The sequence below is a fragment of the Oryctolagus cuniculus genome, chromosome 3 (genome assembly GCF_051225735.1).
Source record: "Oryctolagus cuniculus isolate XC-2025 breed Fujian yellow rabbit chromosome 3, ASM5122573v1, whole genome shotgun sequence".
In the NCBI taxonomy this organism is placed as follows: domain Eukaryota; kingdom Metazoa; phylum Chordata; class Mammalia; order Lagomorpha; family Leporidae; genus Oryctolagus; species Oryctolagus cuniculus.
In genome coordinates this window covers 86358082-86430170 of record NC_142869.1, presented here as the reverse complement: position 1 = coordinate 86430170, position 72089 = coordinate 86358082, and the positions used below count along the sequence as shown (strand labels likewise).

General features: G+C 36.8%; 2 pseudogenes; one reads left to right on the top strand and one right to left on the bottom strand.

The window, feature by feature from the left end:
• Positions 1-23233: 23233 nt before the first annotated feature.
• LOC149127418 (protein SET-like) lies at positions 23234-24306 on the top strand (annotated as a pseudogene).
• Positions 24307-67187: 42881 nt separating this feature from the next.
• Positions 67188-71718, bottom strand: LOC100354526 (ribonuclease P protein subunit p29 pseudogene; annotated as a pseudogene).
• Positions 71719-72089: the final 371 nt, after the last annotated feature.

The following is a 72089-nucleotide window of genomic DNA, read 5'->3' as shown; positions in this document are numbered from 1 at the left end:
GCCTTACTTATTATTGAAAAAACAAATTTGTTAGATTTTTAAGAAATAAAGCAGTAATATTAGCATATAGAATATTAAATTACTTAAAGTGAGTATACTTCCTTTTGTATATTAGTAAAACTTGAGCTCCTTTAAAATTGCTTCCTCGGGTGGGGTGCAGAAATGTATATATAATAGAATAAATTGAAAAATTGTTCCAAAGTAAATATCTGTCCCTAGAGGGAAAAAAGTGAACTGTACTCTGTAACCTAAATCTACAGTGTTCTAAACCAAGCAGCATCATGGCTAACCACGCAGTAGCACAGGAAGTGGAAAAGGCTTAGTGTAAAAGTCATTTTTGCTCTTGGAAATGGGAATTGCTGCCCAATCCCATTAGGCTTCCACCTCATGTCCTTAGACTTACTTCTGCCTCTCTTTGTTCAGGTCTTATCCCTTCTTGTAGATGTTGAACTCGCCTCCCAGAACAAGTAAGCCTCTTCCTTGTAGTCTGCCCATGGAGTCGTCAGGTTAAGGGTGTATCTGCTCCGTTCCTGATAAGTGCCAGTTTTATCTGGCCCATTTCTTTTGTGTGCCTCTCAGTTAGATAGCAAGGTTAGGACATATAAAATCTTGTATTCTCCATGTCTCTTTTATTTTGGAAAGCTTTGAGAGCTTAACATTTCCCTGTTTCTTGTTGTTCAGACCAAACCATACCCTTCTGAATCCGTTTACCAGTGGCCTCTTGCCTCCTACAGCAAATCCAGGCTCCTACTTGTCATCTTCAAGGAACCAACTTCTATCTTGCCTTTCTGTCCTTATACATACTGCCCTTGCTGTCCCTTTTATCTCTGAAATTTAACCATGTAAACAGAGGAGAGTCATTATATCAGTTTAAGCAGGAAGTCAAGTGATATCAAGCTTTGGGATTCAAAAGAATGAAATTCAACATTGTCATTCTAAAGAGCTAAAAATATTTACTAAATTTATTATCTTTTTACAATATTAAAAACTTCCAACTCAACAAATGTCTTGCATCCAAAAATTAATGACATAAAATATATTTAAGGCAACCAGTTGACTTTAGACTCTAAAGAATTTTCACTAAAAATTGTGTATGAATTTAAAGGAACCACTAATGGGTGCCACAGGTGAAATGCTACTGAAGATGCCTGTATCCATTTTCGGAGTTCCTGAGTTCAGGTCCTGACTCTGTTTATGATTCTGGCTTCCCTGAGGAGCAGCAGGTGATGGCTCAGGTGGATAGCTATTTGCCACTCACATGGTAAACCCAGATTGATTTGCTAGCTCTTGGCTTCAGCTTGGCCCAGTCCCCTGGCTGTCGCTGGCACTTGGGTAGTGAACTAGTAGATGGAAGATCTCTGACTCTGTCTGTTTTTCTCTCTACTTTCCAAATAAATAAGTCAAAAGCACCAGTAAGGTAATTCGTTCCAAATCTCTAACTTTTCTTCTTTTATACTAATAGATGATTTCATCTTCTTTTATATGCAACTTACAAATAGTTTTCTAGTCTATGCATGCTCTTCAACATTTTTCTCCTAGAAAACTCATTCTGCTTTTACATAGTTCTAGCTGAAGAAAATTTTTCCTTAACATGAATTAAAATCTATCCTTCATTAGTGTTCAATTATTGGATCTTCTGGCCTCTTGAGCCATGCAGATCAGAGCTAAATAGATTTTCACATACAGTCTTTCATATCTCTTAAATTAAATGTTATGTATTTCCTGAGCTTTCTAAGAATTCCAGTTACTTCAATTAAATATTACACATTTTTTTTTATTTTCTCATGATCTTGCTTTGTATCTTCTGTTCCTGTTTATCCAAATTCCTTTTAAGACAGGTGTCCACAACTAAGTGCATTGGTCTAGCAATAGAGTACTGATTATGATGCTAACCTAAGTTCCCATGTGATTTTTCACAGAAATTATTCTTGGGCATTCCTTCTCTTTCCTATCACTGTAAACATATTTTTCAGACCTGAGAGCAAGATTACATTAATCACCACCACATTTTCACATTATAGGTTTATCTATTTTTTTTTTGCTTGTCAATTTGTTTTAGATACTGGTAATAGGTTAATATTTTCTATATAATATTCAATCTCATGCTACTCACAAATACTACTGGCATGCCTTTTTGAGTACTCTTCAATATCCTTAATAAAACAGTGCAGTAGTATTTAAAAATTTTAAAAATTAAAATGTTATTATTTTATAAACCTATACATTCAATCAAGAAGACAAGTTTTAAAAAATCTAAAGGGCCATGAATTAACAAGTCTCCCTTTTTAAACTATGATGACAATTAAATTTTGAAGTAATACTATATTTAAATTTGTTGAATTAGTAAGCCTATGTTAATATTATGTTAGTAATTATATCTTTTTATATAATTTTAATCTTTAAAAATTATAAAAGATGATAAAATCCAAACCATTTTTTGACTTCTCTCTCTGAACAAGTTATGGGTCAAAGTTTACCAAAAATTCTATTGTAATAAAAAAGATTGTTGAAAATGCTAATTACTTTTTGTAGTGCAGAGACTATCAGCAGAATAAAGCTGAAGTAATCACCACTATAGCCTTGTAAAAGAACATACAACATTATTTCAGTTACTAGTTTAAAAGTAAGGATTTCCAGAATCATATATCAGAATTTACAGTGTATTTGAATAATTTTGGTCCCATTTTAAGTCTATCCTTCTCACCATTAACTCCTCTTTTAAGAAAACCTGCCTCTATGTCATGCATAGTGCTATGTGTACTCTATTGAACTGTATCACTCTCTTTTTCCCTGATGAAAGTATCAAAAACTTGGGAAGGTGTAGCTCCACATAGATAAACTCAGATAGTCCATTTAGCCTTTACCCACGGCTCTGGGTAAGTCACTTCCTCTCTGGTCAAATTTCCTTAAGTACAAAGTAAGTGAATGATATGCCCTCTATCAAGGGAATTTTTTGAGTTAATGAATGTGTAGTGAATAATTTAAGGATCAAACATACTGGGCAAAAGATAAGTTTTTATTATAGTGGATACTCACAGCCTTATGTAATCTGCCAGTCTAAACCATGTGCTGCTTTGGCACATGCCTGACTGAAAATAGCAGACCAGTTTGTGAGCTGGCACAATCTGAACATAGCAGATGGACATGCAATGAAATAACTAGCAAAGAGACCTTGTTTCAACATCAAATGTTTCCTTAAGGCCAGATTTTTGGGCAAAGTTGTTTTAGGGCTCCTGCTACAAATAAAGTAAGGTGGTATATTTCCTTTGCATTTAGCCTTCACTAATTTTTCCATATCTTTTGGTGAGTTTTTTTAGGCATTCACTCACTTCAGACACTGTAGTGCTCATGTTGGAAAGTCATAATCAATTAGCACGTTTTTTGTTGGGACTCTGGAGCCCCAGCAAAAAGTGAGGCCTAAGAATACTTGGTCTGTCATTTCATGAGAAGCTATGGTTATCTGGCCACCTGAGGAAGTAGGAATTTTCCTGTACTCTCTATTAGGATAGTCTTTCCTCAGAATATTGTAATCTTTATAGTGTGTTAATGGAGGTCTTGCCTAAATCAGAATATTCCAGATGTTACTGACTGGCTTCCTTGAAAAGTAATACGTCCATATGCAAGTTAAAAGTGTAGAGACTCACCTAAATCAATGAGAACTTCAAATAATTTTAGGTGTTATTGAATATTATGTTATTACAATTATAATTAGAAATAAATCCGAAGTATATGTCTTCAGGGCAGAAAAATCTCAAAATTGGTAGTATAGTTTCCACATTAATGAAATACATTATTAGAATTATTTATAGAATGTCTAAACTAATTTTGTTCAGTAGTAAGTTTTAATATAAGATTTATTAAGAGTACACATTTCATTTCAGTTCCTTGTTATAACATAAATATATCATATTGGGAAGTTTTTGAGGATTAAATAAAGAACAAAAACTAAAGTAATACATGCGCATGGTAAAATAGGCAATCTGAAAAACTGGAAAATCTGGAAAACTCAAGTATTTTCCTTTATCGGAAAATCACTAGTGCTTCTGAAGTTTAACAACATAATAGTTTTCTGTATTCTTTCAGAAACATCTGATGTATATTTTTAAATTTATATTCCTTTTATGTTCATACATATCAAGTAATATATCCTGGAAGTCTGCATGTGACACATGTATATCTGATTTATTTTAATAACTTTATATTAATTATCATATAAAACATAATTTATCTAAACATTTCCTCATTAGTGACCAATTTAATGTCTAATAAGGGTCTCATTACTGAACTTTTTCTGAAATTCCTTAGATATTGTCATATATTTATTCCCCCAGATGAACTCTAGTGTCATTTTGTCAAGTGCCCCCCCAAGTGAAAATGCTGATAGAATTTTAATTGGTATTGAATAGAATTTATGAATTTAATATAGGGAGAATTACAGTGATAGAGTTTCTTATCAATAAAACGTTTCTTTAATTCATTCAAGGCTTCTGCTAGCTATCAAATTGCTTATTTGTTAAAAAATGGATCACAGGTTTACAATATTTTTCCTACAGATTAGGTACATTTCTGACTAGGCATTTATTAATTATTGTTATTGATGTTAATATGTGTGACAACAGAATTTTTCTTTCACTATAGTTCATCCTGACATTGTTTGCATATAAGAAAGCTGCTTTTACTTTTGTCTATCTATACACTTTATATTGTTATTCCTTTTTCATTCCAGATTTTCTCTTGAATTTTATTGCTTGTATAGTTGTACCAACTGCAAAAAGATTTAAATCTGTGTTACCCTTTCAAATTTGTATACCACTTATTTCCTTCTATTTTCTCATTGCACTGGATTTTCAAAAAATTTATTTACTTATTTGAAAGTCAGAGTTACACAGAGAGAGAAGGAGATGCAGAGAGAGAGAGGGTCTTCCATTCACTGGTTCACCCCCAGTTGGCTGTAACAACCGGAGCTGCGCCAATCTGAAGCCAGGAGCCAGGAGCTTCTGCTCTGTCTCCCACGTGGGTGCAGGGACCCAAGCACTTGAGCCATCTCCTACTGCTTTCCCAGGCCATAGCAGAGAGCTGGATCAGAAGAGGAGCAGTTAGGAATACAACTGGTGCCCATAAGGAATGCCAGCACTGCAGGCAGCGGCTTTACCCACTATGCCACAGTCCCAGCCCCTGGATACGTTTTCTAGAATACTGTTCAACTGTATTGATAAAATGAACATTTTTTCATGTCCATCACTTAAATTAAACTGTATTTATTATTAGACTCTTAAGCTTGATGTTGTTTTTAGTTTATAATAGTTATGTATCTGTATTATGCAAAAATAATCCATCTATCACAATATTTTAGGAGTTTTATCTGTTTATTTATGTTGATTTGGGGGAGTAGATTTTACATCTTGTTAGCAATTATTTTTTTCCTCTTCACTTCTTCTGTGTGTTTCCTTGGGCTGGATCATATGACTTGCTCTAACCAATGATATATAGGTATATAGTCTTTAATAGAAAGCCTTTATTTAATAACTATAAATTTCATAAGTGCAACTTTCCTATTACAGCAGTTCTTCCCCCAATACTTACCCTCCCACCCCCAAACCATCCAACCTCCTACTCCCTCTCCCATCCCATTCTTCATTAAGATTCATTTTCAATTATCTTTATATATAAAAGATCAACTCTATCCTAAATAAATATTTCAACAGTTTGCACCCACACAGACACACACACAAAGTTTAAAGTACTGTTTGAAGACAAGTTTTACTGTTAATTCTCATAGTACAACACATTAAGGACAGAGGTCCTACATGGGGAGCAAGTGCACAGTGACTCCTGTTGTTGATTTAACAATTGAAACTCTTATTTATGACATCAGTGATCATTCAAGGCTCTTGTCGTGAGTTGTCCAGGCTATGGAAGTCTTTTGAGTTCACAAACTAATTTTATTTAGACAAAGCCATAATCAAAGTGGAAGTTCTCTCCTCCCTTCAGAGAAAGGTGACTCCTACTTTGATGGCCCCTTCTTTCCACCAGAATCTCTGTCACAGAGATCTTTCATGTAGGTCATTGTTTGCCACAGTGTCTTGGTTTTCCATGCCTTAAATGCTCTCATAGCCTTTTTAGCCAGATCTGAATGCCTGATTCTGAGGCCAGAGTGGTGTTAGGGCATTTGTCATTCTACAACACTGCTGTTTATCCTGCTTCCCATGTTGGATTGTTCTCTCCTTTTTAATTCTATCAATTATTGTTAGCAGACACTTGATCTTATTTATGTGATCCCTTTGGATTTTATTTTATTTTATTTTTTACTGCTGTGTAGTATTCCATAGAGTACATATCCCATAATTTTTTTATCCAGTCTTCTGTTAATGGGCATTTAAATTGATTCCATGTCATAGTTATTGTGAATTGAGCTGCAATAAACATTGAGGTGTAGATAGCTCTTTTATTTGCCAATTTAATTTCCCTTGAGTAAATTCCGAGGAGTGGGTTGGTTGGGTCATATGGTAGGGCTATATTCATATTTCTCAGGTATCTCCAAACTGTCTTCCATAGTGTCTTTAGCAGTTTGCATTCCCACCAACAGGAGATTAGTGTGCCTTTTTCCTTACATCCTCGCCATCATCTGTTGTTTGTGGCTTGTTGCTTTCTTTTTTCTTTTTTTAAGACTTATTTATTTATTTGAAAGTCAGAGTTATACAGAGAGAGGAGAAGCATAGAGAGAAAGAGAGAGCTTCCATCTGATGGCTCACTCCCCAGCTGGCCACAATAGCTGGAGCAGCACCGATCCAAAGCCAGGAGCCAGGAGCCTCCTCCAGGTCTCCATGCATGTTCAGGGGACCAAGGACTTGGGCCATCTTCCACTGCTTTCCCAGGCAGGCGACAGCAGAGAGCTCAGTCGGAAGTGGAGCAGCCAGGTCTCGAACCAGCACCCATATGGGATGCCAGAGCTTCAGGCTAGGACGTTAACTCGCTGTGCCACAGCGCCAGCCCCATGTTTGTTGATTTCTTTATGAAAGCCATTCTGGCTGGGGTGTGGTGAAACCTCATTGTGGTTTTGATTTGCATGTATCTGATGGCTAGTGATCCTGAACATTTTTCATGTGTCTATTGGCTATTTGGATTTCCTCTTTTGAAAAATGTCTGTTTAGGTCCTGAGCCCATCTCTTAAGTGGGTTGTTTATTTGTTGTGGTAGAGTTTCTTGATATTTGTAGATTCTGGTTATTAATCCTTTATCAGTTGCATAATTTGCAAATATTTTCTCCCATTCTATCGGTTGCCTCTTCACTTTCCTGACTGTTTCTTTTGTAGTACAGAAACTTCTCAATTTGATGTAATTCCAGTTGTTAATTTTGGCTTTGACTGCCTGTGCCTCTGAGGTCTTTTCCAAGAAGTCTTTGAAGGTGCATATCTTGCAAGGTTTCTTTGATGTTCTCCAATAATTTGGTGGTGTTGGGTCATAGATTGTATCTTTAATCCATGTTGAGTTGATTTTTGTGTAAGGTGTAAGGTAGGGGTCTTGCTTCATACTTCTGCATGTGGAAATCCAGTTTTCCCAGCATCATTTGTTGAACAGACTGTCCTTGCTCCAGGATTGGTTTTAGCTCTTTAATCAAATATAAGTTGGTTGTAGATATTTGGGTTGATTTCTGGTATTTCTATTCTGTGCCATTGGTCTATCCATCTGTTTCTGTACCAGTACCAGGCTGTTTTGATTATAACTGCCCTGTAGTATGCCTTGAAATCTGGTATTGTGATGCTTCAGGCTTTGTTTTTGTTGTATAAGATTGCTTTTGCTATTCGGGGTCTCCTGTGCCTCCATATGAATTTTACCATCATTTTTTCCAGATCTGAGAAGAATGTCTTTGGTATTTTGATTAGTATTACACTGAATCTGTAAATTGCTTTAGGAAGAATGGACTTTTTTAATTTTTAAATTATTTTTAACTTTTATTTAGTAAATATAAATTTCCAAAGTACAGTTTATGGATTACAATGGCTTTTTCCCCCCCATAACTTCCCTCCCACCTGCAACCCTCCTATCTCCCACTCCTCTCCCATTCCATTCACATCAAGATTCATTTTCAATTATCTTTATATACAGAAGATCAATCCAGTTTGCACCCACACAGAACATAAAGTGTAAAATACTGTTTCAGCACTAGTTATAGCATTAATTCACATTGAACAACACATTAAGGACAGAGATCCCACATGAGGAGTAAGTACACAGTGACTCCTTTTGTTAACTTAACAATTTGACATTCTTGTTCATGGCGTCAGAAATCTCCCTAGGCTCTAGTCATGAGTTGCCAAGGCTATGGAATCCTTTTGAGCTCGCCGACTTTGATCTTATTCAGACAAGGTCATAGTCAAAGTGGAAGTTCTCTTCTCCCTTCGGAGAAAGGTACCTCCTTCTTTGATGGCCCCGTTCTTTCTACTGGGATCTCACTCGCAGAGATCTTTCATTTAGGTCCTCTTTTTTTTTTTTTTTTTTTTTCCAGCGTGTCTTGGCTTTCCATGCCTAAAATACTCTTATGGGCTCTTCAGCCAGATCCGGCTGCCTTAAGAGCTGATTCTGAGGCCAGAGTGCTGTTTAGGACATCTGCCAAAGAATGGACATTTTGATGATATTGATTCTTCCAATCCATGAACATGGAAGATTTTTCCATTTTTTGGTATCTTCTTCTATTTCTTTAAAGTTTTGTAATTCTCATCATAGAGATCTATGGCATCCTTTGTTAAGTTTATTCCAAGGTATTTGATTTTTTTTTTTAGCTATTGTGAATGGGATTGATCTTAGAAGTTCTTTCTCAGCCATAGCATTGTCTTTGTATACAAAGGCTGTTGACTTTTGTGTATTGATTTTATATCCTGCTACTTTACCAAACTCTTCTGACTTCCAGTAGTCTCTAAGTGGAGTTCTTTGGATCTCTTCACTTTCCAGTGCTGGTGTGTAGTCTCTTGGCTGTTGTTGTCCCAAGCTGTGGGTTCTCACACCCTCCACATAGGTGCACTGTGTCCCTCTAATTTCGTTAGAGTTTTCTCTGACACTTTTTTCCCTAACTCTTCCCTGAGACTACACTATCTCTTCTTTATTTTGGTATATAGTCTACAGTTTTCACAACCCCCTACTTTTGTCTTATACCATGGGAACAGCATGTTCCAGATAGGTTACTCTCTCAACCGGGTCCAGTTAATACCCAGTCAGTTCAACTCAGCTCAACATAGCATAGCAGAGCTCAGTATAGTCCACTCATATAGCAACAGATAGAAGTCACATAATGTTAGTGAGATGTTAGATTAAATATTTGTTCTTATGTAGAACTACTAGTTTCAATCCTGCTAAGTATCTTTGCTTATATGTTAATTAATGTATTATTTTAGAATGCTGTGTGAAAACACACATGGGTACAGGTTCACTCCCCCTAAATACTCGCAACAGCTAAGGTCAGATCAAAGCCAGGAGCCCAGAACACTCTGGATCTCCCACGTGGGTGACTAGACCCAAACACTTGAGACACTATCTGTTGTTAAAGATTTATTTATTTTACTTGAAACTCACAGTTACACATAGAGAGGAGAAGCAGAGAGAGAGAGAGGGAAAGGGAGAGAGAGAGAAAGAGATGTTCCATCCACTGGTTCACTCCCCAGATGACCGCAGTAGCTGGAGCTGCACCAATCTGGAGCCAGGAGCTAGGAGCTTCCTCCCAGTCTCCCACATGGGCGCAGGGGCCCAAGGACTTGGGCCATATTCTACTGCTTTCCCAGGCCACAGTAGAGAGCTGGATTGGAAGTGGAGCAGCCAGGTCTCGAACTGGCGCCCATATGGGATGCTGACTCCAAAGGCGGCAGCTTTACCTGCTATGCCACAGTGCCAGCCCCTAAAATCAGAATTTTGGATGTATGAGGAGGAAATAGTCAAGAGTATTTTGTTGTTAATTTTCTGGGTGAGGCAAGTGTGTGGCATTCTGGGTTAAGCCACTGCTTTGGAAGCTAACATCCCATATCAGAGTGCCAATTCAAGTCTCAGCTACTTCACTTTTGATCCAGCATCTTGCTAATGTATTTGAGTCTTTGCCACTCCCTTGGAGTACCTGATTGGACTTCTGGGCTCCTGGCTTCAACCTGGCCCAACTTCAGCTCTTGTGGTTACTTGAAGTGTGAACCAGTGGATAGAAGATATCTCTTTGTCACTCTGTCTCTCAAGTAAATAAAAATAATTAAATAAACATTAAACAAAATTCCCCTAGTTGATTCAATGTGCAACCATAGCAGCAGTACACTGCCCTTAATATTCCTATACTGGCTTCTACCTGATCTCTGATAACAACGCAAAAAATCACCTGAGAATAGTCTTCTTTGACTCTATCATGTACTGGGCCTCCACACTTTGGGTCATCAACCTCAATGTGGGCATATATTTATGACTATAAATTATGATTGCTTATGGTCTGATTTCTCCTACTAGTATGTATTGCCATGTATTATTTACTGTTGTGACTCAGTTGCCTAGAACAATATATGTAACTTAATTCAATGAATTGTACTCATACTCTTTCATTTAACAAATTTAATATAATCTGTTATTAATGCTGACTTTTAATTTTTTTAATTTGAAAGATATATTTTTCTCCCTTAGCTTTTTACACCATTGTATGACCTTGTTTTACATTTCTCCTATATATAGCCCATGATTAACTATAGTTCCAATAATTATTGAAATTGGGAGAATGCAAGAGTTTTAGTTATTTATTTTGTCTTTTGTTATATAGATTATCTTTTTTTTTAATACTTAACATCTTGTAACAACATTTCATGTTACTGTCATCAATAAGTTAGTTATTTGCACACAAGAAACCACCACGTTTTTTTGTACGGAGAAGAGCCTAAATGAAAATTTAGGCATTTTAGAGAAAAATCACAAATAATGAAAGTTCTTCAAATTCAAGATCAGAGGTAATTGTTTCTAGAAATGTATCTAGAGGCTCACGCCGCGGCTCACTAGGCTAATCCTCTGCCTGCAGCACCAGCACCCCGGGTTCTAGTCCCGGTCAGGGCGCCGGATTCTGTCCCAGTTGCCCCTCTTCCAGTCCAGCTCTCTGCTGTGGCCCAGGAAGGCAGTGGAGGATGGCCCAAGTGCTTGGGCCCTGCACCTGCATGGGAGATCAGGAGGAAGCACCTGGCTCCTGGCTTCGCCGGCTGCAGCGGCCACTTGGGGAGTGAACCAATGGAAGACTTTTCTCTTTCTCTCTCTCTCTCTCTCACTGTCTAAACTTGCCTGTCAAAAAAAAAAAAAATGTATTCTAGAGATTCTAAAAATATTTTAACTGAATAATGGTAATACTCATTGTTTAAATAATATAATTCAATATACATACTTTTAAACATAGAGATGAAAAATGAAGGGATGAGTCAAAATTAAAAAAAAAAAAGTTTTCATTTGACTCTGCCGTTTCATAAGCTTTGGTCAATAGGACAGGAAGTTGTGGTCTGTCTCAGGAGTAGGGTAAGTCTGTGACCATGCAACATGCACTGTTACCACTTGTCCACCATAAAACAAACAACAATAGGGAACTTCAAATGCCTATACCTTAAGAAAAAGGATATAATAAGGAAAATATTCATTGTTCATTATGACAAAAAAAAGAGAAGCTTGCCTTTTACTATCTAGTCTATATCACATAAGCATTGGTTTGGCTTGCTTTCAAGCAAATGTGAGATTCAAATTATATAATATGAGAATGTGTCGATCAATAACTAAGGATAAGATTTGACTCATACTAATGACAAATCTGAACAATAGAGAAACAAATACAAAAGTACTGCAAAGTGCTACTTAAAATGTGATCTGTGTATTGGAGTTAGTTTATTAACTGCTTTCTACTTATCAGTAATAACATAAAGTAGAGGGTGATGAGAATGTTAGAAATTGTTAAGATGTGGTGGCACCTTCCTCCCACATTGGAGGGCCTGGCAGCTTCCTACAACTGTTTACTCTCTGAGGCAGCTGACGATGGCTCAGATACTTGGATCCCTGTCATCCATGTGGGAGAATCACATTGAATTTCCTTCTCCTGGCTTCATTCTGACTCAACCTGAGCCTCTGTGGGCATTCAGAGAGTTAACCAGCAAATTAAAACCCTCTCTCTGTCTCTCTTTGTCTCTATCTCTTTTTTTTTAATAAAAAATGAAAAAAGGCAAAATGGATAATGGTAATTTGTCAGAGTAATTAATATAAAATTGACCTAACATTTTTCAAAAACCGAATGTTTTTTCTTGTTCAATTCATTTTTCCCCTAGAGATGCCTTCCATTTTATTTAGAAAAGTGCACACATATAATGAAGTTGAATTAAAAAATAGTTCTACAACCAAAGATATTTGAAAGGCAAACATGTCCCATGAAATATGACAAATAATTCACTAGAAACATTCTATTATCTATCTGTCTGTCTATCTATCTATCTATCTATCTATCCATCCATCCATCCATCCACTCATCCATCCATCTAAGCAGGATAAAGCTTCAGATAACGTAATTCATATGTTGAAAACAAATATTTAGAAAAGGTAGATTAACACTATAAAATAAAGCATAAGTTGATTGAAAAAGTATTAAATAGAACTTCAAGATGTTTTAAAAAAATCAAACAACCACTTAACAAACACTTAGTGGAAGAGTTGGGCATTATGACAGAGCTGGCTAAGCCATCTCTTAGGATGCTCACATTATTTACTGGAGTGCCAGTTTGAGTCCCAACTACTCTGCTTCCCATCTAGCTAACTACTAACACATCTTTTTAAGAAAGGTTTACTTACTTATTTGAAAGGAAGAATTATAAAGAAAGAGACACACATGCAGAGAAAGATGTCTTTAATTTACTGGTTCACTTCCAAATGCCCACAACAGCTAGAGCAGAACTAGGTCAAAACCAGTAGCCTGGAATTCCATTCAGGTCTCTCATGTGGGAGGCAGGATTCCAGATGGTTAGGTCATCCATCATCCACTGCCTTCCAGGAGCACTAGCAGAAAACTGAATCAGAAGCATGGAGTAGCCAGCACTTGAACCAGGCACTCCAACACGGGATGCAGGCATCACCAGCAGTAGTTTAACTAGCAGTGCCACGATGCCCAGCCATTCCAGTTCATGTGTCTTGGGAGGCAGCATATAACGGCTCAAATGCTTGATACATTGCCACTCACTTGGGAGAACTAGATAGAGTTACAGGATCTTAGTTTTGGCATGGCAAAACTAAATGTGATGCACATTTAGGAAGTAAACCAGTGGATATAAGAAATCTCTCTCGCTCGCTCTCTCTCTCTTTCTCTCCCCCTGCCCTTCTTATTCTCACTCTCTTGCTCTCACTCTGCCTTCTATGAGGATGAAAATAAGTTAATAAACATTTTTAAAAACTTAATAGAAAAGTTAGCCAGTAGATTAAACATAGGTGAATAGAAATTTAGTATAATGAAAGAGAAGGTATAAAAGTTAATTTGAATATAACACAGAGAATCAGAGATGAAATCTGAAATGTGAGGAATAAGTTAAGGTAAGGATAGCCCAAATGAGTAGCATCTATTCAGAAAGAAAGAACAGGAAAGGTAATATTGTTTAAATAGATAATGGTTAAAAATTTGTCAGAATTATTAACCCATGAATTCTCATAAGTGAGATTATTATCCCATGAATTCTCATAATTCACAGTAAATCATAAGAAAAATATTAAAAATATTGTAAGGAAGTTTACAAAACAGGTGAGGCAGTATTAAATGCCACTAGAGATAATAAATAAGATTACATGTAAAGAGCACCATCTAGACCTATATTACTCAAGGGGGAAAGAAAGCCTCAAAATCAGAAAGACTTAAATTTCTTCTGTTTGTAGAAAATATGATCTTATGTATAGAAAATCCTGAAGATTCCACCAAAGCATTGTTAGAACTCTAAATGAATGAATTTAAAGTGTAAAAAAATCAAAACACAAAAATTAGTAGCATTTCTACCAATCAATTTAGAAATCCAGAAAGCATACCATTTGCAATAGCTACCAAAAAAACTCACTACAGATACATAAATACAACTAAAAGTGTGAAAAATATCTATAATGAAAACTATAAATCATTGGTGAATTGAAGAATGTACACAAAACAATGGAAGACATTTCAAATTCATGGACTGTAAGAATCAACATTTTTCAAATGATTATTTATCTACTAGAAAGGTAGGGTAATACACAGTGATCTTCTGATCTTGTACCTGCTGGTTTACTCAACAGCCACATCTGGGCCATGCCAAAATCAGGAGCCCAGAACACAATCAAGATTCTCATGTGAAGGCTGGCGCCGCGGCTCACTAGGCTAATCTTCCACCTACCGGCGCCGGCACACTGGGTTCTAGTCCCGGTTGGGGCGCCGGATTCTGTCCCGGTTGCCCCTCTTCCAGGCCAGCTCTCTGCTGTGGCCAGGGAGTGCAGTGGAGGATAGCCCAGGTGCTTGGGCCCTGCACCCCATGGGAGACCAGGAAAAGCACGTGGATCCTGGCTCCTGCCATCAGATCAGCGCGGTGCGCTGGCCGCAGCGCGCTGGCCGCGGCGGCCATTGGAGGGTGAACCAATGGCAAAGGAAGACCTTTCTCTCTGTCTCTCTCACTGTCCAATCTGCCTGTCAAAAAAAAAAAAAAAAGATTCTCATGTGAGTGGCAGACAGAAGTACTTGAGTCATCATCTGGTGTCTTCCCAGGGTATGCACCAACAGGAAGTTGTATCAGAAGAAGAATATCCAGGACTCAAACCAGAACTTTGATATGGGATATAGGCATTCCAGAAGGTGCCTTACTCTACTAAGCCACAATGCCCCTGCCTGGAAGAACCCATACTGTTAAAATGTCCTTAATACCCAAAGTGGTCAACAAATCTAATGCAATCAATAACAAGATACAAATACCAATGGTGGACATTTGACCTAGTGATTAAGAATTCATATTCTGCTTTAGAGTGCCTGAGTTCAAATCCCAGTTGTGACTTCTGCTTGCAACACCTTTCCAATGCACACCCTCAGAGGCAGTGGTGAATGGCTCCTCCTGCAGATATTTGGGAAGGAACCCAGTGAATGGAATCTCTCTATTCCCCTGTCTGTTGCTCTTCCTCTCAAGAAAAAAATAATAGTAAGGACCAAAGAATACAAATAGTAGATTTGTAGAGGGATGAGGTTGGCAATCTTTTCTACAATTAGAAGAATTTAGTTTTATAATTCTATTTTAAAAGTGCAGTGAGCGGGACTGGCACTGGCATAGTGGGTAAAGCTGCCACTTGCAGTGCCAGCATCCCATATGGGTGCCAGTCCAAGTCCTGGCAGCTTCACTTCTGATCCAGCTCTCTGTTGGACCAGTAGAAGCTGGTCCAAGCCCTTGGGCCCCTGCACCCATGCAGGGAGACCCAGAGGAAGCTCCTGGCTCTTGTCTTCAGATAAGCTCAGCTCTGGCCTTTGTGGCCAATTGGGAGTTAACTAGTGGATGGATGACCTCTCTCTCCCTCTGCCTCTTCTCTCTCTCTGTAACTTTGACTTTCAAATAAATAAATAAATCTTTAATTAAATAAAGTGCAGTGAGTGATAGATTTCAAACTTCTGGTTTAACTTAAAAGTTCTATGAAGTATTTCATTTCCGAAAAAGTACTTGAATGTTTAATACAACTTGGTATGCAATCTATATTTACTTTATTAAACTTACTATTTTGGTTCCGATCATTAGGATTATAGTTTCAATGATTGAGATTTTAAGAAAATACAGTGCTCAATAAAACTTATTTTTAAATAAATCTGAAATACCCTGAGAAAAATAAAGAAGTGTAAGGCTAACATGATTCTAGTAATTCACCATTGGTAAAGGATGGGTAAATAAACCAATGATTCAGATGCATATACATATATTTGTATACATGTATGCATATGTAAATGTATTTAAATTTGATATATTCAAATGGAGACATTAAAATCAATAGGAATCAATGAATTTTCAACAGATTTGTCAAAAGTTGCATTTTGAAATAAAAATAGAATGACACAAGTCACAAAAAAGATTTGTGCATCATATTCAACTGTCAGACAATTAGTATTATGAAGATTGCATAGACAAAGTAAAAAAAATCCCAGTAAAATAAGCAAAAAAGTTTTGAATAGGGAGTTCATATAGGGTGAAACTCAAGTAGCCAATTAACATGAGATAAGCCATTTAATTTACTATTAATCAAGAACATTTAAATTAGATCACAATTATATTTTATATCAATAAAATAACAAAATAAAAAGATGAGGTAAGAGGAGAAATGAGTACTTTCATATAATTTTAAAAGAAAGGAATATAAAGAGAAAAAAGCAGCACTAGAAATAGTGAATAAGTGAGGGCTTTATCTGTTACCAAGTTTTCTTGGGCCATGCTCTCTGGGGACCCCAATCCTCCATCACACTACTTGTACTGTCATTCTTTTGTTCTTTGTCAAATGAATGATAACTGATTCTTATGCTGCTTGAACAATGTTACAGACTTTTGTCATGCTGAAAAATAAGAGATAACAACTACAGCAAGGCTTTGAATTTATGATTAAGCTTTAATTTCTGACATCAATGTCTATTATTTATATGCAAGATTCAGTTGATCATCCAGGAATTTAAAAATTAAAAGAAGTTCGTATATAGGGTATATGAAACTAAATGAAAACAAAGTGAGATAAATTTCTCCAAGTCATCTACCTTTCAATAATTGCATTCTTTTAATGACCATGTTGTTAAATAAGGTTCATTTTTTTCTAAAAGAAATCAGTGTTGAGGGATAATTTACACACTCACTTAAGTGTGTAGTTTGATAAATTTTGACAGATATATTTAGTTGTGTAGCCACTAACAAAGTTAACATTTAGGATAACTTCATCATCCCAGAGTTCTCTTCAGCCCATCTCCTCCCTAGATTGTACTACCTGCTTCACTCCATATGATTTGTTTGCTTTTAAATGGAGATTTGCCTTTCCAAGAATTTAATGCATTTTCAGAATCCCATAGTATACAGTCTTTTGTAACTGTGTCAAGTTGTGTAACACAATGCTTCCATTCATTTTTTTTTTAAGATTTTATTTATTTATTTGAAAGGTAGGGTTACAGACAGAGAGGGAGAGGCAGAGAAAAAGTCTTCCATCCACTGGTTAGCTTCCCAAATGGCCACAAAGGCTGGAGTTGGGCTGATCTGAAACCAGGAGCCAGGAGCTTCTTCTGAGTCTCCCACATGGGTGCAAGACCCTAACCACTTGGGCCATCTTCTACTGCTTTCCCATGCATAGCAAAGAGCTTAATCAGAAGAGGAGCAGTCCATACTAGAACTGATGCCCATTTGAGATGCAGGCACCACAGACAGATGCTTAGCCACTATTCCACAGTGCCGGCCCCTCATTCATATTACTTCTTAAGCCCTATAGTATTTCATTACATAGCTATGCAGTAATTTGTATACTCATTCTTCTTTGAACTTATTTTTGAGGTTTGGATATCATAAATAACTCTGCTATGAACAGTAAAAATAAATAAAACATTAATAATCTGCCAGCTTGCCATAAATAATTATGGTTCATTGGTTTTCCTTGATGCTTTCTGGTGATTTTTATGCAGGTAAAAGACCATAGAGCTGTTTGTTCTTTATTCCTCCCCACTCTCTCCTAACTGCAGCACACCATACATGTATTTCTATAACTCACTTTATTTTTTATTTATTTCACTTTTTAAATCAACATAAAATTATCTTTTTGGATGCATCATAACTTGGTTTTAACATATGTATAGATTTATATAAACATCATCACAAAAAATATAGCTTCCTAACTCCATATAATTTTCTGGTGTTATGACAACAAATATAATTCCCTAACTCCATAATTTTTTTTGTATTTTTTCACTTTGTAACCAAATCTTCCAGCATCTTCCAATTATTGATGGCCACTTATATCATCATTAATAGTCATCACAATAGTCTTTTTGCAAACATAAGTGGAGCCATTCAGTATGTAGCTTTTTTCTGTGTTGTTAAAGATTAATTTATTTATTTGAAAAATTTATTTATTTGAAATTCAAAGTTGCAGACAGAAAGGGAGGGCCAGAGAATGAGAGAGAGAGAGAGAAAGAGAGAGAGAGAGAGAGAGAAAGATTGATTCCATCTTCTGGTTCACTCCCCAGATGGCCACAACAGCCAGGGCTGGGCAAGGGGAGCCAGGAAGGCACTAAGAGCTTCATCTGGATCTTCCACATGGTTGGCAGGGGCACTCATATGGGATGCCAGGATCACAGGCGACAGCTTTACCTGTTATACCACAATGCCAGCCACAGTATGTAGCTTTTTGAGGTCAGTTCTCTTTTAAAAATCATGTCTGTGATTCAATCACATTGTTGATGTGTGTGTGTGTATCTTTGTTCTTTTGATTTTAACTTTTCATTTTTATTTTTAATTATGTTTTTCAATGCAGCTAAAATATTTTAATGAATACTTCATTCTAAGATAGTAGCAGGTTTATATAAAAATAATGAGATAGACCATGGGAATTTCAGAAAGTTTAAGGAAAGTTTATTTGGGTCCAAAGCATTTTTTGAAATCCATGAGAGTATATGAAATTTCCCATATCCCGTAACCAAATTTCTTCTAGTATTGATTATCTCGTATTACTATAGTGTATTTGTAATAAAAAATCTAATATGATACTATTAACTAAATTCCATATGTGAGCTACATTTTCTTAATTTTTATGTGATGTTGGTTTTCTGTTTCAAGATTTCATTCATCACTATATTACTTTTATTTGTCATGTCTTCTTATTTTAAGAATTATTTATTTGAAAAGCAGTTATAGAGAGAAAGGAAGAGGTAGAGAGAGAGAATCTCCATGCACTGGTTCACTCCCCAAATGGCCACAACACCCAGGACTGGACCAAGGTAAAGCCAAGAGCCAGGAACTTCTTCCATGTCTCCCACTTGCATACAGGGACCAGTTCTTGGACCATCTTCTGCTACTTTCCCAGGTGCATTAGCAGGGAGCTGGATCAGAAGTGCAGAATCCAGGGCTCAAACTGGTGCCCATATGTGATGCCAGCATGGCAGGCAGAGCTTAAGCTGATGTGCCAATGATGCCAATTGTCATGTCTTCTTAGGCTCCACTTGACTGTGATAGTTTCTCAGATTGTCCTTGTTTTTGCTTGTTTTGACAATTTTGAAGGCTGTTTGTCAGAAATTTTGTAGATGTGTATAACTGACATTTTTGTTCAGTCAGTTGCGTTTTCTAATTCAAGAACATATTATTTTCTCTTTTTCGAAGGTTTTCTTTGATTACTTTTTATGAGAATTTTATAGTTTTCAGCATACAGATTTTGTGCATGTTTTTCTTAGATTTGTTGGTATGTATCTTATGATTTAGAACTTATCATAAATATTAAAACTATTTCCAATTATTTATTATCAACATATTATCAACAGACAGAAACACAACTTTTGTTTGCTTGTATGTTCATGTGTCTTGCATCTTGTGGCCTTGCTAAACTCTTCTTTAGTTCTATAAATTTTTGGTAGAATCCTTGAGATTTTCAGCAATCATGTCCCCTATGAAGAGGGAAAATTTTACTTTTTTGCTTCCATTATGTTATTACTTTTTCTTGCCATATTGAATTGGCTGGATCATCTACTTGATTAGACAAAAGTGATGAAAGTGGATATCTTGCCTTTTTCATTGTCTTAGGGAGACAGCATTCAATCCTTTGCCATTAATATTATTAGTACTTGACCACTGTAATGTTTTTCCTAGCTTCTTTTATCAGATTCAGGAAGTTTATATTATTAATTTGCTGCAGGTTTTAACAAAAATGACCATTAAATTTTGTCTAATGCCTTTTCTACATCAATTGATATGGTAATGGGGATTATACTAAAATATATTAAAAACATAATATTGCATTCTGTAATAAATACACTTAAGTCATGTTGTATTGATTTATTTTTAATTGTTGGATTTGACTAGTTAGTAGTCTGTTGAGATTTTTGTCTGACTACATGTGTAAGGATGTAATTTTTTCATCAGTATAGTTTTGATTTTTGTTTCAGGGTATTTCTGGCCTAATAAAATTATATAAGAAAGGCTCCCTCCTCTTGTATTACAAAAATTATAAAAAATATTTTCTGGAAAATATTTTATAAAATTGGCTGCATTTATTCTTTAGATATTTGTTAGAATTCACCAATGAAATATTTCAGTCTACAGATTTCTTTGTCAGAATATTTTCAACTATAAATTTAATTTCTTTAATAGTATAGGATTATTCAGGGGAACTATTTCAGCTTGATTGTGTTGAATAGTGTGTATTTTTTAGGATTTGTTCCATTTTATCTAAATTTTGAGTTAATTTTCATTAAGTTGTAAACCCTATTCTCTCATAATTTTAATACCTGCTAGCTCTGTGGTGATATATTTCATTTTGTTGGAGAAATATATAGGAATGTAATTTCTGGCCTAAAAATGTATACATTGATGTATATGAGACACTGCAAAATAATTTCAAAGTAATTGTGCTATTTACATTCTCACTCAAACTTATGCAATTTGTACCTTTTTCTAGTTCCAACGCTTAGCCCTGTCATTACTTTTATTATATTTATTTTTACATTTTTCAATAACATATAATAGTGCACATTTTTATTATTTCACTGAATGGGTTTTCTGTGACTCTACTCATATCTTTTCATTCAGGAAGTGCCATTATGTGAATAATCATTCATTTAATGGTGTCCCAAAGATCAGAGAGGCTGTCTTCATTCTTCTCATTTTTCTTGTTTTATGTCTGACTAGAATATCAAATAACCTATTTTCAAGTTCAGTTATTCTTTCTTTTGCTTGATTTAGTCTGTGGTTGAGACTTTCAATTGTATTTTTAATTTGACTTACTGAATTCATTATCTCTGAGATTTCTATGTGATTGCTTTTCAAAATCTCTACTGAATTTTTCATTCTTGCCATACATTGATTATTTAATTTCATCTAACTCTGCATTCTCTTGAATCTGAGTATTCTCATAATCATTCCTTTACATCTTTTATCAAGTATCTCATTAATTTCCCTTTTTAAAAAATAAGATCTTATTTATCTATTTAAGAGGTGGAGTTACAGATAGAGGGAGGGAAAGAGAGAAAATCTTCCCATTCACTGGTTCGCTCCCCAAATGGCTGCAACGGCCATAGCTGAGGCAATCTGCAGCCAGGAGCCAGGAGCTTCTTCCAGGTCTTTCATGTGAGTGCAGGGGCCCAAGAATTTGAGTCACCTTTCACTGCTTCCCCAGCCCATAGCAGAGAGCTGGATCAGAAGTGGAGCAGCCAGGACTTGAACAGGCGCCCATATGGGATACCAGTGCCACAGGCAGAGGCTTACACCAGAGCAAAAGCCCCTAATTTTCCTTTTGTGTGGGTGTTTTGATGCTAAAATTATTCTGTTCATTTTGGTGAATGTATTGTCTTGCTTTTCTTTCATACCTCTTTATACTTTTTCCATACCCCTACATTGATTTTTGTCATCTGGTAGATGCATTGTTTCTAGCATTTTTTTTATAAAGATGCTTTCATAGATTGAAAGTCTTTTTTTTTAAAAAAAAATATCTATTTACTTGAAAGGCAGAGATAGAGAGAGTGAGAGAGTGAGAGCGAGAGTGAGAGAAAGAGAGAGATTCATCCCTTGATTCATTCTCCATATACTCTCAATAGCTGAGGCTAGGCTAGGACAAGACAGGAGCCCAGAACTCCAACCTGGTCTCCCACATGGTTGGCAGGGGTACAAGTACTTGGGTCATCATCTACTGTCTTTGTAACCCCATTAGCAGAAAGCTGGATCAGAAGAATAGTAACCAGAACTCGAATTAGTATTCCAATGTGGGATGTGGATGTCCCAAACAACAGCTTAAACTACTGCACTTCAACTTCCACCAGGGCCTTTTTCTCTAAAGGTGTGTCTTCTTGTGTCAGTTTGACAGGCTATTTTGGGGTTAGTTCTAGTTGAGACCGTGGTATCATCTTCCTAAACCTTCTTTCACTGAGTTTAGTGGTAGCAGTGACAGTGGTCTAGGGCTCTCCTAGGCCTCAGTGGTGTTGATTGGGTCCTTGGCACTCAGGCCCTCAGTCTAGCTGTGAGGCTTCAGTCTTTTGTTGCTAAGGTAACAGAATTTATGTGACCTCCAATATCAGGAGATACAGTAGCTTTTTCCTGTATTTTCTCTATATACACGGTATTTTTAAAGATTTATGCATTCATTAGAGAGGCCGAGTCACAGATAGAGAAAGGGAGAGACAGAGGGAGAAGTCTTCTGTCCTCTGGTTCACTCCTCAAATGGTCACAACAGCCATAACTGAGGCATTCTGAGGCCAGGAGCCAGGAGCTTTTTCCGGGTCTACCACCTGGATGCGAGGGTCCTCACTGGGCTCCTAGTCTTTGGTGTCCCCCTGTAGCTAGGATTGCCGGCCAAGGTGATCATGCATATGGGCTCTGCAGGCCTCTATCATTTCCCCTGTGGTTGGCATCCCCTCCTGCTCACTGGGTGAGGAACCAGTTGCTGTTTGGTTTGTTCCCCCCTCTGTGCTTCCATCCCTTGTCTCCTAGGTTCTCATTGCCCTACAGAGCTCCAGTCTTCTTCCTGTCTCTCACCTATGGGTGTGGCCACTTATTTGTTGGTTTGCTTCTTCTCTGTAGAGAAGGAAGTGTCTGCTGGGCATCTCTATTTGACCACCTTGTAGGTATTGTCATTATTTTAATTTTAGTTAGTGATTTCCGCATTTAAACCAGTAGGGTTTCAGTTTCATGTTATTGCCAACATATGATGTTCTCAATCCATTAAATTTTAATTACTTTGGAGATTGTATATCAGCACAACATTGTGTTTCCAATTTGTATTTTTGATGGATATTAACATTGAGAATTTCCACTTTTGGTTTTCAGTAATTCAATTATTTGATTTTGTGAAGTGTCTATTAGAAATTTTTATAAATTTTCAAGTCGTTACTTTTTACCTTATTGTTAAAGTTTACATATACTAGAACTTTGACACTTAAAACTACAAATAGCTTCTATGAAGCTGATTTCTTATCTTTATAACACTACCCTTAAAAGAACAGTTCTATTCCAGTTCTTAGAGCTTCCTCCTGCCTGGGCTGGGGCTCAGAGTTTTGTGGAAGCATGGCCTCCAAATGCCCATCCTCACTCCTTTCTCTAATGAAGAATCCTAGAGAAGCTCTTGGCCTGAGGCCAGCGGACACATGGGCCTCTCAGGGTTTGTTGATGGGAGAAAAGGAACAGGAAGCAATTGGACATACTGATGAAGTACAAAATGAAATAGATAGACTTAATGAACAAGCCAGTGAGGAGATTTTGAAAGTAGAACAGAAATATAACAAACTCTGCCAACCATTTTTTTAGAAGAGGTCAGAAATGATTGCCAAAATCCCAAACTTTTGGGTAGCAATATTTGTCAACCATCCGCAAGTGTCTGTACTGCTTGGGGAGAAGGATGAAAAGAAAATGCTTTATCTGACCAGATTGAAATGACAGAATCTGAAGCTATTAAATCAGGTTAGGGGCAACCGTGGCCAGGGAGTGCAGTGGAGGATGGCCCAAGTACTTGTGCCCTGCACCCCATGGGAGACCAGGAGAAGCACCTGGCTCCTGCCAACGGATCAGAGCGGTGCGCTGGCCGTGGCGGCCATTGGAGGGTGAACCAACGGCAAAAGGAAGACCTTTCTCTCTGTCTCTCTCTCTCACTGTCCACTCTGCCTGTCAAAAAATTAAAAAAAAAAATCAGGTTAGGGAATAGATTTTTATTTTGATGAAAATTCATACTTTTAAAATAAAGTTCTCTCAAAAGAATTTCTTCTAAATGAGGGTGGTGGTCCATCTTCAAAGTCCACTGAAAGTAAATGGAAATCCGGAAAGGATTTGAGAAACACAGAACAAAGCCAGTAAGAAGAGGCAGCATGAGAAGCCAGAGAGTTTCTTCACCTGGTTTACTGACCATTCTGATGCAGGTACAGATGAGTAGGAGATGACATCAAGGATGATATTGGCCCAAACCCGTTACAGTACTGCTTGGTTCCTGATATGGATGATGATGATGATGATGATGATGATGACAAAGAAGAAGAAGAAGAAGAAGGATTGGAAGAAATTGATGAAGAAGGGGATGAGGATGAGGGGAAGATTAGGAGGATGATGAAGGGAAAAAAGGAGAGGAGAATGAAGGAGAAAATGACTAATAGAAAACACTGATGGATTACAACTTTCTTTTTTGAATTTTCTCCAGTCATTGGGAGCAAGTTGTCATCTTCTTATTTTTATTTTTTCCTCTCTTATGCTCAGTCTCCCTATTTTTGAGGTCTCTTTTCTCTACACCATGGTTCTCACCTTATCATGGGGAAAACACCTTAAGCAGATACAATGGAAAAAGAATCTCTATCCCTTTCTGCTCCAAATTCATTTTTATTCCTTCTTGTCTTGACAGAAACTGTATGGAATCAACACCACCATGCTCTGTGGGAGAAAAGAAAATCTGCTCTCTTGGCTCTGCTGGAAGCTAGAGGGTGCCAGGTCCCTGCATAATAGTGCATAGAATTCTAGCTTTTCTCATCCTTTTTCTGTATATTGGGCTCAGAGATTACACTGTGTCTCTATGTTAATATGGACACTTAGCATTTACCAACATATATCTGTCTACTTTCTATTGTTTAAAAAAAGGAAAAAAAGAAACCTTAAAAATGGTGTTGTAGAAAGCCACCGCCAGCTCAGACCCTTTGTTAATGAAGTGAGTTATAAAAAGCAATGAGGACCTGACGTTGCAGTGCAGCATCCCATGTAGGAGCACTGGTTCCACTCTGGCTACTCTGCTTCTGGTCCAGCATTCCTGCTAATGGGAAGGCACCAGATGGAGTTCTTGGTTCCTGGCTTCAGCCTGACTCAAACCTGGCTGTTGCAGGCATCTGAGGAGTGACCTAGTGGATAGAAAATCTGTCTCCGTCTCTCCCTGTCTTGCTGTTGCTCTTTCAAATCAATAAAAAAATATTAAAAAAAAAAAAAAAAGAAAGTCACCAAAGGATGTGTTTGAGATGTTTGGGTGTGTCAGGTGGGCATTTTGACAACATGGCTTCTCCTTTGGCACATTTAATTGTGATGTTTAATGGACATCCTTACAGGTTAAGATGACACTTTTAAAAATAAAATTCTCTCCTAATGATGACCAGAGCCCTGCCACTCGATGGAAGAACCAGCCAAACCTGTTGGATATTATTTGGAACTGACAATTTCTACTGTAATTTTGTTCTGGTTTATTTTTAAACTTTCTTTTTGTTTCACTGGAAAAGAAAGATGATGTTCAGTTTTAAACATTAAAAGTGTACAAGTTACTTTGTTACAATAAAACTAAATGTGTACAAAAAAGATTAGTTCTATTTAACTTGGATAAATTTCCTTTATGAACATATGTTTTGTGTCCTAAGAAAACTCTCTTTGCCTATGAAATTATTCTCCATCCCTAAATCCCGCACATACTTCCCTTAAGACAAGTTTTATCACAATTTTATTTTTCTAGGATTTTTGCTAAAAACATTATTTAACCACCACCTATGTTGATATAATATGGGATTTATTTGAAAGTTTTTAAGCAATTATTTAATATTATCAATGTTTATTCCTATTTAAATCATATTAACTAGTTTTTATTGAAACAGTGTGTGCTCATTAGTTTTTATTGAAACACATTTTGTATTATTTTTTCCTCCTCTTTTTTTTGCAGAAACACATTCTATACAATTGTACATAAAAAGTTATTTCAGTGCTCTTGCATAAATAGAAAAAGTATTATCCATGTATAGCTTTGGAAGTGAAACAGCATATGGATACATTGGAAATTTGAGGCCAGAATTATTCTCATTTTGATGGATATTAGTGGTAAAAACTTTGGTTTTGAAAAAATAATCTGCTTGTTTCTTATTAATTGTTTAAAAAATAAGGATCCTGTTAAGTTTTGGGAGAATGTCTCAGGCAACCACCTTTATGTTTTTTTCTTCCTTTTATTCATTTCATTCTGTCATTTTGAATCTCCTATTGAATGTGCATTGAAAAGCCTCTGTATATCCTCTATGTGTCCTAACTTTACTTGATATTTTATCTCTACATATTCCTATGTTCTTCTGGAAGACTGTCTTTTCTTCTAATCCACATTCATGATGCTATCCAGGGTTCCTAGAGTTAAAATTTGTGTTTCATGAGCATATTTTTTCTTTTTTTTTATTTGACAGGTAGAGTTACAGACAGTGAGAGAGAGACAGAGAGAAAGGTCTTCCTTCCTTCCGTTGGTTCACTTCCCTAATGGCCGCTGCGGCCGGCACTGCAATGATCCGAAGCCAGGAGCCGGGTGCTTCCTCCTGGTCTCCCATGTGGGTGCAGGGACCCAAGCACTTGGGCCATCCTCCGTTGCCCTCCCGGGCCACACAGAGAGCTGGACTGGAAGAAGAACAACCGGGACTAGTACCCGGCGCCTCAACCGGGACTAGAACTCAGGGTGCCCGCGCCACAGGTGAAGGATTAGCCTAGTGAGCCACAGCACCGGCCCATATTTTTTCATTTCTGAATTTCTATTTTCATGGCCTGTTTTTATATCATGTATATGTAAGTTAGCTACTAAATTAGCAATGTTTTTCAGTTTGCTGTAATTTTGTGTGTGTGTATGTATTTCCTTGGTTGTTACATTCACTTAATAACAAGGTATTGTTTTGCAACACCAGATGTTTGGTGATAGGTGCTTTTTATCTACCACATGAAACTTCTGTGCTTGATAGGGTTTGTTTGTGTTCTGCAAAAAGTAGTGTGTTGGAGTTCTCTATAGCAGTCAGAGACCAGTTGTCACTTCCTGGCTAAGACAGTGTGGCCATTTCCCATGAGTTGGCTCCCGGAACTTTCTAATACAGTGTTCATGATAGCCCTCAGGAGAGGCTGACCACTGGTACCCTCAGGCACCTTGCTTCACCATCTTCCTAGTAACTGACCCAGGGTGCTGCTGAGGAAATCCTCAGGTTATTGCTTGGCTTATTACCTTGAATCTTCCTTTGTTGTTCTCTCAGACCATGTATCAGTCTATACATTAGCCCTTTATTGGTTTTCAGAAGTTATCAATTTCCTTTCCATATTGGAGTTTATTGTTTCTTCAAGCTGGAGTTTGTCTTGAATTTCTATATACTGAATAATAATCTCTTTTTTTAAAGGCAGAAGTTCATCATTTCATCATGCAAAGAGTCATTTCTTTTCAACATAAGGATACAGGGAAATAGGCAGAGAGGGAGAGAGAGAAAGAGAGAGAGAGAGGGAGAGAGAGATTCACTCCCCAAATGCCTGAAATAGCCCAGGCTGGGTTGGCACCAGAGCCAAGAGAAGGGAACACAATCCAGATTTTCTACATGGAATTACTTGAGCCAATACTGCTTTTCCCCGGAGACTTCAATGCCCAGAAGCTGAAACAGAGAACCTGCATCAAGAAATTGGAGCCGGGTACTCTGAGATTGGACTGAAACATTTTAACAGGTACTCTAAACACCCACTCTTAAAAATGTTTAATATATCTATTTCCTATGAACATGTGAGGTCAGGGACTATATACAGCTATTGCTCCATATCCACAGGCTCTGTATGTACTAATTCAGTCAACTGAGGATCAAAAATGATTTTTAAGCATTTACATCAGTACTGAACAAGAACACACTCCTTTTCTTGTCATTATTCTCTAAAATATACAATAATGACTGTCTACATAGAATTTACATTGTGTTAAATATTAAAAATAATCTTTAAGTGATTTAAAGCATCTGGGAGTATTGCAGTATCTTGCTGACAAATATGACACTATTGTACTTAAGGGGCTTGAGTGCATGTGGTGTTTGGAATTTGTGTGTGTCCTAGAACAAATCCCCTGTGGATACAGAGGGATCGATGTGTCATATAACTGTTAGCACCCTGCCTTTCTCTCCTTATTCACTTGTAAATTCTCACATTTATTTATGGTAGGTGTGTGACCCTCAAAAACACTTTTTTCTGCTTGCTTTGCAGCTAGAAGAGAACATTGGTGTAGTTTGGGTCAATGAGATACAAGCATAATTCAGTGAATTGGATGTGGTTTCTGGGAAGTTTTATGGAAGGTTGACTCCACTGACACGTGTATCATTTTGTTCTTTATCCTTCTTTTCATTCTTAGAATACGGACATGATGTGGGCTACAGTATCTTTGCTACCTTCATATCTAGTAAGATAGAAAATTTGTCATTTTGATAGTCATGAAATAAATTCCTACTTAATCAATCTTATTATACGTCCACATCTGAACCAAGATAAGAAGTTTATGTATCATTTTAAGATGATTTATATAAACCTATGTTCTTGAACAGTTATTCTTTGGGGAAATGCAACTATTCTCATTAGTTTCAGCTGAGCAACATGTATCTCTTCCAAGCAACATGGCTGCTAAATTGTAGGGAAGAAATAAAATGAATATCATGAAATCACCCACTATATGGACTCTGTAGTCCAGATTTTCAGTTTTCCATATGGGCACCAATTGGTTCAAGTCCCAGATGCTCCACTTCTAATCCTTCTCTGTAGTGGCCTAGGAAAGCAATAGAAGATGGCACAATTCCTTGGGCCCTTGCACCCACATAGGAGACCCAGAAGAAGCTCCTGGTTCCTGGCTTCAGATCAGCTCACCTCTGGCCATTGAGGCCATCTGGGAAATGAACCACGGATGGAAGAATTCTCCCTCTTTCTCTCTGCCTCTGCCTCTCTGTAGCTTTGTTTTAAAAATAAATAAATCATAATTTAAAAAAATCATAGGCTAGGACAGAGAGCTAAATGCCACCAAATTGAAAAATCTAGAAGAAATGAATAGATTCCTAGACACAATCTACCAAAATTGAGTCATGATGACCTAGAAAACCTAAATAGACCAAGAACCCAGATGGAAATTAAATTAGTAATAAAGACCCTCCAAAGAAAAACAAGGACTGGATAGATTCACTGTTGAATTCTATCAGACTTTTAAAGGAGAACTAACTCTAATACTTCTCAAGCTATTCAGAACTTTTGAAAGAGAGGGAATTATTCTAAACTCCTTCTATGAAGCCAGTATCTCCAAGCTTCCTAAATCAGTAAAAGATGCAAGAGAGAAAAACAACTGTAGGCCAATGTCCCTGATGAACATAGATCCCAAAATCCTCAATAAAATACTGTGTAATAGAATCCAACAACACATCAGAAAGATAATTTAACTGAACCAACTGAGATTTATCCCTGATATACAAGGATGGTTCAACATTCACAAATCAGTAGATGATACATCACATTAACAAACTGAAGAATAAAATCCATATGATTATCTAAATAGATGCAGAGAAAACTTTTGATAAAGTACATCTTTTCATGATAAAAACATTAAGTGAATTGGGTATAGAATGAACATTTCTCAACACAATGAGGCAGCTTGTGACAAACCCACAGAAATTGGAAGCATTCCTACTAAGATCTGGAACCAGACAGGGATGCCCACTTTCACCATTGCCATTTAATATATAAATATTTATATATTTTATAAATATATAAAAATATATTATATAAATTAAATATATATTTAATATATATATTAGACATTTATATATTAAATATATATTCAATATATATATTAGACATTTATATATTAAATTAGACATATATATTAAATTGCCATTTAATATATAAATATTTATATATTTTATAAATATATAAAAATATATATTATATAAATATAAATATATATTTAATATCTATATTAGACAAGAAAAAGATATCAAAGGGATACAAATTGGAAAGAAGGAAGTCAAACTATCCCTGTTTGCTAATGAGTTGTTTCTATTTATAGGGTAACAAAAAGACTCCACTAAGAAACTATTGGAACTCATAAAGAAGTTTGGTAAATTGCTAGGATATAAAATTAACACACAAAAATCAGTAGTCTTTGTATACACAGACAATGCTACAGCTAAGAAAGAATTTGTAAGATAAATTCAAGAATGTGAAAGATCTCTACAATGAAAACTGCAAAATATTAAAGAAAAAAAAGGAGAAAACACAAAAATAGGAAAATATTCCATATTGAAAGAATTAATATCATCACAATAACCATACTACTGAAAGCAATTTACAGATTCAATGCATACTTCTCAGATCCACAAAAAAGATGGAAACAAAAGACACCCTGAATAGTTAAAATAGTCTTATATAACACAAACAAAGATAGAGGCTTTTCAATACCAGATTTCAAGACATACTACAGGGAAGGTATAATCAAAACAGCCTGGTACTGGCACAAAAATAGACATGTAGACTATGGAACAGAATATAAACTCCAGAAATCAATCCACCTATCTACAATCAACTAATCTTTGACAAAGGACCTAAAATAAATCTCTGGAGAAAGGACAGTCTCTTCATCAAAACGTTCTGGAAAAAATGGATCTCTGTATGCAAAGGAATGAAACAAGACCTCTGCCTTACATCTTATATAAAAATCAACTCAAATGGATGAACAATGTAAATCTACTACCTGTATCATCAATTTAGGAAAGGTGAACCTTGGGGAAATTACACAATACACTGGCATAGGCAAAGACTTCTTGGAAAAGACCCCATAAGCACAGATAATCAAAGCCAAATTTGACAAATGGGATTACATCATGCTGAGAAGCATCTGTGCTACGAAAGAAATACTCAGAAAATGAACAGGCAACGGACAGAATGGGAGAAAATATTTGCAAACTATGCAACTGATAAAGGATTAATACCCAGAATAACTAAAGAGCTCAAGAAACTCAACAACAACAAAACAAACAAAAATGAACCAAGGACCTGAACAGGCATTTTTCGAAAGAGAAAATTGAAATTGCCAACAGACACATGAAAAAGTGCTCAGAATCACTAGCCTTCAGGGAAATGCAAATCAAAACCACAATGAGGTTTCACTTCACTACAGTTAGAATGACTCTCATACAGAAATCAACAAACAGCAAATATTGGTGAGTATGTGGGGGAAAAAGGTACCCTAATCCACCATAGGTGAGAATGCAAATTATTACTGCCATTTTAGAAGAGGGTATTCTGATAATTCAAAAAGCTTGAAAAAGATCTATCATATGACCCCGCAATCCAACTGCTGGGAATTTACCCAAGGGAAATGAAGTCAGCAGATGGAAGAGTAATCTGTACCCCCATGTTTATTGCAACTCAATTCACAATAGCTAAGATATGTAATCAACCCAGATGTCTATTAACTAAAGTCTGGGTAAAGAAATTACTATATATATATACACACACACACACACACACACACACACTGTGGAATACTACTCAGCTATAAAAAAGAATAAAATCCCATCTTTTGTATCAAAATATATGCAACTGGAAACCATTATACTTAGTAAAATAAGTCAGACATAAAAAGACAAATATCTCATTTTCCCTGATTTGTGGTAACTAATAAAGTATCAAGAATGTAATGTATGGGATAGAAATTAATATCTTGAGCTTTGATGATTGTTCACAGCCCTTGTCTCTACTGTTGAGGAACAGTGTTTTTTTCTTCTATTTGTTGTACTCTTTACTTAGTGTAGGGTTAATCTTATGAGTACAAAGTAAACTAAAAGTAGATCATTATAAAAATTAAGAAAGAGAGTGGGAGAAGAAAGAGGAGGAATTGTGTGAGCATGAGCAGAAGGGTGTGAAGTATCACTATGTTCCTTAATCTGTATATATAAAATACCTGAATTTTGTATACTTTATATGAAATAAAAGATAAAGTTTCTTGCATTTCTTGTAATTAATAAAGAATTATTTAAATACAATAATTGCTGTAAGCTTACAATGGACATATAATAGCAAAAGAAATTTAAAATGTAATTATATTCTGAAAAACATTTGACAATTTTAGATTAAACAAAATACAATCATTGAAATCACCCTTTGCTTAAGTGTAGGTGTGCCTCTCTCTCTGTCTTCGTGTCTCTCACACACACAACATGCACACACACACTCATTGAAATGTCAGCACTTATTTTCTTGGACTAATCAGTTAGGTTGTGATGATGCTATACAAATATGATTATAAGAAACGATAGTAGCATAGCATGCCTAATTGCACTTATTTTAAGTGTTTCATATTCTACCACTTCTCTTTTTTAAAAGTAGTTTCTATAATTATTTTATAAAAAAAGAGAAGAGTAATCATGCCACATTTCCAGGATTTTTAAGTAAAAAAAAAGGCCAAACACACTTAAAAATCAAAATCCTATTTTCCTGAAAAGAAGATCATTTTATTTTCTAATTAGAAGTCATGAATTTAAATGAATGTGGAAATAATAAGTTTAAAAATATCTGAGCATAATGAACTAACTTCTATTTAGGAAAAACAGCAAATGTAGACATGGATGTGGCACACACCCAGCTGATTTTTAAGCAGCAACAATAGCCATAAATACATTTTAGAAATTCTGCCTATACATCTCTCTGAACAGTCATAAATAATGTCCAGGTTAAATGAAAATGTTCCCAATTGAAGTGCACCATTATCCACTCTCTCCTTTATCAGCTTCCCATGTACAGTTCCAAGGTAAACATGCACTGTACACTTGGAAATTTTGATTTCAAATCTTGACAGCACATTTCCAAAGGTATAACATCTTAATCAAATTTAAAAATAAAACATCCCAGTGCTGAGCTTGGTTGTAAACCTAAAATTATATAACATACATGTTTTTATGCTTTGTCAATTACATTTGAAATAGGGGACTGTTTGTTTCAGCCCTTCTAAAAATGAGACGAGGATGAGAAAACAACCTATTTCCTTATTAGGTTCAGGAGTCAAAGGACTCAGCCAGGAGCCGCAGGCTTTAAGAGCATAGAAGATTAAGACATATATTGGATTCATGATGGAGGGCAGAAAGTTCATTTTCAAAATAAAACAGAATTTTATTCATATTCCTTTTAAAATTCAGATTGCCATTTGCCAGCTGACCTGTGACACAGCAGCAGTGTATTACATTTTCAATGAGCAGTCTGTCTGGAGCTGCTCGTGGGAGAAACTGCTTCCTGGTTTCTAGGTTTGTATTTTTTTAAGTAAGATATTGTTGTCAGAATTTTAGATGGTGCAATCAGGGGCAAGGTAACATATTTATTTTTAATAAGGAGGAGATGTAGAAGAGTATAGTCATCAGCATTATGCATGGAATAATCCTGTAAAAAAATCACAACAGCTCAGGTAAAATGTGTATATGGGACTATCAAAGATGAGGATGCCAGCATCTCAATGAGAAAAAAGGGCAGGCCAAAAAATGAATCTTTATTTAAAAAATAAATACATGTGAATGCCTTTTTAAACAAGTTTTGGTAGAGTGCAAGTCAAGCCACGGTTTTCTATAGTCAGGGACTAGATTTATCCAGCTCACCATCTGTCAAAATTATATTATAGACGACACATATGCATAGATACAAGACCACTGATTTTCATATATATTAAAACCTGAAACTACTGCAGGATATGAAAACCTACAAACTGTTAAGCCAAAAGGCTTACATCTAGAACTATTTTTTCTCCACATGGTTTTAATTGTATTCTCTTCCTGACCTGCATTTGGGAGAAGTGGACATATAGTCAATGGAAATGCATAAAAAATAATGTTCACTTAGGAAAAATAAAAATAGAAACTTCTAGAGCAAAATAAAAATGAGAAAGGAAAGGATGTACTTTTCTCTTATATTTTGTCCTGCTCTTGTAAGTAGGTATATTGCGTATGTACCTTAAAATGTAGAAAAATAGGTTTATGAAAATGATCAGGACAATTTTTTTATATACAACAAACAAAGGTGATGTTTATACAAATAGAGATCTAGCAATAGTCATGAGATATGTGATGGCTGAGCTGACTTGGACCAAAACAATGTTGTCCATGTTTCACTCCTGAGAGTAGCACTGTGGTCAGAGCTACTTGTGTGCTATTTTTGTTAACCTCTCAAATGAGAAACAAAGGGAGACAAACAGAGCAGTTGTATGTATTTGATTTGGTACCATACTTTTAAAGTAGAATCAAAAATATGGGAACAGTGAACCCTTAACCTCATGTTGACTTTGAGCAAATTATATTTATACATTTTCCTCACATATTAGTAGCAATAATATATTTACAAGATAATAAACATTGTTTTTAATCCATTTGCTTAATACAGTCTTAAATACAAGATTGGTTTATAAGTATAGCTCTTAAATATTTCTTTTGTTCCTGTAAATTAAATTGTGAAATCCTATCCTCCCATGACATTTTTTGAAAGAAAAAATATTGACATTGTTGTTATTGAATGATATAATTATGCTTTCTTATCAGTGATAACAAACTTTCCACATTATACAAATTACTCTCAATATTCATTTTTACTGAAATATTTTCATTTATGTATATTGATAATTTGCTATATTTTTTAAATTAAAGCAGAAATAAATTGAGTGACAGTGGATTCCATTTTTAGGGTAAGTGATCTAATTGCAGATCATTTTTGTAGTAATTTAAAATGACAATAGGATAAGGAGAGAAAATGAATATATTTCTTAGACTGAAATTTTGTTTGTATAAATTCTCTGTATTATTATCCATGAGACATGAAAAACTATTTAATTTCCCACTGAACAACTTGCAAATTAAAATTTATCTCATTCTATTTTTTTAGTATTTTTCAATTTAAATGAGATAAACACAGTTTCTTTCATAAAATGCTGAAATACTGTTCATTTTAAACATTTGCTTTTTGTGTGTGTGTTTTTTGAAGCCAATTGAAGAAACTGGAGAATTTATTTTGTTATAAACTTTGTTCTATTTTAATTACTAAAACACACGTTGGAAGTGCACATAAACTTTATAATATGGAAAAAAGTGGAACCTTTGATTAAAAAAGAAAGAGACTGGGAGAGAGGAAGACAAGAAGAAAGGAAAGAAGGATGGGGGAATGAAGGGTAGAAGGGAAAAAAGTAGGAAGGGGAGCAAAAAAAGAGAATCTGTAAACAAACAAAGTTTAAATGTAGTAGAAGTACTTTGGATAATTTGATTTGTATGTGCCATATGTCAAATCATTCACTCCCCTTCCCCCAAATGCATACCCCAAACACTACCAAAAGCATGCTCCTGTATTCTGATTTTGTCTGCCAAAATATTAGCCCAGTCTGCCTGGATCTAGGATGCTGGAGCAGATTTCATTACATCACAAGGAAAGTGACTGCAAAACTGATGAAATTGTCTTTTGAAAGATAATGTGTGTGACATATGTCACTGGGAATGTTTTCCATTCTCAACAGCACCCAACAAAATTGTAGTTTCTTTACACCGATTAGTAACAAATTATTTTATTGAAATTTTAAAAAAAGTTTCAAGCCAGAAACTTAACCAGTTGAACCCCAAACAAAAACTAGGCACCAATACAGAAATACAATGCAATTGAGATTGCTTCTTCACTGAGCTAATTTCCCAGAATTCACTGTTCATCTCATCACTCCTTATAAAATACAGAATCCTTAATTGGTCTGTGCTTCTCCAACATGTTTTTAATGAAAACGCAGCACATAACTCTTAGTTTGTTGGCTGCCAAAGCCCAATTTACAAAAGTGGGAGTGCGAGATAAGAAAAGAGTACATCTGCAAAGCAGGCTGCGCAATGAATCACACGGTGCCAGAGTTGAGTAGAATATAATTGAGTCCAACATCTCTGAGCACTTTCACCATAATTAATGATAATCTGTAACAGAGGAATCTGAGATTCCAGTTCAGAGAACTGTTTAATTAGGCCAAGTAATGAAAGCAGAAGCAGTACAAGAATATGGCCTGTCTCATGATTAATGATTCATGCTACTGAACACAAAAGTGCCGCACCGTTAACTCTAACGGATGCTGCATCTCTCTGGCATTTACAAAATAGTGAAATGCATGCATTTTTGTATTTTAAAGATGTAACTGGCAGTCTCCTTTTCTGAGCTATTTACATGATAAATATGGTCTCAAGGTAACTGTCTTCTTCACAGGTTCTTTGCTCTGGGGCGGTTTAAGATAAATATGGTATCTGTCTCCACATCAGTATTAAGGTAAGCGCTATTGCAGTGCAGGATAATTAACACTTTCTCTTTCCAAGTTTGTAAAATATTATTTTCAATCTTACTTTTTCTTTATTTTTATTTTTAAAAGGTGTGTCTTTTATCGACTCAATTCTACACTTTAAGATTAATACAAATGAGAAAGAAAAAATAGGTTAAGGATCAAATGTAATATGTAGAAAAAATAAAGCATGTTTGGTAGTAATTATTTTGGGAGGTGAGCATGTAAAATGCCCTCTCAGTGTAGAGTGGTTTTACTCTGGGATTACTGAGCAAGTGTGGGGGACAGGACAAAAGAAGCAGTGACTTGCCTGAGGTCTTAGCTTACATGCCACTGAATTACACAGAATTTATGCCTCTACTTTCTCTACTTTTCAGTAAGACAGGTAGCAGCACTTGTGAGAGTGATTGCAGATGTCCAGCTTAGGTAAGCAAGATCTCTGATAAGACAGCCTCCCTAACAGAACACGCGTACTCTATTACAAATCACTAAATCTCTTTTGGTGACCACTGAAGACTTCTGTGACATAGCACCTGCTGAGATTCATATGGGTTCAAAAGACAAGTTGGTCCCTTACATGGAGTAAAAGACAAGACTTATGGATTCTCCCTGCTCCTCAGCCTACTCCCAATGCAGATGGACACTTACTCACAAGAATACAACTCATGTTTGACCTTCAGATATCTTCTGTTGGCCAGTTTAGAGTATGTGATCACACAGGCAGCATAATAAAAAGGTTGCCAATAACACTGGATTCATGTAGTAGAAAAACAGCTGGTAGAGAGGTGAAATTTCAATAGTTATCTTCAAGTAGGCCAAAAAGATAACTTTTGGTTTTTGTACATCTTTCACTCCATATAACAAATGGTTTCATCTTCCAGGGACATTTTGTAGAAATTTTGTGGTTACACTACAATGTAAATTAAGAAATTTTATGAGACATTTAAGAATCATACTTTATTCAAAAATTTCAAATATATATATATATATACATGTTCATTTAAATAACACTACATAAAATTTTAACAGTACTCTACATCTGTGAATATCTGGGTAGACTGTATTTTTAGCATTAAAAGATTAATATCTACTACTATGTCAGTATAGATGTCCTCTGCATATAAACAATAATCAAAATTTCATTTTAAAAAATTAATCAAATGGCTTCAAAAGATTTCTACATATTCGTTAGCTTTATTCTAAAATGTATTTTACATAATGTTAGTCAGACAGTCTCTAACTTACAAGTAATTTGACTAATATCTTTGAAATTTATATTGGAATGAATTGATACACATCCAGAAGAAATCACATTTCAAATTCGAATTTTGTTTTTCTGGACTAGAGATATGCAGTACATTACTCTGTTCTGGTCATGTCCATTGAGTAGCAGTTCCCAGTCATGAGCATATACAGTCAGTACTCTAGGTTGTTCTTCGTTGCCAGTGTTTTCAAAATATTATGTTTCATCTTTTTGCTCCCTATAATGTCTACAAAACACTCATCTGTGTGTGTATGTAAGATTTTCAGCACTTTATTATAAAATAGACTTTTTTAGACAATTTTTTCCAACTATAGGCTAATGTAAGCAATCTGAACATATTTAAAACACACTATTCTATGATGTTTGAATTTTGACTTAAAATATTTTCAATTTATAGTTAGTTTATTAGGATATAACCGCATGTTTAATTGATGAGCATGTTTATAGTGAAATTATTCCAGCTCTCTGCTGTGGCCCGGGAAGGCAGTGGAGGATGGCCCAAGTGACCACACTCCTGGTCACCCGCATGGGAGACCATGAGGAAGCACCTGGCTCCTGGCTTCAGATCAGCACAGTGTGCAGGGCTGCAGTGGCCATTTGGGGGGTGAACCAATGGAAAGGGAAGACCTTTCTCTCTCTCTCTCTCTCTCTCTCTCACTAACTCTGCCTGTCAAAAAAAATTATTTGTCATTACATTGTTATTGGCTGCATTAATTGAGGATAATAAAAAGGAAGCGAAAATAAGCTTCACTATGTATGAAGTTCTTGAAGGAAGAAACCACTCTAACATTTATTTTATAATGCATAAAATAGCTAATATGTAAAAAATTTCTTTTTTTAACTTTTATTTAATGAATATAATTTCCAAAGTATATGGATTACAATGGCTTCCCCCCCATAACGTACCTCCCACACACAACCCTCCCCTTTCCTACTCCCTCTCCCCTTCCATTCACTTCAAGATTCATTTTCGATTCTCTTTATATACAGAAGATCAGTTGAGCATACATTAAGTAAAGATTTCAACAGTTTGCTCCCACACAGAAACATAAAGTAAAAAATACTGTTTGAGTACTAGTTATAGCATTAAATCACAATGTACAGCACACTAAGGACAGAGATCCTACATGAGGAGTAAGTGCACAATGACTCCTGTTGTTGACTTAACAAATTGACACTCTTGTTTATGGCCTCAGTAATCACTCTAGGCTCTTGTCATGAGCTGCCAATGCTATGGAAGCCCCCTGAGTTCACCAACTCTGATCATATTTAGACAAGGCCATGGTCAAAGTGGAAGTTCTCTCCTCCCTTCAGAGAAAGGTACCTCCTTCTTTGATGACCCGTTCTTTCCACTGGGATCTCACTCGCGGAGATCTTTCATTTAGGGTTTTTTTTGTTTTTGTTTTTGTTTTTCCCAGAGTGTCTTGGCTTTCCATGCCTGAAATACTCTCATGGGCTTTTCAGCCAGATCCGCATGCCTTAAGGGCTGATTCTGAGGCCAGAGTGCTGTTTAGGACATCTGCCATTCTATGGGTCTGCTGTGTATCTCACTTCCCATGTTGGATTGTTCTCTCCCTTTTTGATTCTATCAGCTAGTATTTGCAGACACTAGTCTTGTTTATGTGATCCCTTTGGTTCTTAGTCCTATCATTATGATCAATTGTGAACAGAAATTGATCACTGGGACTAGTGAGATGGCATTGGTACATGCCACTTTGATGGGATTGAATTGGAATCCCCTGGTGTGTTTCTAACTCTACCATTTGAGGTGAGTCAGCTTGAGCATGTCCCGAATTGCACATCCCTTCTCTCTCTTATTCCCACTCTTATATTTAACAGTGATCACTTTTCAGTTAAGTTTCAGCACTTAAGAAGAATTGTGTATTGATTACAGTATTCAACCAAAAGTATTGAGTAGAACAAACAAAAAATATAGTAAGAGGGATAACATATTAAGTTGTTCATCAACAAGCAGGGTGAGGGCTGAACAAGTCACTGTTTCTCATAGTGTTCATTTCACTTTAACAGGTTTCCTTTTTGGTGCTCAGTTAGTTGTCACCAATCAGGGAGAACATATGATATTTGTCCCTTTGGGACTGGCTTATTTCACTTAGCATAATGCTTTCCAAATTCCTAACAGGGATCACTTTTCAGTTAAAATTTAAACACCTAAGAATAATTGTGTGTTAATTACAGAGTTCAACCAATGGTACTAGAACAAAAAAAAAATACTAAAATGGATAAAGTATTACATTGTACATCAACTGTCAGGACAAGAGCTGATCAAGTCACTGTTTCTCATAGCGTCCATTTCACTTCAACGAGTTGCCCCTTTGGTGCTCAGTTAGTTGTCGCCAATCAGGGAGAACATATGATATTTGTCCCTTTGGGACTGGCTTAATTCACTCAGCATGATGTTTTCCAAATTCCTCCATCTTTTGCCAGGCCATGGACTATACAATTTCATACATTATTTCAATTATACTTTATAACAATAAACCCAACCACAGTGTCACTATAATTATCCAAAATATATACATGAAAAAAAAACAAGTTATATTTTCAGCCTACAACAGAAAAATATTTTATTAATGCCTTAAAAAGTTAAAATGCTTAATTTGCATAAAAGAAGACTAGAGCTCTAATGGTCATTTCAGAATTTTATCAGGAAGTCAGACTTTTGTCTTTCTGTTCTGCCCTATTAAGCAGAGTATTATGTGATCAAAGGAAGCTGGTAGAATTCCAACTATTACAGTCATACTCCAAGAAGTAAGAAAAGTGAAAAGAAGAAAAATATTTGCCCATCCTTCCTGTAAGTTCTAAACAACTTTTCTGCAAAAAAAAAAAAAAAAAAAAAAAGACAAGGTGTAGCCATTCTAATATCAAGACAAGATAGAATTTAACACAAAAATTGTTAAAACAGACAAAGCAGTGTAGTGATTAAGGGATCAATTCAACAGGAAGATAAGACTATACTAAATGTTTCTGTCCTCAAATGCCAGAGTGCCTGGCTATTTAAAAAATATGAAGAAAATGGGAAACCTAAAATAAATGGACAGATTCCTAGATACATGCAATCTACCAAAATTGAGTCATGAAGACACAGAAAACCTAAACAGACCGATAACCAAGACTGAAATTGAATTAGTAATAAAGACCCTCCCAATAAAGAAAAGCCCAGGACCAGATGGCTTCTCTGTTGAATTCTACCAGACATTTAAAGAAAAAAACTAATTCCAATTCTTCTCCAGCTATTCAAAACAATTGAAAGGGATGGAAACCTTCAAACTGCTTCTATGAATCCTGCATTACCTTAATTCATAAGCCAGAAAAAGACCTAGCAGAGAATGAGAACTATAGACCAATATCCCTGATGAACATATATGCAAAAATCCTCAGCAAAATATTAGCCAACCGAATCCAACAACACAATAGAAATAATTCACCCAGACCAAGTGGGATTATCCCTGTTATACAGGGATGGTTCAAAATTCACAAATCAAGCAATGTGACACATCACATTAACAAACTGAAGAACAAAAACCATATGGTTATTTCAATAGATTCAGAGACAGCATTTGACAAAAAATAGCATCCTTTCATGATGAAAACTTAAGAAAATTGCGTATAAAAGGAACATTCCTCACCACAATCAAGGCAGTCTATGAGAAACCCATGGTCAGCACCTCATTGAACATAGAAAAGATAGAAGCACTCCCCCTAAGATCTTTAACTACACAAAAGTGCCCACCTCAACATTGCTATTTAATATAGTACTAAAAGTTTTAATGAGAGCCATCAGGCAAGAAAAGAAATCAGAAGAATACAAATTGGAATGGAGGAAATCAAACTATCCCTATTTGGAGATGACATGATCCTTTTTTATAAGGGATCCAAAAATTCCAATGAGAATCTATTGGAACTCATAAAAGTGTTTGGTGAAGTGGAGCGACAAAAAATCAACATGGAAAAATCAATAGTCTTTGTATACACTGACAATGTCTTGGCTATGAAAGAACTTTTAAGATAAGTCTCATTCACAATTGCTCCAAAAAGAATCAAATAGCTTGGAAAATTTAACCAAAAATGTCAAAGGTCTCTATGATGAAAATCACAAAATGTTAAAGAAGGAAATAGGAAAATATGTTTAAAAATGGAAAAATCTTCCATGTTCATGGATTGGAAGAATTAACTTCATTAAAATATCCATACTACCAAAAGTGATTTACCGATTCAATGCAATCCCAATCAAAATACCAATGACGTTCTTCACAGATGTAGAAAAAATGATCCTAAAATTCATATGGAAACACAAGAGACCCAAAATAGCTAAAGCAATCTTATACAAGAAAAACAAAGCTGAAGGCATCTAAATACCTTATTTCAAGACTACAAGATGATTATAATCAGAACAGACTGGTTCTGGCACAAAAACAGATTTGTAGACCAATGGAAAGAATAAAAACTTCAGAAATCAGTCCATGCATCTACAACCAACTTATCTTTGACAAAGGAGCTAAAATCAATCCCTGGACCAAAGACAGTCTCTTAAACAAATAGTGTTGCATGTGCAGAAATATCAGATTAGACCCCTACCTTATACCTTACACAAAAATCCACTAAAGTGGATCAAAGATCAAAGTTATATCCTGATAACAACAAATCATTAGAGAACATTGGGGAAACTATGCACAACGTTGCCATAGGCAAGGATGCCTTGAAAAAGACTCCAGAAGCACAGACAATCAAAGTCAAAATCGGTTAAAATCAAGATGAGAAGCTTCTGCAATGCGAAAGAAACAATCAGCAAAGTGAAAAGGCAACCAACAGGGAAGAGAAAATATTTGAAAACTACACAACTGATAAAGGGTTAACATCAAGAATCTATAAAGAGCTCAATAAATTAACTAGCAAGGTGATGGATTTAAATGCTACAAAGATATCAACCTACATGCAATCATTTAAAATATTCTTTAATATTATAGAATATTCTGTTTATTGATTATATGTGAAATATTAATTTTAGCTTTAATATAAATAAAATCATAATATGACATGATTTGTAAAAGGCATCAGATTTCAAATAAATTATATAATATTCCACCATAAGTAAGTTGGAAAAAATATTGAACACAAAACAAGCAGAAAAAGTAATTAAGATATGATTAGTTATCAATGAAATGGAAAGTAAAAAATCAACACAGAATATCAACCAAAAAATTAATTCAATGAAAATATTAATAAAATTAAAAAAACTTCCATCAAACTTAATAAGCAGAAATAGAGAGAGGGAGAAGGGGACGCATGGGGGATGAAAGAAGTGCCAAAATTACTGCTACCAGGAATATAATCAACATTCTTGCAGGCCTAACAAACAATAAAAGAATATAAAAAAGTAAATAGTATAAATAATCCTAATCTCCTAAATCCAACAATTTTATTAAATGGATAAAATCCTAACAAATGTTTATTAAGAAATATACAGTCAGAGCCAGCATTGTGGTGTAGCAGAAAAAGCCATTGACTGGCATCCCACAAAAGCACTGTTCTAGTACTCGCTGCTCTACCTCTGATCCAGCTGCCTGGAGATCTGGAAGAAGCTCCTGACTCCTGGCTTTGGGGAATGAACCAGGACATGGAAGACCTCTTTCTCTGTGTCTTCCTCTCTCTCTCTCTCTCTCTGTTAACTCTGCTTTTCAAATAAATAAAAATTTTTTCTTAAAAAAGGAAATGCATAGTCTGATTTGTGGTATATGTATGAGGGCCCTTCAAAATGGTCTTGGAAAAATGGAATTAACAGAGAAGTTTATTTGCTCCAAAAGCATCTTTATAAATATTTTATTTATTTGTTTTGGAAGTGAGAATTACAAAGAGAGAGGGAGAGACAGATTGTTTATACTCTGGTTCACTCTCCAAATGGCCGCAATGGTCAGGCCCAATCTAGGAGCCAGGAACTTCATCCAGATCTTGCACTGTGTACACAGGCCCAAAAACTTGAGTCACTTTCTGATGCTTTTCCAAGTTCATTAGTAGGCAGCTAGATCAAAAATGGAGCAGTTGGGACATGAACCAGCACCCACTGCGATGCCAGAGCTGCAAGTGGTAGCTTTACCAGCTACGACACAGCGCCAACCCCTGCAAAAGCATTTGGAAGGAAGGCGTTGTTTAAGTTCTGTAATCTCCACTTCTGATCCAGCTCCCTGATAATGGCATAGGAAAAGCTGCAAAAGGCCCAAGCACTTAAGCCCCGGCACCCATATGGGGGACCCAAATGAAGCTACTGACTTTGGTCTGGCCCAGGCCTGGCCTTTGAGGCCATCTGGGGAGTAAGCCAGCAGATGGAAGATATGTCTCACTCTCTCCCTCACTTTCTGTAACTCTGACTTTAAAAATAAGTAAAATATTTTATAAAAGTATTTTTAAAATCACACAGTTTGTTTACAACATGAATTTTCAGTGAACTTGATGAAGACCTAATATTTGTAGAATTGAATTTATAAGTAAAAGGTTTCCAACCAAGAAATCTTCAGCTCAATGTGGTCTTTTAGTCATTTCTAAAAAATGTTATGGAAAATTTAATAACAATTCTATAAAATATCTTGAAGAAAGTAGATGAGAAGTGAATATTTCCTACCAATTATATGAGGTCAGTATTGTTTTGATACTAAAGCTAGTGAAAATATAATTAAGTAAAATTATAAAAAATACTTCTTAATAACATGCATATGAGAATCTTCAAGAAACTATTATCAAACAGAATATAGTAATATATAAAAATATGAAGGTAATTAAAACATTTATAGAAAATAGAATTAAAAGACAAGTTTATTTTGATGCCAAAACTTGAAATTCAAGAATAAAAGAGGCTTTGAAAAAGTTCATGGAAATGCATATTATGAAGAAGCTGGTCATGAATTTCAAAAATTTTTGTACTAAAATAAGTTTTATCATTTAATTTAATTTTCTGTGAACATTTTAAAATTCTCTCATAACTTATAACCAAATGGAGTTTATCCTAGGAAGCTAAGCCTAATCAACACTAATCAAAATAAATCACATTATTTACATATGTATTTATATATATGGTAAAATTAAACCTGTTATACAGCTAGATACAGAAGGAAAAATCTGACCCAAGTTAATAATTGTTTCTAACAACAAAAATGTCTAGTTACAAAGTTCTTATCCAGATAAAGCAACTCTATAGCTGCCTACTGCATCATTCTCTAATGGTTTTATTTACATTTTTCCCTTTACAACATAACAATTTGACAATCTGTGTATGAACAGTCAACCCATGCTGTTATACCAATGTGACACATTCAGAGAAACACAGACAATAGGTATTTATTTCTCAATTCTGGAGCATGAGAAACCCAAGATCATGGTGCATATCTGTCTTCTAGATGGAGCTCTTTTTCTGGTTTATAGACAGACACCAGTTTCCTGTATGCTTAGACGGTGGAAAGAGAACTCTGGAGTCTGTCCACAAAGGCATTAATCTTATCATGAAGATCCTAACCTTTTGACCTCAATTAAACAGATATTTCCCCAAAAGTTCCAACTTCCAATATAATATATTGAGGGCTAGAGTTTCAAAATTTGAATTTTAAAATGGACACAGGTTAGTCTATAGAATACATCGCTACTTAAGAAACTCTTCTTATTTTTTAAAGGATGTGTTTATTTTTTGAGAGTGAAAAAGAAACAAAGAGATCTTCTTTCTGCCAATTTACTTCCCAAATGCCCACAAAAGTTGTGGCTGGGACAGGCCAAAACCTGGGGTCAAGAACTCCATCTGAATTTCTAATGTGGGTGCCAAGGACCCAACTACCTGGACCATCACCTGTTATCTCCCAAACACATTACCAGGAAATTGGATCAGCAGCGTAGGCAAGACTTGATCCCAGGTATTTTCAAGTATTCCAGTATAGAATAAAAGCACCATAGTAGCAGCCCCAAGAAACACTTTTTAAACTCTATGTGTTAGTTCCTATGTTAAATATTTTAGGGATTTTTTTTTCATCAAGAGGAAATATTAAGAATATTACCCAGCTTATAATAAAAACCCTATGCAGAGTATGATTTAAATGTACTACTGTTATATTTATATCCAAAGAGAAAAAAGATATCAAGTGAAATTCTAAGCTAAACAAATTTGGATTAAAGGGACCATGCCTTTTTTTTTTCATGGTAGGTAGTTAATTTCTTATTACTTTTAAAAGAAACTCCAGTATTACTTTTGAAAAACCAACAATGCAGCTCAATCTTTTTAAGAATAAATTTCACATATTGTAGGAGCTATGTAATGAGGGACAGTGTCACACATGGATAGAGCTCCATTCTAGCTAATATTTTTTCAACTTTTATTTGATAAATATAAATATCCAAAATACAACTTTTGAATTATAGCAGCTTTTCCCCCATAACCTCCTTCCCATCCACAACCATCACATCTCCTACTCCCTCTCCCATCCCATTATTCATCACGATTCATTTTCAATTATCTTTAAATAGAGAAGATCAACTTAGTATATACTAAGTAAAGATTTCAACAGACTGCACCCACAAAGACACACAAAGTATAGAGTACTGTTTGAGTAGTAGTTTTACCGTTAATTCACATAGCACAACATATTGAGGACAGAGGTCCTACATGGAGAACAGGTGCACAGTGACTCCCGTTGTTGATTTAACAATTGACACTCTTATTTATGACGTCAGTAATCACCTGAGGCTCTTGCCATGAGCTGACAAGGCTATGGAAGCCTCTTGATTTCACCAACTCCAATCTGATTTAGACAAGACCATATTCAAAGTGGAAATTCTCTTCTCCCTTCACAGAAAGGTACTGCCTTCTTTGATGGCCCATTCTTTCCACAGGGATCTCATTCACAGAGATCTTCCATTTAGGTCATTTCTTTTTTTGCGATAGTGTCTTGCTTTCCAGGCTTGTGAAACTCTCATGGGCTTTTTAGCCAGATCGGAATGCCTTAAGGGCTGATTCTGAGGTCAGAGTGCTGGTTAGTGCATTTGCCATTCTATAAGACTGCTGCGTATCCTGCTTCCCATGTAGGATCATTCTCTCCTTTCTAATTCTATCAATTATGATTTGCAGACCTGGTCTTATTTGTATAATCCCTTTGACACTTAATCCTATCTTTTTGATCAATTATGAACTTAAACTGATCACTTTAACAAGTAAGATGACATTGGTACATGTACCTTGATGGGATTGATTGGAATCCCCTGGCACATTTCTACCTCTACCATTAGGGGTAAGTCCGAGTGAGCATGTGCCAAACTGTACATCTCTGCCCTCTCTTATTCCCACTCTTATATTTAACAGGGATCACTTTTCAATTAAATTTAAATGACTAAGAATGATTGTATGTTTTTTTTTGACAGGCAGAGTAGACAGTGAGAGAGAGAGACAGAGAGAAAGGTCTTCCTTTGCCGTTGGTTCACCCTCCAATAGCCACCGCGGCCGGTGCGCTGCAGCCAGCACGCTGTGCTGATCCAAAGGCAGGAGCCAGGTGTTTCTCCTCGTCTCCCATGGGGTGCAGGGCCCAAGCACCTGGGCCATCCTCCACTGCACTCCTGGGCTACAGCAGAGAGCTGGCCTGGAAGAGGGGCAACCGGGACAGAATCCGGTGCCCCGACCGGGACTAGAACCTGGTGTGCCGGCGCTGCAAGGCGGAGGATTAGCCTATTGAGCCACGGTGCCGGTGAATAATTGTATGTTAATTAAAGAGTTCAACCAATGGTATTAAGTAGAAAAATACTAAAAAGAATAAAATAGTAAGTTGTTCCTACACAGTCAGGACAAGGGCTGATCAAGACACTGTTTCTCATTGTGTCCATTTCACTTCAACAAGTTTCCTCTTAGGTGGTCAATTAGTTGTCACTGATCAGGGAGAAAATATGATATTTGTCCATTTGGGACTGGCTTATTTCACTCAGCATGATGTTTTCCATATTCCTCCATTTTGTTGCAAATGACTGGATTTCATTTTTTTTTTACTGCTGTATAGTATTCTATAGAGTACATATAACATTGTTTCTTTATTCAGTCTTCTGTTGATGGGCATTTAGGTTGATTCCATGTCTTAGCTGTTGTGAATTGGGCTGCAATAAACATCGAGGTGCATACAGCTCTTATTTACTAATTTAAGTTCCTTTGGGTAAATTCCAAGGAGTGGAATGGCTGAGTTGTATGGTAGGGCTATATTCAAGTTTCTGAGGAATCTCCAAACTGACTTCCATAGTGGCTTGACCAGTTTGCATTCCCACCAACAGTAGGTTAGTGTCCCTTTTTCCCCACATCTTCGCCAACATCTGTTGTTGGTTGATTTCTGTTTGTAAGCCATTCTAACTGGGGTGAGGTGAAACTTCATGGTGGTTTTGATTTGCATTTCCCTGATTGCTAGTGGTCCTGAACATTTTTACATGTGTCTGTTGGCCATTTGGATTTCCTATTTTGAAAAATGTCTATTGAGGTCTTTGGCCCATCTCTTAAGTGGGTTGTTTGCTTTGTTGTTGTGGAGTTTCTTGATCTCTTTGTTGATTAATCCTTATCTGTTGCATAGTTTGCAAATATTTTTTCCCAACCTGTAGGTTGCCTCTTCACTTTCCTGACTGTTTCTTTTGCAGTACAGAAACTAAATTTGATGTAATCCCAATTGTTAATTTTGGCTTTGACTGCCTGTGCCCCCAGGATACTTTCCAAGAAGTCTTTGCTGGTGCCTATATCTTGCGGGGTTTCTCCACTGTCCTCTAATAATTTGATGGTGTTGGGTCATAGATTTAGATCATTAATCCATATGAGTAGATGTTTTTATAAGTGCAAGGTAGGGGTCTTGCTTCATGCTCCTGCATGTGGAAATCCAGTTTTCCCAGCACCATTTATTGAATAGACTGTCCTTGCTCCAGGAATTGGTTTTAGATCCTTGATCAAATATAAGTTGGCTGTAGATGTTTGGATTGATTTCTGGTGTTTTTTTCTGTTCCATTGGTCTATCCATCTGTTTCTTCCGCTTTTTTACCAGTACCAGGCTGTTTTGATTATAACTGCCCTGTAGCATGTCCTGAAATCTGGTATTGTGATGCCTCTGGCTTTGTTTTTGTTGTACAGGATTGCTTTAGCTATTCGAAGTCTCCTGTGCCTATGAATTTCATCATCATTTTTTCCAAATCTGAGAAGAATGTCTTTGGTATTTTGATTGGTATCATATTGAATCTGTAAATTTCTTTTGGAAGAATGGACGTTTTGATGATATTGATTCTTCCAATCCATGAGCATGAAGATTTTTCCATTTTTTGGTATCCTCTTCTATTTCTTTCCTTAAGATTTTGTAATTCTCATCGTAGAGATCTATGACATCCTTGGTTAAGTTTATTCCAAGGTATTTGATTGTAGCTATTGTGAATGGGATTGATCTTAACAGTTCTTTCTCAGCCATGGCACTGCCTGTGTATACAAAGGCTGTTGATTTTTGTGCATTGATTTTATATCCTGCTACTTTGCCAAAGTCTTCTATGAGTTCCAATAGTCTCTTAGTAGAGTTCTTTGGATCCCCTAAATAAAGAATCATATCAACTGCAGAAGAGGGATAGTTCAACTTCTGCCTTCCCAATTTCTATCTCTTTAATTTCTTTTTCTTGCCTAATGTCTCTGGCTAAAATGTCCAGTACTATATTGAATAGTAGTGGTGAGAATGGGCATCCCTGTCTGGTACCAGATCTCAGTGGAAATGCTTCCAACTTTTCCCCATTCAATAAGATGCTGGCCATGAATTTTTCATAAATTGCTTTCATTGTATTGAGGCATGTTCTTTCTATACCCAATTTGCTTAGAGTTTTCATCATGAAAGTGTATTGTATTTTATCAAATACTTTCTCTGCATCTATTGAGATAATCATATGATTTTTCTTCTGTAGTTTTTTAATGTGGTGTGTCACATTGATTGATTTTATAATACTGAACCATCCCTGCATATCAGGGATAATTCCTACTTGGTCTGGGTGGATGATCTTTCTGATGTGTTGTTGCATTCTATTGGCCAGAATTTTATTGAGGATTTTTGCATCTATGTTCATCAGGGAAATTGGTCTGTAATTCTCTTTCTCTGGTGCATCTTTTTCAGTTTTAGGAACTAAGGTGATGCTGGCTTCATAGAAAGAATTTGGGAGGATTCCTTCTTTTTGATTGTTCTGAATAGTTTGAGAAGAATTGAAGCCAGTTATTCTTCAATGTCTGGTAGAATTGAGCAGTGAATCCATCTGGTCCTGGGCTTTTCTTTGTTGGGAAGGCCTTTATTACTGATTCAGTTTCTGACTCAGTTATGAGTCTGTTTAGGTTTTCTATGTCTTCATGGTTCAATTTAGGTAGGTTGTTTATGTCCAGGAATCCATCCATTTCTTATGGATTTCCCTGTTTGCTGGCATACAACTCATTGTAGTAATTTCTGATGACTCTTTTTATTTCTGTGGTGTCTGTTGTTACATTCGTTTTTCATCTCTGATTTTATTGATTTGGGTCTTTTCTTTTTTTAGTTAGTAGGGCCCATGGTGTGTTAATTTTTTTTTATTTTTTAAAAAACCAGCTCTTCATTTTGCTGATCTTTTGGAATATTTTTTAATTCAATTCTGTTTATTTCTTCTCTAATTTTAATTATTTCTCTTCTCCTACTGTTTTGTGTCTGGTTTGCTGCTGTTTTTCTAGATCCTTGAGATGCATTGATAGCTCATTTGTTTGCTGCCTTTCCAATTTCTTGATGTAGGCACCTATTGCTATAAACATTCCTCTTAACACTCCTTTTGCTGTATCTCATAAATTTTGATATATTGCATTGTTATCCTCATTTTCTTCCAGAAAATTGTTGATTTCTGTTTTGATTTCTTCTATGACCTGCTGTTCATTCTGGAGCATGTTGTTCAGTCTCCATGTGTTTGCATATGCTCTAGGGATTCCTGAGTTGCTAATTTCCAGCTGCATTCCACTGTGGTCTGGGAAGATGCATGGCATGATTTCAGTTCTTTTGAATTTACTGAGGCTTGCTTTATGGCCTAGTATGTGGTCAATCCTAGAGTAGGTCCATGTACTGCTGAGAAGAATGTGTATTCTTTAAGAGTAGGAAGAAACGTTCTGTAGATATCTGTTAGATCCATTTGGTCTATAGTTTCGATTAAATCTGCTGTTTCCTGGTTGATCTTCTATCTGGTTGATCTATTTTTGAGCGTGGAGTATTGAAGTCCCCCAGTACTATTGTTTTGGAGTCTAAGTCTCCCTTTAAGTTTCTTAACATACCTTTTAAATAAGCCAGTGCCCTGTAATTAGGTGCATATACGTTTATAATAGTTACATCTTCCTGTTGAATTGATCCCTTAATCATTATATAGTGTTCCTCTTTGTCTCTCTTAGCAATTTTTGTGTTAGTTTATTTTGTCTGATATTAATATGGCTATGCCAGCTCTTTTTTGGTTTCTGTTGGCATGGAATATCTTTTTCTAACTTTCACTTTCAGTCTGCATGCGTCTTTATTGGAAAGATGCGTTTCTTGTAAGCAGGAAATAGATGAGTTTTATTCCCTCTTGGCTCATCCTGCTGCTTTTCCACCAGTGTCTTGGGCTACTGCGGTTTTGCCTCATCTCTCTTTCCAGCGCTGGTGTAGAGGAGAAGACTCTCGGCTCCTGAGCCATGGGCACCCATGTCCTCCATATAGATCCACCGTGTCCCTCTAACTCCGGGAGAGTTTCCTCTGCAGTTTTTTCCCTAACTCTTCCCTGAGACTACACTATCTCAGTTATTTAACCGTCTTCTTGGACTATCAGTGAGCTCCCTCCCTATTCCACCATCTTGGTGCCCACGCCTCTAGCTCATATTTTACTGTGGGAGAATTAACATCACAAGAACTTCAGTGAAGAAATTCAAAGAAAATCAGCAGTGTTGTTTTAATTGTAGTCAACCAATATAAATAGAATGAAGTTTTCATTCTCCTGTGTCTATCTGCTCATTTGCAAATACAGTGGTCATATTCAATATCTTTCCAACCTGCAGTGGAAAAGAATTTTTTAAAATGGTCTTTATACTATGTTCAGAAATGCATTTTTCTTTAATTTGTATATGAAATTCTTGAGTTCTGCTATTTACATAAAAATGCTCATTTTCATGAACTCATTTGCCACATACTGACTTATTTCTGTAGAGATTAATATTAGTCTTCATTTGTTATTTGGTATTTCACTTTTTTACTCAAATCAAGTACTAGTCAAATAATAATTTCCCTTTCTTAAATGCTGCACAATGATAATTGCTATTCATTTTTCAATGGGATGAATATTTGGTATGTTATTGTCTTAGAATGGTGGTGGTGGGTTTAATCCATAACCTATTTCAAGATTTAATGTTACCTTCATTACATCATATCTTATGCCTGATGACAATAGTTCAAAAATGATAGAATAAAAAATTATTAATAGTATCATCATGAGTTTTAGTATATAATAATGAAAGCCTTTAGCTACTGACTTTAAGTATGATTGAGAATCTATAATGGGGCCGGTCCCATGGCATAGTGGGTAAAGCCTCCTCCTGCAGTGCTGGCATCCCATATGGACACTGGCTCAAGTCTTGGCCTCTCCAGTTCTGATCCAGCTCTCTGCTATGGCCTGGGAAAGCAGGGGAAGATGGCTCAAGTCCGTGGGCCCCTGTACCCATGTGGGAGACCCAGAAGAAGCTCCTGGCTACTGGCTTCGGATTTGCGCAGCTCTAGCCTTCGCAGCCATCTGGGGAGTGAATCAGTGGATGGAAGACCTTTCTCTCTCCCTCTCTTTCTCTGTATCTGCCTCTGCCTCTCTGTAACTCTGCTTTTCAAATGAAATAAATAAGTCTTTAAAAAAGAATTTTTATTAAAATACTTTTTTTGCCATCCAATAATTCAGCCATGTTGTGTCAAAATATACAATACTATTTTGTTACCAATAGATGAAAAAATCTCCCTCTTTTTCTGTCTCCATCTCTCCCTCTCACTCTGTAGCTCTGACTTTCAAAATAAATAAATCATTTACAAAAACTCAATGTCTTTATGTCTTCTCATTATTTTGAACTTTCTTGTAATAGAATGCATTATCTTAGTAACTGGAAAAATAAAATACAATAAAAATATAATCACAGAGATAAAAGTTAACTCAATGGTGGATTTAGGTGGTCCTAGATTAAGAGCCAAATATATGAATATAATTAATTGTTGCAGCCTCTTTCTTCTCACTGCAAATGAATGTTTCCAATGGCTGCCAGTGAAATTAGTGTTTCTTTTGGGACTACTTCTAGAGTCTTATGCTAGGTTTTCCCTAAGTCTCCCAGGTCCTACCCCAGAGCACTGCTGGTTTAATCACCAGATGGCTGAAATCAGGAACCAGGCAGGAGTTTCTTCTGATTCTCCCACGTGGGTGGCAGGGGCCCAAATACTTGGGTCATTTTCCTCTGCTTTTCCCAGGTCATTTATAGGGAGCTGGATCAGAAGTGGAGCAGCCAGGACATGAGCCAGCACTCGTATGGAATGCCCACATTGCAAGTGGCAGGCTAATCTGCTGTGCCAAATCCTGGCCCCCCAAAAATTTATGATCAATAAATAAGAATGATCAACATGAAACACTTTTTCTTTCTTCCACAATCTTTGTGGATTTCTTTCTATTTTTGGAAGGAAGATTTCTTTGAATTGGAAGGGGTTGCACTTGTAAATAGAGTTGAGAGGGCAGGCATGGATTGAAGGTGAATTGCCAGAGATGAGGAAACAATCTATGTGAGCAGTAATCTACTGGGCAGAACAAAATTCTATGTAGAGGAAAGAGCATTTCAGGCAGAAAAAAAGAGCCAATATGAAGAATAGAACATGAGAACATGACATCTTCAAAGAAATGTAAGGAGACCATTGTGGCTGGAGCTGGGTAAGGAAGGAGTGTAGTAAAACAACATGAGGCAGAGAGAGGAATTGAGGAACAGATTAAGCAAAGTTTTGAAGGCCAGAATACAGAGGTTAGTTGGTAAAATGTAGAGCCATGAAAGTCATGAGCAATAGAACCACAGGATATTACATACTATTTTAATGGGATTTATTTTTAGAGATATTTTAGGTTGACAACAAAACTGACCAGAAGGTCTAGAGATTTCTAACACACCCTCACCCATACATAGCCCTCCTCTCCATATCAATACTCTCTACCAGAGTGGTGCATTTGCTACAGTCGAGGGGTCTACATGGAGACGTCATTATCAGCCAGAGTCCATATTTTACCCTAGGATTCACTCTTGGTGTATATTCTGCGAGTTTGGACAAATTTATAATTACATGTATCTACCATTATAGCATCATACAAAGTAGCTGCACTGCCCTAAAAGCCATCTGTATTCCATCTGATCATCTTTCTTTACCACAAAACCTCTGACAAGCCTTGATGTTTTTACTGTCTTGATTTGCCTTTTACAGATTGCCATATGGTTGAAATCATACTTTATGTAGCCTTTTAAGATTGACTTCTTTCACCCAGTAATGGACATTGCAGTTTGCTTCCTGGGGCAGGCAACTGGCCTAGCAATTAATCCATCACCCTTGGGGAAACCCACATCCCATTATGGAGTGCCTGACTTGCACGCCCAGCCTCACTGCTGCCAATTCGAGCTTCTTACTAAAGTACACCCTGAGAAATAGCAGGTGGTGGTTTAAGTAGTTGGGTACCTACTCTTACCATGTAGAAGACTGGATTGAATTCTGGGCTTCCAGTGTTTTGGCCACTGCGAGTATTCAGGGTATGAATCAATGTATGACTGCTATCTCTTCTCTCTCTCTCTCTCTCTCAGCTTCTGTCTCTCTCTGTCTCCCCTCTTTTTCTCTTGACCTCCTAAATTAAAAAAAATTATAAAATAAATATTCTATTTTTTCATAGGCGACTTTTAAAAATTAATTTAAAATCACTTCCAAAGAAAAAATTATCATAATTGTTTTAATATTTATATCCATTATCAGTAAATTCTTTGAATCTTTTTAAAAGATGTATTTATTTATTTGAAAGGCAGAAATAGAGAGAGAGGGAGAGACAGAGAGAGACAGAGAGAAAGACAGAGAGATCTATCTGCTGGTTCACTCCCCAAATGATCACAATGGTCAGGGCTGGGTCAGGCTGAAACCGAGAGCCAGGAGCTTCATCGGGGCCCCCCACATGGGTGACACGGTCCAAGCACTTGGTCCATCTTCCATGGCTTCACCAGGCAAGTTAGCAGAGAGTTGAATTGGAGGTAGGTTAGCCAGGACATGAACTCACGCTCATGTGGGATGCTGGCTTCACAGGTGGCAGCTTAACTTGCTATGCCAAAATGCCAGCCTCTTTTTTGTATCTCTTTTAAATCACTATGTTATTTATGTTTTCTGTAGCATTAATTTTATTTGAAGCTTATATTAAATTATATGTGTTGGGCCGGCGCCGCGGCTCACTAGGCTAATCCTCCGCCTAGCGGCGCCGGCACACCGGGTTCTAGTCCCGGTCGGGGCGCCGGATTCTGTCCCGGTTGCCCCTCTTCCAGGCCAGCTCTCTGCTGTGGCCAGGGAGTGCAGTGGAGGATGGCCCAGGTGCTTGGGCCCTGCACCCCATGGGAGACCAGGAAAAGCACGTGGATCCTGGCTCCTGCCATCGGATCAGCGCGGTGCGCAGGCCGCAGCGCACCGGCCGCGGCGGCCATTGGAGAGTGAACCAATGGCAAAGGAAGACCTTTCTCTCTGTCTCTCTCTCTCACTGTCCACTCTGCCTGTCAAAAAAAAAAAAAATTATATGTGTTAATCTAGAAATGCACATGATGTGTATTTATATGAATCTAAGTATATTAAAGATGTGTTTATAATGAGTTATAGAACTGTCCTTTCTCAAGCCTGCAAATTGAAGCCCAAGCTTTAGTCCCTCTGTGCTAATCTGTACAAGTGACTATGTATTCAAGATCACTAACAGTAGAGCTTCTGAGTAGAGATATATCCCTTACTTATTAAAATATGATAAATAACTACAGATTATTTTGTAAACAGGCTACATCACATTGTACTCCAATGATTGTGAGAGTGCATAAGTATGAATCTTTTAAATCTCTATCAGTCTGGAGGATTGTTAAAACTGAATTATATAATGTTATATAACACTTTGAGGAAAGCTGCCATCTCTATAATTATTAGTTTTTCCCAACAAGAACATGATAGGGACAAGTGCTGTGGTTCAGCAGGTTAAACTGCTGCTTGAGACATCCACATCCCATATTGGAGTATATGAAATTGAGTCCCACTTCTGCTTCCAATCTAGTTTTCAGCTAATGTACACCTTGGAAGACAACAGTTGATGGGCCAGGTACTTGGGTTCTTGCCTGTTATGTAGATCTGGATGAAGTTCCTGGCTCCTGACTTCAGCCTGCCCAAAAGCTGTTAGCATTTGAGCAATGAGCCCGTGGATAGAAATCAATAAATCTTTAAAGGGAATATGATGCATCTTATTTTAACATAAAACAGCATAATTTGGGAGTGAATTTGGTGAAATATTTAAGATTCTGCTTGTCATGCACATTTCCCATAGCAGAGTCTCTGGGTTCAAATCCTATCTCCACTTCCAATCCAACTTCCCACTAGTGCACATCCTAGGAAGCACTAGACCCTGACATCTCTTTGGGAGACTTGGATGAGATCCAAGCTTCTGGATTCTGCCCATCCCTGGCAATTGTATATAGATGATCTCTCTCTCATCCTTTCTGTGCCTTTTAAATTAAAAATTCTTGAAACAGTATAAATAAATAAATAAAAGTAATATAAGATTTAAAAACAAATACATTTATATATAAAATTAAATATATTGTAATAGGAAGTTAAGCAATACAAATATGCATTTTATATGTGTTTGTATGTGCATATGTGTGTGCAAAAATATAACCATATATGAATATGTTTATATCAATGAATATGTGACTATGTATACATATGTATGTTGCTATTACAATTTTATTTTATTTTATTTTATTTTTAACTTTTATTTAATAAATTTAAATTTCCAAAGTACAACTTTTGAATTATAGCAGCTTTCCCCCCATAACCTCCCTCCTATTCGCAACCATTCCATCTCCCACTCCCTCTCCCATCCCATTCACATCAAGATTCATTTTCAATTATCTTTATACACAGAAAAGATCAATTCAGTATATACTAAGAAAAGATTTCAACAGTTTGCACCCACACAGAAACACAAAGTATAAAGTACTATTTGAGTATTAGTTATGCTGTTAATTCACATAATACAACACATTAAGGACGAAGATCCTACATGGGGAGTAAGTGCACAGTGACTCCTGTTGTTGATTTAACTATTTGACACTCTTATTTACGACATCAGTAATCACCCGAGGCTCTTGTCATGAGTTGCCAAGGCTATGGAAGCCTCTTGAGCTCACCAACTCCAATCTGATTTAGACAAGGCCATAGTCAAAGTGGAAGTTTTCTCCTCCCTTCAGAGAAAGATACCTCCTTCTTTGATGCCCATTCTTTCCACTGGGATCTCACTCACAGAGATCTTTCATTTAGGTCATTTTTTTTTTTTTTTTTTTTTTTGGTCATAGTGTCTTGGCTTTCCATGCCTGAAATACTCTAATGGGCTTTTTAGCCAGATCCGAATGCCTTAAGATCTGATTCTGAGGCCAGAGTGCTGTTTAGGACATCTGCCATTCTATGAGTCTGCTGTGTATCCCGCTTCCCATGTTGGATTGTTCTCTCCTTTTTAATTCTATCAGTTAGTATTAGCAGGCACTAGTTTTGTTTATATGATCCCTTTGACTCCTAATCCTATCATTATGATCAATTATAAACTGAAACTGACCACTTGGACTAGTGAGATGGCATTGGTACATGCCACCTTGATGGGATTGAATTGGAATCCCCTGGCATGTTTCTAACTCTACCATTTGGGGCAAGTGAGATTCAGCATGTCCCAAATTGTACATCTCCTCCCTCTCTTATTCCCACTCTTGTATTTAACAGGGATCACTTTTCAGTTAAATTTAAACACCTAAGAATAATTGTATGTTAATTAAAGAGTTCAACCAATGGTATTACATAGAACAAAAAAATACTAAAAGGAATAAAATAGTAAGTTGTCCCTCGACAGTCAGGACAAGGGCTGATCAAGTCACTGTTTCTCATAGTGTCCATTTCACTTCAACAGGTTTCCTTTTTGGTGCTCAGTTAGCTGTCACTGATCAGGGAGAACATATGATATTTGTCCCTTTGGGACTGGCTTATTTCACTCAGCATGATGTTTTCCAGATTCCTCCATTTTGTTGCAAATGACTGGATTTCTTGTACCAGCACATGATCACTAAATTGTTTTAAATTTGGGGATTTTCTTTTGGCTTAAAAAATATTTTCATTAAATGAATTTATATATGGTGTTGCTTTAATGGAATTCTTTTTAAAAATTTTACTTAGTTTTTAACATACTCAATATGATTTATAGATACAATTTTAAGAATATAAAGATATTCCCTTCCTTCCTCCTTGCCTTGTTCCTTCCCGACCTTCTCTTCCTCCCTCCCTTCTTCCTTTTCTCTTCTTTCTTCAGTTTTTGAGATAATATTTTAAATTACTTTACAGTAAAAAGGATTAATACTTCATTGAATAAGAAGTTTAAGAAATGAAAAGCAAAGAAACCCTAGTTTAGTGGGAATATAGATTATGGCTACAAGCAATATTTGAATGCAAAAATGACCATTTCACCCATATACAGTAAATTTTAAAGTAATCACAAATCACTAAAACCATACCAGTATAAGATTCTTAATCATTGATTTCACATAGGTATAAAACAGTTACACAAAACTATTTTTGCAGCAATACTGATACACACAGTTGTTACTTTTTTGTTTTTGCTTTTGTTTTTAAATTTTAGTTCCCACATATAAGGCATAACATGCCACTTAAAATTTTGTTTATAATTTCTAGACAGTTGCATAATGATAAAAAGAATGTAACTTATGTAATTCTCATACAATATTAAATTTAAAAGAAGAACACAGAAAAACATGCTCATTATAAAATGTGTAAAATGATCTAGAAGGCTTTAAATAAAACACGTAAGTACTTTCTTGGCTAACTCTTTTGGTAATTTGAATTCCTTTTTTTTTTTTTTTTTTTTTTTTTGTGGACAGTGAGAGAGAGAGAGAGAGAAGAGAGAAAGGTCTTCCTCTTCCATTGGTTCACCCCACAATGGCCGCTGCGGCTGTCGTGCTGTGGCCAGCGCACCGCGCTGATCTGAAGCCAGGAGCCAGGTGCTTCCTCCTGGTCTCCCATGTGGGTGCAGGGCCCAAGCACTTGGGCCATTCTCCACTGCACTCCAGGCCACAGCAGAGAGCTGGACTAGAAGAAGAGAAACCGGGACAGAATCCGGCGCCCCGACCGTGACTAGAACCTGGGGTGCTGGCACTGCAGGCAGAGGATTAGCCTATTGGCCCACGGCGGGCGCCGGCCAATTCAAATTCTTTAGAACTGAATACTAAGACAGATTTTAGCATGCAAGATTTATTTTTAGAGATCAATACCCATGGAAGGTAAGATAGCCAGCGAGGTTGAGTAGAGGGAGAAGTTACTTCACAATTCAGTCTTGATGCTACTTAGAGAATGAATTTGGAGCTTTCACTCATCATGGTTCTCCCATGTTGAACAAAAATGATTATCCTATGCCATCTTCTCTATCAGTAACTCAACGCGAGTATCCAGTCCTGGAAAGTGTGAGCCCTTAGGAAGAAAAGGCTGCTCGGTACAACTGGAGTAGGACTTGAATGAGCTGACTGCCAGCAGCCAGCGGCTGTTAAAGTAAATTGCCCCTCCAAGCAACATGAAAGTGAAGCTCAATTTGTACTTTTTCTCTTTATATTTTTGTTTTCATGTCAGCTTGAAATATTTTATTAAAAATTTTATATACATTCTGATATCATTTTATATTTTAATATTACATGTATTTAAGAAATATCCAATCCTTAATATTAAGAGGTACTTTAACTTCAAGATTTTAAAATGTTCCATATTGGGGCCAGTACTGTGATGTAACAGTTAAAGCTGACACATGTAGTGCTGGCATCCCAGATGGGCTTCAGTTCGGGTCCCAGCTGCTCCACCTCCGATCCAGCTCTCTCTTATAGCCTGGAAAAGCAGTAGAAGATGGTCAAGTCCTTGGGCCCTTGCATCCATGTGGGAGATCCTGAGGCTCCTGGCTTCAGATTGGCCCAGCCCTAGCCATTGAGGCCATTTGAGGAATGAACCAGCAGATGGGAGACCTAGCTCTCTCTCTCTCTCCCTTTGCCTCTGCCTTTCTGTAGCTCTGCCTTTCAAATAAATAAATCTTTAAAAATTTTCTCATTAAACTTTGTTTTAAAGCGTCTCAAAATTTTGTGACAGATTTTTGGTTAAGTTGTTTCCATTGAAAAGTACTGATTTTAAATACTAATAATCTAAAACTGCCATTCTCTGTCTCTCTGCCCCTCTCTCTCTCTTTCTCTCTCTCTCTCACTCTCTCTCTCTCTCTCACACACACACACACACACAGTCTTACAAAACATTATCCTTTCTTGGTTAATCCTCCACCTGCGGCACCAGCATCCCATCTGGGCACCAGGTTCTAGTCCCATTTACTCCTCTTCTAGTCCAGCTCTCTACTGTGGCCTGGGAAGGCAGTGGAGGATGGCCCAAGTGCTTGGGTGCCTGCACCCGCACTGGAGACCAGGAGGAAACACCTGGCTCGTGGTTTCAGATTGGCGCAGCACCAGCCATGGCGGCCATTTGGGGAGTGAACCAACTGAAGGAATACCTTTCTTTCTTTCTCTCTCCCTCTCTCTCTCACTGTCTATAACTCTACCTGTCAAATACTAAAAAATAAGAAAGAAAGAAATTATTTAAAACCTGATGTTCAGTAAGTTCTCTGATTTGTGTTATGTCAGATTTGGAAATTTGATTTTGTACACACTTCACTATCTTCTAATATACCATTAAATCTTTAATTTTACCTTTATGCATTGCTTTAGATTCTGCACACGAATTTTGGCAGATTCCATATTTAATATTACTGTTATTTTAATGTCCTTTGTGATTTCTCTCTGATCTTTAGGTTACTAAGCAAGCCATAAGTTTATTTTAAATTGTAAATATTTTGGGGCCTGCACTGTTGTGCAGCGTGTTAAGCTACTGTCTGCTAAGATGTCAGCATCTGTGTGAGAGTCCCAGATACTCTGCTTCCAAACCAGCACTCCGCTAATGTATCTGGGAAGGCAGCAGAAGTGGCCCCCTGCCACCCGTGTGAGAGACCTGGATGGAGTTACAGGCTCCAGGCTTTAAACTGGACCATCCCCAGTGTTTGCAACTATTTAGGGAATAAACTAATAGATGGAAGATCTATCTCTCCTGTCTCTCTGTCATTCTGACTTTCAAATAAGTAAAATAAATATTTGTTTTAAAAAGTTGAAAATACCTTATTATTATTGATTTCTGATCAATTACCATACAGTCAGTGAACATGCTCTGTGTGACTTTGATATCTTGAAATATATTAAATATTATTTTCTGGCCCACCATATGATCAATCTGTATCAGTGTTCTATGTGAAAATCTAAAAAGTACAAACATTTGTTCTGGAATTTGCTTCTGCAGAGATGAAAAATCTCCTAATGTTTGTTATATTTTAGATAATCTACTTTTTAAACTTGACATATGTAGGCTTGTTCCTTCTCCTCTTAATTAAATTAGAAATACACCAAACCTCCCAAAAAAAAAAGTAGTTAAGAGAGTCAGAAATTCATGAACAAATACAAATAAAATTCTTTGAATGTTAAAAAAGAAAGGGAATTCAGGGCTCAGCTTTTGAAAACCTGTAATTACATATATGGAGGAATTTAATATAAAATAATGTAACGATATAATAAAAACTCAACAACTGGTAGTTGGCACAATTAATCTGATCTCCAAAGCTAACATTCATTACTCAGAAACTGCCAACATTTTGGAAGAGTTCATAACATTGTTTCCAAATTTTAAATAAGTTGCTTTTACATAAGGCAATAGACCAGAAATAACAAATAATGTGAGTATTAAATAACAATAAATTATCCACATTACAAATATTGATAGTCTGACCCTTCTTCAATGCGTGTGTTATTAAAATTATCATTAATTCGATGGCATGGAAAATAAGATTGAATGGAAAACATGTATCCAAAGATGATGCAACTTGATTTAGTGGATTTTAGAAGAATTGAAATCAGTGATTAAAAAAAACCTGAAAATATTGATGAGTACTTTGGAGAGAGTAATTTTAAAAAAATTTATTCAAGAAGCAGAGGGGAGATAAAGAGACAGAGACAGACAGAACTCTCATCCATTGCTCCACTCCCTAAATTCCTACATTGAGTGGAGTTAGGAGAACAATCCAAAGCCAGAAGCCAAGAGCTCAATGCAGGTTTCCCATGTGGATGGGAAAACCCAACTACGTGAGGCATCATTTGCTGCTTTCATGGTCTAAATTGGCAAAAAGATGAAATCAGAAGCCTGTTAGTAACTGAACCCCAAAAATCCTATTATGGGATGCAGACATCTGGTTGTCTTAACTTCCCCAAGAAAGTAAATTTTTTTTTTAAAAAAAGATTTAGTTATTTATTTGAAAGAGAGAGAGGTCTTCCTTCCAGTGGTTCACTCCCCAATTGGCTACAATGGCTGGAGATGTGCAGATCTGAAGCCAGGAGCCAGGAGCTTCTTCCAGGTCTCCCATTCAGGTGCAGGGGCCCAAGGACTTGGGCAATCTTCCACTGCTATCCCAGGCCATAGCAGAGAGCTAGATTGGAAGTGGAGCAGCCAGGACTTGAACCGGCACCCATATGGGATGCCGGCACCTCAGGCCAGGGCGTTAACCTGCTGTGCCACAGCACCAGCCCCAGCTACTACTATTTTTACTACCAATTAGTTTTATCTTTATGACTACTATCAGAATAATATGAGGAAGGAAAAAGAGAAAGAAAATGAAAAATTTTATTATTTAAAAATATTTATTTTGTGGAGGAAATGGAAACTAATAAACATGTTCAATCTATTATCAATATATATGTTTTATATCATATTTATATGTATATTTATATATATTTATATGTTTTATATCATATATATATGTTTTGCATGAAACTCTCTACTTGGTATTGTTAGCGGTTGTGCTAATGCTTCTGCTGTTGCTATTTACTTATAGTTTTTATTTGTGGACTAATTCATCATAGTTTCTGGTAGGTACACATGAGATCCAATGTCCTAAACAGAAGTACAAATTCCAACTCCCATATGATCATAAAAATGGAGTGTGTCTTGATATCGGATGAACAGCAAAGTCTTTGTGTAGACTACTGACTACACAGTACTATTCAGAGATAACAAGAACATGGAAAACTTACAGAACACATGGAACTTACAGATCTCTATTTATAAGGTAGAACAGAGGGAAAACACTCATAGGTTTATAAGAGTATATAACAAACATTGTGAATTATTGCTTATATTTTAGTCTTTATGTTACTAGGTGTTCTAGTTTTTTGAGAACTATATTTCAGTTTCTAAAGAGAAGGAAACAATTTATAGAATTCTTAAAATCTGCAATTACCATGCATGTGTCCTTTCATATAAAATTTCCTTTTCTTACAAGGTGAGTTAAGGAGCAGGCATTTGGTGCAGCAGTGAAGTTGTCCCTTGGGATGTCTTTGTCCCCTATCAGAGTACCCAATTTGAGTCCCAGTTGTTTCACTTCTGATTTAGTTTCCTGCTAATGTACTTCTCAATTGGTGGCAAAAGCCAGGTCTGGGCCAGACCAAAGCCAGGAGCCAGAAACTGCATCCTAGAATCCCACATGGTTGGCAGGGAGCAAGGTACTGGAGTCACCATCCATTGCCTTTTCAGGTGTGTTAGCAGGAAGCTGGATTAGAATTGGAGCAGCCAGGACTCAAACCAGCACTCCAGTATGGGATGCTGATGTTGCACAGTGGCGAGTTAATCATTTGAATCATAACTCCAGCCTCTAGATAAATGAAATATTTAAAAAAGTTCATATTTCTTTTGTAAAAAGATTTATTTATTTATTTGAAAGACAGAGTTACAGAGAGGTTGAGGCAGAGAGAGAGGGAGAGAGAGAGAAAAAGAGAGAGAGAGAGAGAGAGAACTCTTCCAACCCCTGGTTCACTCTCCAGATGGCCACAAAGGCCAGAGCTGTACCAATCCGATGCCAGGATCCAGGAGCTTCTTCCAGGTCTCCCATGCAAGTGCAGGGGTCCAAGGTCTTGGGCCATCTTCCACTGCTTTCCCAGGCCATAGCAGAGAACTGGATCAGAAGTGGAGCAGCTAAACCTCAACCAGCACCTATATGGGATGCTGGCGCCACAGGCGATGGCTTTATCCACTGCCTCATACAGCCAGGCCCAGAACTCATATATTTTGTGTCCTCCTGCCTTAGTAAATAAATTCAACACTGGGCATATTAAATTATACCAGAATTTACTTTAAAAGTGGTTTAAAATAATTTTAGTAATTGTAAGACCAATACTCATATTCTGACCCTACATGAGACTGTATTGAAAGGAACAATAATAACAAAATAAGACAAATTTATTTTTCTACTCATTCATGTAAAGACCATAGAAAACAATCTATGTAACTATGAACACAGAATAGGTATTTCTTCTACTTAAGAAAATCATTCGTAATCTATTCCTGTGTAATCAAGTTTCGGTTCTATCCCTTCTTAACCTGAAAATTTGAGCCTGAGATAGTATATCAATTGTTATATGATATGTGTTTTTTATGACTTAGAAATTAATGGCTGGGTAATATAAACAATAAGAATTTATTATATCAATTTTTATGAATTAAATAGTTCTACTTAGCCAGGAACATATTTGGAAACCTTTGGTTAGTGAGGACTAAATTCTCCCTATCCTTATTTTGAAATGGAGAATACAAGTAGTTTTTATACCATTCTTATTCTTACTCAAACCAATTCAAATTCGCTTTCTCTGCTTTACTTATGATCCAGGGTATCCCTGGTTTATGTGTCTTAAGCTAATTGAGGAATTTCTGAAGCTCAGTAAAGCAAAGATCAATACTCAGAAGAAAGCCTAGAATGACATTTGTGGAAGATTGTAGACCTTCTATGTGAAATGCAAGGTTAGTTCTATATTTTCTGTGACCTAAAACCATCCTTAGTCCTTATGCAGAGTATTACATACAAATTTAATTATTTCTAGGGATTAATTTTTTTTTTTGGTCAGAGTTGAAAATCCTCTGGGTTTCTTGCTTGGAAGTCTTACTATTTACTCAACTTAAGTTAGAATTGTACTGTCCCAGCATATGCTGAGGCAATTGTCATTTTCATCAATCCCCTTACTCATGGATCATTAACTTACAGCATTCTTAATTTTCAGACTATTAGTGCAAGTTTGGTTGTCTTGCAGAAATCAAAAAATCTGGCATAAAAGGACACTTCTGTTGCATTTCTAAATTTCCTGGCCCAGAACTCTGCTAATACTCTTGGGTCCCTGATCCTTACTGTTTCTGTAGTTACCTGTTCTGGTAATGATATGTAAGAGCAGTGTCAGATCTGAAGCAGTGTCCCAGGACAGTTAAGTGCTACCAGCAATTACAATTGCAATGTCTTGACTTGGCAACAGGCTCTGCCCTTCTGATCCTCTACTTAATGGTGACGTTTATGAGTCCAGTTTCCTACAAAAAATGTATGCAAAGATAACCTGTTCCTTTTCCCCAAACTAAAAAAAAAATTTCCTTGAGATTTGCATAACAGATCTTTGGATTTTTATACCATAAACCCTATATAAATTTCTATGATAAACAATACCAGGCACTGTTATAATTTTAAAAATTATGTACCAAGGGTGAAGTAGTATGTTAAATATTTCATAAACATCACATAATTATATTTTCTTCAAAATCAGTGTTTTACTGAAGGTTAAGTTGGGGAGATGTACATGACTATTCTTCATGACTGCAAGAATGACTTTTTTTTTTTAAGTATTGTCACTGATATATTTTAGAACTTCCACTACATGGCAATAATAGTCCAATTTCTGAGACTATATTGAAGTACCTGGATTGAATAATTTATAAAAGAAGCAAGTGTATTAAGCTTACAGTTTTGAAGGCTGAAAGTCCAAGTAGCGTGGCTGCTTCACATTGTGGTAGCAGTAGGTACAAGAAAGAGATGTCACATGGCAAAACAGGAAGTCAGAGAGACTGAGGAGGGTCCATTCTTGCTTTTTTTATGTACACTTTATCATATAAACTAACTCATGATCCCACAAGAAACCTTAGTCGCTCCTGAGACTGCCAATGACCCAATCACTTCTCACTACAGGCCCTACATCTGTATGGTTCCACATCACATTCCAGCAGTTCCACACCGGGGACCACACTTCCAACACATGAAGCCTTGGGGCACAAACTCAAACCACATCCAAATCATAGCAATGATGAAAACAAAAGAGCAGACTGACATTGAGTCATTTTTAAAAATATATTTATTTACTTGAAAGTTAGAGCTACAGAGAGGGAGAGAGAGAGAGAGAGAGAGAGAGAGGAAAAGCACGTGAATCCTAACCCCTGTAGCTCTCCTAACCCCAGACTGTGCAAGGCTGGCGCCCTCCCTATTCTCACGCCAGTCCCTGACCTGTTTTTGGCCTTACAGACACACTGAAACACAGAACTAGAATCAGACTGAAAAGTCACATTTTCCAGTAACAATAATGCAACCAAGATGCCAAAAGATTCCATTGCTGGGGACTGTGGCTTTCCTAGCTGCTGGACCCTGGAAAAATATTGCAGGGTGTCACTTTCCTGCAGGCAACCCACCTCTGGGATCTAGCACACTCTGGAATGACAGCACTGTTGTAGGTTCCATCTGTCTATACCAGAACAACCACTGATAAGCACAACTAGACCTGGCATCTTGCCTGTGTGGTCCATCTCACCTCACATCTAACTCCAGAAATAAATGAGCTGTAAGTCACCTAACAACTGCCCGATTTTCTTTCACCTTTCCTGAAACAGCAAAGTAAACCGTAGCTAGGTCAGAGAGCACAATAGCAGGCAAAGTTTGAAGGAATGTGTCAGGCCTCACCACTGTGAAATACAGTGCTAGAGACAAGTGCTTCCCAAAAGACAGGTAAAAAGCACCATCCAGGTGCGACTTTGGATAGCCCTTTCCTTCCAACCTGGCATTTAGAACAGCAGGGAGACTTCCTTTACAGTCTGTTCGTAATGACATGTAAGCTTCATTGTGACAGAAACAATTGATTCTTTAGAAGACGCAGGGAAGTATGAGAAAGAAAGACCCTAATAACCCCATGCTTCCAGTCAACCAGTCTTCTCTCTCCACAGGGGTAATGCAAAATTGACTAGAAATATCAGTTCTTCTGTTCCCTGATTTTCTCCCTCCATACTCTGTGTGGCATCCCTTGCTATTTAATTAAATGGCCTTAACTCTGATTTTCACTGGCTGGAGAGAGTCAAGAATCAGAATATCTTCACTGCAAAGTAGGCATTTAGGGTATTTCTAATTCTCAGCTGTCTTGAACAACCACCTTAAGTAGCAAAGAAGGGTCCACATCTTGCTTTGAACTTCTTTGCAGATCATTCAGTTGACTGCAACTGGAATTTGCTCCGGTAAATGTAGGGAATAAAACCATCTAGTTCCACAGTGAAGACTGGGTTTATTGCGGGCATAACTGTCAGGCAATCTTCTTTGGTGATAATTTTAAATAGGTCCTTTGTTTCCTGTAGAAGGATTCCTGTGACATCTACATACAAGGGTCATTTGGGTTTTGCTACTAAAATAATAGCTCCATGAAGATCTGCCTTTAACAGCTTGGCTTGAATCATCAGGGGCTGCCTGTCTGGCTTGAGACCATTGCACAGGTCCTGGACATACTGTTTCCAAAGTTCATGTAGTGGGAGATAAATACTTTACCTCTGCTGCTCTGGTTTAATGTCAAAGAACCACAGGTCCCTCCTCAGCCTGGCAGACAAGCCTTTGGATTTCCTCCTCCTTCTCCTCCTCCTTCTCCTCTTCTTCATCTTCTTCTTCTTCAAGATTTTTCTTTACTTATTTGAGAGGTTGAGTTATAGAGAGAGGGAGAGACAGGGAGAGAGGCCTTTCATCCACAGGTTCGCTCCTCAAATAGCTACAATGGGTCAGAGCCAGACTGATTTGAAGCCAGGAGCCAGCAGCCTCCTCTAAGTCCTCCAAGTTGAGGCAAGGGCCCAAGCACCTGGTCCATCTTCCACTGCCTTCCCATTGTTATAGCAGAGAGCTGGATTAGAAGAGGAGCAGTTGGGACCATTGCACATATGGGATGCTGATGCCACAGGTGTAGGCTTAGCCTACTACACCATAGCGCTGGCCCCCTGGATTTTTTTTTTTTTCTCCTTCTCCTTTGGTTTCTAACAGGTGAAATACTTCAGAACCATGGCCTTGTGCTGCATCTCGTTCTCTAGTGCCTTCTGGCTCATGAAGGTTTCTGTTTCAGGAAGGCTTTCACAAACACCTCAGCCCACTGGGCTCCCAGGTGCCGCACATCAAATCCTGTTTCCTCTTTCTGACATAAGCCATAGTCGATCACACTCTTCACTCTGGGGCCCTTCCAGTGCACTCTGATGGCGTCTCCTTCAGCTGCTGTACACTCTCTCCCTTTCTACATGGTATTTACCAGCTCTTCTTCATTGCAACCACTCTCTTGGAAATCTCCAGTGGAATGGATACTTGCACTCAATCCTGAGTTACCCAAGAGACCTTTAGCCATTCTGAGCAGGTGAGGTGAGATCACATTGTGATTTTGATTTGCATTTCCCTGATGGTAACTGTTGTTGAGCATTTTTTCATGTATTTGTTGGCCATTGTTTTGAGAATTGTCTTTTGAAGTCCTTTGTCCATTTCTCAACTGGATTAGTTGTTTTTTTGTTGTTGTTGTTGTTGTTGAGTTTTTTATGCTGCTGATATATTAGGGATATTAATTCTTTGTTGGATAGGTGGTTTGAAAATATTTTTTCCCATTCTGTTGGATGACTCTTCACTCTGTTGATTATTTCCTTTGCTGTGCAAAAGCTTCTTAGTTTGATATAGTTTGTTTATTTCTGCTTTTGTTGCCCTTGCTTTGGGGGGGTCTTATCCAAGGAGCCATCCCCTACACCAGTGTCTTGGAGTGTTTCCCCTATGTTTTCTTCCAGCAACTGATGAACACCATTATCATCTGAACTCAGAGTGTTTCATACCTTCCTCCCCTAGTTAATATACCACTTGAGCTATATACTATTCTGTCGCTCCCCGTCTTCGTGGAGGAACGACACAGGACCCTGCGCTGTTCTTTTGTCTGCTCGGCCCTCCCCGGGCTTGCTGCTGGTTCTTCCTGGGTTGGCTACCATCCCTTCCACCTCCGTGGAAGGGCGGTTCCCCCTGCCACATTCCCCACTTCCGCGGGGGAGCGGCACACCGCCGGCCGGCTCTCTTGGGGGCTGCACAGGTGTTCCTTCAGATAGATGTTCCCCTTAGATGTTCCTGGTGCATGCCGTCTCTCTTCTCCTTTATAGTTCTCCTCCGCCAATCCCAACTCAGCTGCCCACACGCCGAGTACGCTGCTCTCCTCCAATCAGGAGCAGGATCAGCTCCTGGAGGTCATCACTCAAGTTGGCAAGAGGCAGCTGCGTAGAAGCTGTTTTCTTTTCTCCCAGCGCCATATTGTGGGAGAGCAGATGCATAGAATAAGTCTTAATTCCAGTAACCCAGTCCAGTCCGGGTTGCTCCCCACATATTCTCATCTTCTTTTATGAAATTCTAAGTGGAGGCAGAAACAGATTAAGAAATATCACAAAGATGATACTTATTAAAGAAAGATATTTTATAAGATGATATGTTTGACAAATGTAGCTTGCCCCAAGTTGAGTACCTTAATTACATCATCTTGATTATCTATTCAAAATACTTTTGTTTATTTTGCATAACAATTACATTAAGTAGTATTTAATGGGTTTGGACATAAATAATAAAAGGTCTGAGAGTCAATGGGAATTAAGTATTTTATAAAACTCTTTTATGTTAGTAGACACTTTGTGCCAAATGTTTTTTAAGGATGACTGCATATGAATTGATCCAGAGAATAATTGAGGTTTGGTGATAATTTGGATGATATATAGATTGAAATCTGTCTTGCAGTAGAACAGATGCAAGATTGAGAGAATATTTAAATGGTATGAAGGAACATCTGATATTCATACCCAAGAGATAAAATATTTACAATAAAAGTGATGTATTTTATCTACTTATTAAAATAGCCTTTGTATTATTCTCCCAGATAATTCTGAATTAGCCTTATCAGAATTTCTTCCAAAATCAAACAAAGCTGTATTCTTTTTTTTCTTTTTTAAAAAAATTATTTAGTTATTTGAAATGTAGAGTTACACAGAGGCAGAGACAGAGCGGTCTTCCATCTGCAGATTCACTCCCCAAATGGCAGCAACAGCTAGAGCTGAGCCGATTTGAAGCCAGAAGCCAGGAGCTTCTTCTGGGTCTCCTAATGGGTTTAGTAAGGGCCCAAGCATTTGGGCCATCTTCTAATGCTTTCCCAGGCTATAGCAGAGAGCTGGATTGGAAGTGGAGCAGCTGGGTCTCTAACCTGTGCCCATATGGGATGCGGGCACTGCAGGTTGTAGCTTTACCTGCTACACCAAAGTGCAGTCCCCAAAACAGTATTCTTTTAAATTATGTTGCAAAAAACTTGTATTATTCCCAATTTTTTTCCTCCTCCTTTTCTTCCTCTTCCTCCTGCTCTTCTCCTCTTCATCTCTCTCTGTTTCCTTTTACTGCTTGTTCTTCACACATACTGAAAACACATGGTACAAAATTGTATATTATATATGGAAATAAGGGGAAAGGCTATTAGCATTAACATTTTCTTAAATGATTTCATTGAACACATAAGGAATTGAAACAAAAAAGTGAATCTACTGGATATTTTGAAACAAAATGATCACTATTTGTAGATGTTTTGCACAGCTTCAAACAGGAGGATGTAGATGTGAAGCCAAGCCGTTTTTATAATTGATCTATGGTAAGGGCTTTCCAAGCAAAATGAATTGCAATAAAGAAGGAAATGAGATTTTAGCGATTTTGAGAGTCCGTATGGAGATTGGAAAGATTGTAACAGAGCATATGAGCAAGTATATCAAAGGCACAAGTCTGAAGATAGTGTCAAGACATGTTACTAAGGCTTTTGAGCCATAGTAACTTAATTGAGTCTTACAGAGTAGTAGCTTGATCACAATTCCATTTTAGAAATTCCTTGTTTAAAAAGAAGCAGTATATGGAACAAGTTAATTGACCCTTGTTAAACAGAGGTCAGGGAAAAAACATTTAGCCAGCTAGTACAAAAATGGGGTTGAATGGACAGGTACAGTGGTTAAGATGCTGCTTGGGATGCCTACATCCTATACCAGAGTGCCTGGGCTTGAGTCCTACCTCCATTTCTGAATCCCCCTTCCTGCTAATGGATATCATAGGAGGCAGTAGGTGATGCCTCAAGTACTTGGGTCGCTGCTACCTGTGTGGGAGGCTTGTATTGAGTTCTCAGATCCTGAGCATCTGGGGAAGGTACCAGTGGGTGTAACATTTCTCTATCTGTCATTCTGTTTGTCTGTATCTGTTTTCCAAGTACATAAAAACTTATTCCAGTACAGTTTTTCACTATCATCACTCCACCAAAAATGTACTGATAAAGCAAATTTCAATCTTTATCTTTCTACATGGGGAAGATGTCCAAAATCCAACCATTTTAAAAAATCCTTTCTACTTCAATTCTAGAGTATTTTAGCATATGTTGCCTGTATTTTATTGGTTATTTGATATAAGGATTAGGGGAAAAGATGGAAAATTGAAGTGTATTTGTCACGAAGGTCAATTCAAAGGCATATTACTGAATTGGTTATTGTTATAGAAAAATACCATTTTTTTTTCTAGATACTGTTTAATAATCCATATGAAATTCACCTCAGAATAATCCTTTGGAGGATCTTGACACTGTTGAGTCAAAGGCCTACTCCAAAAGATGTCAGCTCCCTTCTTCATAGTTGCACACATGTGAGCAACAAATGAATTCTACCAATATCCTCACCATGGAGGTCTAACATGAGAATTGAAAGTCCATAGTAAAAGACTGAGGCAAGATGCTGTCAGGTAGTACCTGTATGAAGATAGCAGAAGCTTTTTTTTAAAAAAAATCTGGCTTTTATAGAGATGGCTGCAACAACCAGAAATGAGGCTAAAAAATGACACTTAAAAGGTTTCTGATACATTCAAAAGTAATACCTAAAAGGTATCTGGTACAGTCCGCTCATTAACCCCATGAAGTCCAATTCTTTTCTTCAACTCTCCTTCAAATTGGTGGTTAATTATATTTTCTCAAAAAAACTTAAAGCAATAGGTTTATGAAGCAATCT